We start from the raw sequence: 72,089 nt of genomic DNA on the forward strand, positions 1-72,089 counted from the left end.
CAAGATTTAATGGTTTTAATGAAACTCGATTGGAGGGAGTGCAAAGTTTTAGAAAAAGATTAATTAATTCAAAATATGTAAAGGAGTCAAGGTCACAGATGGAGGCTCAAATCAGATGAGATAGAGAGAGAGAGAGAAAAAGATGGTACTAATAGTACTTATGAGAATAACGTATAATAGTAAAAAAAATGAAGGACAAGTTGTCGAGAATGAGTTTTTATAATAATTTTTCATAAAAATTGTGAAAGATGATAGGACAAAAGTAGATTGTACTTGAGATATGATATAAAAAATGACATAAAGCATTAAATAGTAAAACTGTACGTGAAATATTAAAGAACTTAACTTTGAAAAAGTGGTGAATGGAATGATGACAAAAAATAAAAGAATAAAAAAAAGAAACATTCGATCATGACAAAAATTAAAAAATTTCACCTAAAGGGGTTTTATTATTCTTTGGTTAAGATAAATTTTGTCAAGTGTAGATTATATTTTAATATTTTGTACAGGTGAACTTGAGTAGACTAATCTTTCTAAATTTTAATTAGTCATATGAATTGATTTTATAAATCACTCAATTTGCTTATCCCTAATTCTCTCCTAATTCTTATAAAGTCTTCATTTTTTAAAGGTTTAGTGAAAATGTTTGCTAATTGTTTATTAGTGGGTATAAATTCCAGTTTGATTATATTGTTTAGGACTTGTTCTCTTAAAAAGTGGTGTCTAATCTGAATGTGTTTAGTTCGAGAGTGTAAAATAGGATTTTTAGACAAATTTATAGCACTGGTGTTATCACATAAAATAGTTGTATTTTTGAATTTTAAACCAAAATCTTTCAAAGTTTGTTTCATCTAGATGACCTGTGTACATGCTAGGATAGCAGCTATGTATTCAGCTTTAGTAGTTGATAATGATACACAGTTTTGTTTCTTACTGAACCATGAAACTAGTGAGTGCCCTAGCATATGACATGTTCCACTTGTGCTTTTTATGTCAGATTTACTTCCAGCAATGTCAGCATCACTGTATGAGATTAAATCAAATGTAGATGATTTTGAATAAAATAATCCAAAATCAACTGTGTCTTATAGATATCTCATTATTCTTTTTACAGCTTTAAGATGTGATTCTTTTGGATTTGACTGAAATCTAGTACACAAGCAAACACTGAACATGATATCTGGACGGCTAGCAGTTAAATAGAGTAGTGATCCTATCATACCTCGGTATAACTTTGTATCCACAGACTTACCATCTTCATCTTTGTCCAAAACAGTAGTTGTGCTCATAGGAGTATTCTTTGAAGCAGTTGAGTTCATGTTGAACCTCTTTAGAAGTTCATGAGCATACTTAGATTGATTGATGAAGACTTCATCTTTGGTTTGCTTAATATGCAGTCCAAGAAAGTAGGTGAGTTCTCCCATCATACTCATTTCAAATTCTTTCTGCATGGACTTAGAAAAGTCTTCACAGAGAGTGCTCTTAGTAGATCCAAAGATGATATCGTCCACATAAATTTGAACGATTCAGGTATGATTTTCACTATTTTTATAAATAGAGTAGAATCTGCTTTGCCTACAGAAAAACCAGTTTTTAGTAAAAAAGTTTTAAGTATGTCATACCAAGCACGAGGTGCTTGTTTTAATCCATATAAGGCACGTTTTAGTTTGAAAACATGATCCGGATATTGTTTATTTTCAAAGCCTGGAGGTTGTTTTACATAAACTTCTTCATTTATAATACCATTTAGAAAAGCACTTTTAACATCCATTTGATATATTTTGAAATCCATATAGCTTGCATATGCTAAAAACATTCTAATAGATTTAAGTCTAGCAACAGGAGCAAATGTCTCATCAAAGTCAATACCTTCCTCCTGGTTGTATCCTTGAGCTACTAGTCTTACCTTGTTTCTTATAACATTACCTATTTCATCTAGCTTGTTTCTGAAGATCCATCTTGTCCCAATGATCTGATGATCTTTAGGTGTTGGTACAAGATCCCAAACATCATTTCTTTGGAATTGATTTAGTTCTTCAGTCATGGCCAACATCCAGAACTCATCGATGATGGCTTCATCAATCTTATTTGGTTCAAGTTGAGAAATGAATGCCATGTTTGATATCCGTTTCAGCTGAGCTCTAGTTTGAACCCCCTTGGTCAGGTCTCCCAAAATCTGCTTTTCAGGATGATCTCTAATTTCGGAAAATGTTCTTTGAAGATCATCTTCACTGGGTTTAGCTGTGTTATCTAAGAATAAATTTGTACTTTCAATATCATCATCGTTAGTCTGCTTATGAACAGATTGATCAATAGTTTCACAAAAACTGACATGCATAGATTCTTCAATAGTATTTGAACTCTTATTAAAAACTCTGTATGCTTTAATATGACTTGAATATCCTAAGAATATGCCTTCAACAGATTTAGCATCAAATTTATCGAGGCTATCTTTTGTGTTAAGGACAAAGCATTTACACTCAAAGACTTTAAAATAGTCTATCCTTGGAGTTCTGTCATAAAATAATTCATAAGGAGTTTTATTTAATAAGGGCCTAATAAGAACTCTATTTGATATTTAGCATGCAGTATTAACAGCTTCTGCCCAAAAATATTTTGCAAGGTTATTATGTTGGAGCATAGTTCTAGCAGATTCCTGAAGGGTTCTATTCTTTCTTTCTACTACACCATTTTGAGGTGTAGCTCTAGGGAAGGCAAAGTTGTGAGAAATACCATGCAAGTTACAAAAATTTACAAAAAGCTCATTATCAAATTCTCCTCCATGGTCACTACGGATTTTTATAATAGAACAAGATTTTTCATTTTGTAACTTTTTACATAAAATTTCAAATTCATAAAACGTATCACTTTTTTTTTTCAAAAACATTACCCAAGTAAATCTTGAGTAATCATCTACAATGACAAAAGCATATTTATTATGATTAAGACTAGCTACTCTAGAAGGACCAAAAGGATCCAGGTGGAGAAGCTCTAAAGGTCTTTTACTTGAAACAATATTTTTTGATTTGAAAGATGATTTTGACAATTTTTCTAGTTGACATGCATCACAAAAATAGTCCTTTTTAAAAGGTATTTTAGGTAACCCACGTACTAAATTGTTTTTAGCTAATTTGGACATGTATTTTGAGTTGACATGACCCATTCTCATGTGCCATAAATGTTGAGTGTAATTATTAGCTATAAGGCAATGTTCAATAATATTTTCTAGGTATAATTCATATATATTATTTCTTCTTATGCCTTTTAAAATGATGTTTTCATTGGTGTCTGCTATAAGGCATGCATCATGTTTAAAGCTAATATTATAACATGAGTCACATATTTGACTTATACTTAAGAGGTTATGTTTTAAACCTTTAACAAGGAGAACATCTTTGATAAGAGGTTTATCGATATTACCAATATTACCAATACCAATTATCAAACCTTTGTTGTTATCTCCAAAGGTGACAGTTCCTCCTTCTTTATGATGAAGAACAGCAAAAAGATCTGGATATCCTGTCATATGTTTTGAACATCCACTGTCTAGTATTCATATGTTCTTCTTCTTTGGAGCCTGCAAAATATTAAGTAAAAATTCTTTGTGGTACCCAATCGGGTCCCTTTTTGTTAGACTTGGGAACCCATATCCATTTTGATTTGGGTTTGTCTATAACTTTAGAGAAGTATAAAGTATGAAAGTTGTAACGCTCTTGCTTAGGTTCAGCAGAACCTTTGATGAAAACAATCTTTTTATTTATACAAGAAGGTTTATTCATGTGAGAATAACCAATACCATTCTTGTAAAAAGAGAATTTTTGAGACGATAGAAGTTTATCCAGGTTCTCTTTCCCTTTGGTAAACTTGAAAACCCTTTTCATAAGGTTTTCAGTTTTACTTTTTAGTTCTGAAATTTCTACTTGAAGATTTATAGTTTTGGAGCTAGTAGAAGAGATTTCAGAAGTGATCATACAATTTTTCTTTTTCAACTCAGAATTTTCAATATTGAGTTTTTCATTTTTCTGCATAAGCTCTAGATTTTCAAATTTCAAATTTTTATTTTTGAGAATAGTTTTTCTTGATTCTTCAAAAAGTTCTTGAAAAGCATTTTGAAGTTCTTCAAAAGAAAAATCAAGGGATTCACTTACAGAGTTTTCTGCCATGAAGCACATGTTGGTGGTTTCAGCTTCATCATCACTTGACTCTTCACTTGAGGATGGTTCAGAATCATCCCATTGAGCATGCAGAGCCTTTTTCTTGAAGAACCTTTTCTTTGGTTCCTCGGTTATGGATTTTCTTTTTAGAAGAGAACAGTCACGTCTCATGTGACCTGGCTTGTTACACTGATAGCACATAGAATCTTCCTTAGAGTTTTTTCTTTCCTTGTGCTTATTTTGAAGCGCTAGAATTTTTTGGTGAGTAGCGCAATTTCAGATTCTTTTTCTGAGTCCTCATTCTCAGAAAGGGCTGGGAAGGCTAGAGTTTTCTTTACAGGTTGTTCTTCTTCCCTTCTTTCCTTCATATGGACTTCATAGGCCATAAGATTGCCTATCAAGTCATCTAGGGTAAGCTTGGATAAATCTTGAGCTTCCTCAATTGCAGTAGTTTTTTTCTCCCAGTCAGTTGTGAGAGATCTCAAGATTTTCTTCACCTTATCTGTCTAGGAATAGGTTTCTCTCAGAGATTTTAGGTCATTGGTGATGTTGGTAAATCTTGTAAACATCTCTGTGATGGGTTCATCTTTGTTCATTTTGAACAGCTCATATTTTTGAACCAGATATGAAATTTTGGTTTCTTTTACTTTGTTGGTTCCTTCATGAATAACCTCCAAAGAATGCCAAATATCATAAACAGATTCACAAATAGATATTTTGTTGAATTCATTCTGATCAATGGCACAATATAAGGCATTCATAGCCTTTGCATTTAGATTTGCCATTTTCTTTTCTTCTTCAGACCATAAGCTATAGTCTGCGGATGGAGATGTGTATGGATGCTCAACAATTTTCCATACAGCAAAATCTATGGACTTGAGAAATATAGTCATTCTGCATTTCAAGTATCCATAGTTGGAGCCGTTGAAGAAAGGAGGACGAGATGCGTGTTGACCTTCAATATCACGAGCATAAGAGGTAGATGCCATTTGTGCTGAAAGACTTGTTATGTCGAAACCAGCAAACCTGCTCTGATACCAAATGAAATTTCACTAAAGGGGGGGTGAATAGTGAAATATTAAATAGATCGATAAATTAAAAATAGAATGCAATAAGGCACAACACATAAAACACAAAATTTATACTTGTTCGGTCAAGACCCTGACCTACATCCAGTCCCCAAGCAAACCACTTGAGCTTTCCACTATAACATCCGAGTTACCGGATAAATAGTACAATACTCTCTTCCTCAGAGGTCTTCTTCTCTCAACAGAGAAGGGGCACACCCTCTTCCACAGAGGTCTTCTTCTCTCAACAGAGAAGGAGATCACCCTCTTTCACAGAGGTCTTCTTCTCTCAACAGAGATGGACAACACCCTTTTTCTCATAGGTCTACTTCTTTCAACAAAGGAGTACAGTGAATAACAGAAAGTTACAATACTTCCTATAGAACCTTCAGAATGATATGAATGCACGAATGAAGGATTCTCAGAATGTTCTGTTCTTTTCACTCAGATAATGCTCTTTGTCAAAGAGCTATTCTTGACTTTTTTCTCTTTCTTTTCTCTTTCTTTTTCTAGGCTCTCTTTTTCAAATATCGAATCGGATTTTTTCTCGTTGTAAGCTCACATGTCCTTGTCTTAAGAACTATTTTGTTTGTGTTTATATAGCCTTTAAAAAAATAGTTGTTGCCTTTTTGAAATGATAGTCTTTTTGGGATGTGAGATGTCAAGTCATTTCAAAAAGCACTTTATGGATATTCGAAAAAGTCTTCTTTCTATAAAAGTAGTGTTTTGGGTATACTAGTCGTTGTAGTATTTTTGGTGTGATATATTTTATGTAAAAAGTCTATTTCTCATAATAAATGACTTATAGTACATTGAACGTTGGATTATAAACCATCATGTAGTTTTGTCTTTATTCAAATTAATGATTTGTAGTAGTTTAGTATTTTATTTAGAAATCGTCACTTCTTTACTTAAATGGGTGTAAGTGCAATAAATGCTTTGAGTCCTTTATTTTGTAAATAGTCATATCTAAAAAGTACTTTATGGTGTGCTACTTATTGTCTACAGAGAGAATGAAGACTTTAAGCAAGTCGACATTCTTGAGTGGGGTTAAGATAGTCATTTCTAAAAAAGTTTTTTGATGTGGTAATTAATGTTTTACAGAAAGATTGATTACTTTAAGTCGACATTCTTGAGTTGTATAAAGTAACTAAAGTCTTTTCTAAACATATTATATTATTAGTTTTCTTTGTTTAGTTCAACTAGCCGATTTTTATGTTTGTCTTTTTCCTTACATACTTGAAATCATTACTTTTTATTTCTTTTCAAGTTGTCTTATACATGATAGAATGTACAATTAATGCTTTTGAAATTATGAGCTATTATATCTTGTCAAAATATCTTTTCTCATAAAAGTTTGTAAGAAGGTACAATGATTGGTTTTCAAAAAGGTGCTCTTTGAAAATATCGTATACTTTTATGAAACATAGTTTTTGTGAATAAGTGACTTGTATGATAAAGTATGTAATATGCAATATGCATGCTTCTGAAGGTCCTGTTACATATGACTCTAAATAAGGAAAAAGTCTTCATTTTGAAGTAGCCGATTCCTTTAGATGATCTTTAAGAATGAATGGCCCATCAAGCTTTTTCTTCAAGGAGTATGATTGCACCAAGGTTGTACTTGAACAGGAGGTCTCTATCCTTTTGGGTGAGATATCCTTGCATCAAATACTCGTTAGATACATGACAAAGCATATCCAGTCATAATATAACATTTTTCATAAAGACTTATTATCATATCATATTAAATCAAATATGACAGTGTATCATATTGTGTGTCATCAAAATATAGTTTCTCAACATTTTCTTTTAGAATCTCTCGATGCCTGAATGATTTGAATATCAATTGATTCAACCCTTTTTTTTTCTTTTGTTAGTATTCAATCCCTAATGTAATACACAGTCACTCCCCTTTCCTGTAAATTTTCCTTGATTTCCTTTTGGTCCTTTCCTATTTTGTTTTGTCATTTGTTTGATCTCTGTAGAACTAAACTTCTGTTTTGGTGTTACCTTTTTCCATTTCCTTTTCAGAAGGTAATGTGTTTTATCTATATTTTTTTTTAATCGAATCTATAACATTATATTTAGTTTAGCCCTATACCTCCATTTTTTTTTGTTCTAATACATCGATCTGGTTCTTCCTTTTTGCACTTTTTTTTTATTATTTAACTTTCATTATGCTTTTTTTTTCATGAGGTGGATCCAATGTGATAGATACCGAAATTATTTAAAAAGGATCTAAAGTTTGATGTTTCAATCTAGGAATTCCATGAGTTTGAGTTAAGGTTTGATTAACATTCAATGGCATGTTTCTGTTCTGTATCGTCTCTACAATATCCATTTTAGGCATCTTATATACATTGAGTCTGCATCAAAGCGTTATGGAGGTTTGTACCCAATTCATTATGATTTTTTTTTGTTATTTATCTGCAATTTACTGTGAAAAAACCCTTGTGCACTTACTGTATCCTTGTTTTGGATCTCTATCGAAGGCCCATATGCATTTTTCCTGCCTCTTCATACAAAACAATCTCCAGTTCATGTTTAGGTGGGGTATTTTCGTTTGATCAAATTGGATTTGCAGACAGTTTATACTTTGAGGATTCTCGCCTGTTATCGTCGCGAAATTTTTCCCTCGTCTTCCCTTCCTCGCGGAAGAGAAAAAGAGAGAAACGCTTTCGCGCTTCAAACTTGACCGGATTTTGGAAATGGTTTTGAAATACTCGCCTCCGTTTTGAAAATTGCGGGAAAATCCATGGGATGGGGCTCGACCTGTCGGTACGAGGTTCGACCGTTCCTGCCGCCTTTAACAGGGGTAATCGAACCAAGGACCAAAATTGTGCTTGACTCGGTTAAATCATCAAAATTATGTTCTATCCTAAATGCACAGAGAATTCAGGCATGTGCTATGAGATTTTGGAAAATGTAACTTGGAAAAATATGATGTATGCTCAGAAAAGGTTTTGGGAGTTGGAAATAGTTCTAAGGCAAATGATGGAAATCACTTTCTCAAGAAAACTCATGTGAAAGAGGTTTTGAAATCACGAGAAAGTTCATAAAGATGTGGGAAAATCATGAATAGTTGAAAATCCTGGGAAAATAGAAGTGATTTTTTGAGAAAAATGTGAACATTTGAAAAAGGAAATACTTCTCGGGAAAACTTGGACTTTGAGAATTTTCTTAGGAAAATGATGGAAAATTTATAGAAAAACTCATTGAAGAAAGAAATTCAAACTTGGGAAATTGAAATCCTGGGAATTTTGCCCTTGAAAATTGATTTTTGATTCTTGAGAAAGATTGGGAAACTCCTTTTTAAAATCTTGAGAAAATAAACTTTTCCATGGAAAACTGTGAGAACTTAACTTGGGAAAACCGATTTTGGAAAATACTCAGAGTTTCTTGAGAAATCGATTTCTTTGAGAATGAAGTTTTTTTAAGAAAATCATGGGAAAACCGATGATTTCATGATGCAAATGATATGAATGTATGAATGCACTTTGAAAGATTTTCTAAGAAAATTTGTTTGAAAAATGTGTATTAAGTCAAAGTAAATCCTTCACATATTCTGACTGTGGCCATGAATATGTTCAGAGTTTATTTGATTTAATGCACATGATTTTGAAAACTTTGGAAATATGATGTGCATTTTAAAATAGCCCAAGAGTGTAGGCTCAATGTGACTAGTAGAAAAATGATGGATCTGGGTCTCGTCCATATTCCGACTAGGGCCGTAAATATGGATTCCACCGAGTTCATCAACTCCCTAAGAGTTGGTGCACGTGCCATTCGTGAACATCCATAGTGCTTTTGAAATAACAATGCATGAATCATATAAGCAGGATATTGCATAAATTCAAACTATATGATATGCATCCTAGTCTAAGCAGGAAATTAACTCTCTTATTCCAAATTTTACATTATTACATCACTAAGTAAATGAAATAAATGGAATTTGCAGACTTCAGCTCCTTCTTTTGAATGTCCCTGCCAAACTTGAAATAGGGTTAGCTCAAATATGTGGGTTTTTCCAAGATTTTCCAATAATATTATGAAATTATTGGATTTAATTGGATATAAACCTTATTCTCATGCTTCCTTGATATTTGAAATGATGTAAATGCAGGGAATTCAGTGGAAAACAGTTTGAAATTCGGAATTGGGGTCAAAATGACCAAAATACCCATAAAATTAAAGTTACACCTTTAAAATCAGGATTTTTTGAAGGAAAACTTGGTAAAATTGAGATTTCGAAATTCAAATTGAATCAAATGATGATGAAATGCAGTAAGAGACATGATGACATGCTGCTAAACACACTAGGACTGTAAAATCAGAATTTGACATTTTGCAATTTGTCCAAAATAACGAATTTCGCTTGTTTTTCACTTGGATCCGGGTCCTGCGGGACCCTGTTTTGGTATTATGACTAATCCGAACCTCAAATGGATTCCAAATTGCACCAAATTCGGTATTAAGCATCTACTTACTCTTATAAACAGCCTAGAATGCTAAAAATCACGAAATGATATGATTTAAATGCTAAACTTTAAAGAAAGTCCTAAAATGATGGATTTTGCCTATGGATCCGAACCAAATGCAATGCCTAATATGATAATGCAAGATTTACACCATGAAAACTTCTGATATTTTTCAGACTGTTAAAGGACCCAAAATGGAACATTTTTGGTTTTTACAGCATCGGGATTTAAGCTATGGTGAGTTCAATAACAGAGATTTAGTTCTGACAGAGGTAAAAATCACTCTAATCTGATGTAAAATGCTAAAAAAATATAACACAGCCATTGAAATTTATGAAATTAATCAGAGCTACTTATGATACCTACATGAACAACTTTCATGTTCATGACTTCGGCATTTGATCAACAGAAACATGGATAAAAATATAACTTTGTGTTCCTAAATTGACAAAACAGACCAATATGACCCAACAGGAGACTGACAAGAAAAATCCGAAGCAGGTATCAACACTATTCTAAAAATCACAGGCTTTCAGATGCAAACATAGGACATCTCGGACATAACTTTCATTTTTTACAGGTTTGGATTTGGAGCAACACACAAATAGAAACCATAGCACTAAGTCGATCCAAGATCTCAGAGGTCCAAATTAGGCTCTGACACGTGTCCCGAACTCTCGGATTTTTGTCAGACACTAAAAAATCATAAAACTCTGATAAAAACATATTAAAAACTCGACATTCTCCCGAGTTCATAACATTTTTTTGATCGAAAATCGGATCTCCCATGAGGGATATCTCGATTTTACAAGTTGGCAAATGATTTTCAAAACGCATCCCGGGTAACAAAACCCGACTTGCCATTTTGAATGTTTACCATAGTAAACAAATTCAAATGCCTCCGAATTTTGGGCACAATTTTAGGGACATCTAAGTGCGCATTCCGTGAGTTTTTTGGGATTTTTAATAAAAAATAAATGCATAAAATGACGTGTGGACTGACTGACAAAAACAGAGACCTACTGAAAATGAGCAGAATTGAAATAAATGCTAAATTAATCCTAATTAATTCGTGAAATGCACTAAATGAATGAAATAAAATGCAAATTAAACCTAGCTAAATGCATGAATGTTAAAAATCATCAAGGAAGCATAATTAAACATTTTTATATATGTCGTTTTATGAGAATAGCTCAATCCATCTCTCGGATGAGCTCTTTCTTCAAACGACTCCCGAATCGATTTATGAAAGCAAATCAAGGGGAAAAGAAGTGCACCTTGCTTTGTTACGCAGTGTGGAAGATCTTGAAAGGGGCGGCTACCACGAGCTTCCTTCGTCCTTCGCTCCGGGCTTCGGATGGTTCACCAAAATCGACCTATGCTTGAATCGAATTGGCCACTGCACGAACTTTGCTCCACCTTCTCCAATGAGCCAAAGGGGGGCGCGATTTCCAAAGTTCAAAATCAGATTTTAGGAAGGCTAGGTCGAATTTTCAAGTTCACAAAAAATGATCTCCTCTATGCTGGGCGTGGAGCCTTGTTTTTATAGATTTTCTGAAAATTTTTGAATTTCAAACAGGCTCAATCTGAGCCCTCCATGTGGCTCCATCTCAGGGGTGCTATTTTGATTTTTGAGAAAATAAAAAATGAGATTTTTGTGAGTGAGACACCTCAGCAGGATTTGAAATTTTTCAAAATTTTGTTTTGCTTGATTTTCTCTGCAGGAAGCTCCCAGATGGCGCCACCTCAGAGGGTGCTCTCTTGGATTTTGAAATTCAAACTCACCTTTTGTAGGGAGTCCTCAGGTGGCGCCACCTCATGTTGGGCTACTTTTATTAAAAATAAAATAAAAAAATAAAAATGAAGCCAAGTGGAGTCCTGGAATTGCACCACCTCAAAAGGTGTTCTGAGGTGTAAAGTTAGAACAGTAGGGGCATGCCATGTGGCGCCACCTCTGGGGGAGTTCAAATGTTTGAAATTTTGCTTTTTCTGCAGGAAAGGAGATCTGGACATGTGGCAGTTTAGGATGGTTCCATACTTGACAAGTGTCAGCCTGCTGGAGGAGGTTCTTCAGATGGCGCCACCTCATGGGGGATTTGAATTTTAAATGGAGGTTGGCCCTGGAGGAATGGGGGGTGGACATGTGGCGCCACCTCAGGGAGGCTCCTACAATGCTGTGGCAAGAGGGAGGAAAAGGAGGGAAGGAACATGTGGCGCCCTCATAGGCCATCTGGGAAAATCAGAGCTCAGGATTTGCGCCACCTAGGCCTTGTTTGAATTTTGAATGGTTTGCTTTTTCTGAAGAAAGCCAGGAGTGACATGTGTCTCCTATTTTTCTGAGAAAAGTAGGGAGAAGACATGTGTCCTCTACTTTTTCTGAAGGAGGTAGAAGGAGACATGTGTCACCTGCTTTTTCTGAAAGAAGCAGAGAATGACACGTGGCAGAGGGGAGAGAAGGAGGGCCAAGCCATGTGGCGCCATCTCAGACAATATGGAAAAGGTAGGAGTTCAGGATCTGCGCCACCTATGAGGAGATTTGAATGTTTGAATTCTAGTTTTTCTGGAGAGAGCAGGAAGTGACACATGGCATTTGCTTTTTCTGAGGAAATGAGAGATTGACATGTGTCCTCTGTAGGAGACATACTCCAAATGGCGCCACCTCAGAGGAGACAAGCCTACTTTTTCTGGAGGAATCTAGGAGTGACACGTGTCTCCTACTTTTCTGAGAAAAGTAGGGAGAGACATGTGTCAGGCTACTTTTCTAGAAGGAGGGAGAGGTTGACACGTGTCCCCTGCAGGAGACACACTTCAAGTGGCACCACCTCAGAGGAGACAAGCTCCACTTTTTCTAGACAGGACAACTTATGACACTTGGTGTAATACCCAAAATTTTTAATGATTTATAAATTCTGAAGAAAATTCAAGTTTTAATTTTTATTTATTCTGAATATGAATTATAGTGTTAAAACCCTTATTTTTATGGTTAGTATTGTTCAAAGTAAAGATCTGAATATATATTTAAAATCCTGATAAAATTTTGTTGAGGCTTGTTCAAAAATCAGAATTCAGGGACATTCTAGTCATTAATCAAATTGTCAAAGGGTAGCTTAGTAATTTGCCAATTCAGTGGCATTTTTCGGTAAAATACCCAACTATATAAGGTCAAAATAGTAATCTTTCTTTTAGGATATTTTTAGGGAATTAATAAAATTGTCAGGGACGAAAATGGTAATTTACCATTTTCAATGGCAGGCTATGTAATTTATTGAACCACAGAAGGACACTCAAGTAATTCTAAATCTTCTATGGCATTTCTGAAAGATGGAATTGAGCCAAGGTTAACTTGGGTATTAAAAAGTAGCAAATTGAATAAAATATATTAATTTATAATATTTTAATCTCAGACCATGGTTTTAGAAAAACCACTGGCCCAAAACCATGGACAGGCCATGGTTTTCCAAAACCATGGGAGGACAAGTGTCACTCCTCAGTGAGGAGGTGACACTAAGCCTCTCTCTCTCTCTTTGACACTTGTCAGAAGAATGACAAGTGTCATTCAAAAAATTAATTTTTTAATTACTTTGGTGACAAATGTCACCAAAGTGGGCCCCACAAGGGGGGGGCGACCTCCCTTCTCTCTCCTATAAATACCCCTCACCCCCTCTCTCTCTACTCAAGTTCAAAACCCTCCCTTCTCTCTCTAAGCTCTCTCTCTCCTACTTTCTCTCTCTACCTTTGATTTTCTCTCTCTAACTTTTAAACCAAAACCTCCGTAGAATCTCAGATTTTTTCTGAGAAACCTCTTTTAGCCCTTTTCCTCTTTCTTTTAGCAAAGTCCGTTCTTCTGCAAGAAGCTCCGTCAGATCAGAAACAGCCTCAGAAGCACTACCTGCAGGAGTTCTGCTAAACTTAGCAGAAAAGTCAGATTTGGATAGCGGAAGCGCTGCTCAAATCAACTAAACAAGGTTAGTATTCAAGAACCATCTTCTGAATTCAAATTCTCCTTCTAAACCCCAATTCTACTTTGTGTGGATTTAAATTTTGACAATTTTGTCAAAATTTAATCCAACCCAGCCTCTACGCAAGGGAAGTTCTGTTCAAATTTTTCTAAATATTTTTAAGTATTTCAAACTACTTTAGCAGTAGTTCTGGCAAAATTTTATAAAAGACTTTTGAAAAATTAAGTTTTTACAGCAGGAGTTCTGTCAAAATGATTTAAAGATTTTTGAAAAAAGTAGAATTAGTATAGCAGTAATTCTGACCAAATTTTTAAATAATTTCTAAAGATTAATTATTTTAATCAGAATTTTGGCAAAAGCTTTTCAGATAGTTTAGAAATTTTTAGTAGAAGATATATCAAAATTTTTATAATTATTTCAGAAAAAAATTGATTTTTATAAAAGAAATTTTGTTAAAATTTTTCAAAAATCCTTTTAAATATTTAAATCAAAATTTTTGAAAAACCTTTATAAAAATATTTGTGACGCAAAGTCATGTTCGAATTCTTACAACTCGAATTCAAGTTCAAACCTTTTTTCGAACATTTGAGTTATTACAGAGGAAACTCTGTGAAAATTCTTATAAAAGTTTTAAAGTCAATTACAAATAAATTTTTTTTAGATTTTTAATAATTTCTTCAAAAGATACTTCTTTAAATCATAGGGCAAATACTACTCAAAATTTGATATAAAAATATTAACTAATATAATGAATTCTATCAGATTAAATCAAAGCACGAGCGCTTTATCCTATCGAAATCCAAGTAAGTTATTCTATCAAAATCTTATAATTTTATATTAGACATGCTTTTGATTCATATTTTTGATTCATGCATGATTATCTAAATTTGATTTATGATCAAATGCATATTTCAATATCTGCATATTTCAATTTCAAATCTTATGATTTTAAATCGAATACTATGGTTAAGACATTGATGATATTGATAAATAGAAGAATTTTGTATAGCATGTTGATTTTTGAAAGATTTTATTGCTGCATGAGTCATGTCTACACAAACTTAATTCTCGCCTTCACAGGCGAATGCTCGTTATGATAGAGCAAAATTCTGGATGGGCTGGATACATATGAACCGTGTTTATTTGAAAGGAATGATTTGACTATTGAGCCTAGTTTTTGAAAAGATGAAAAGTCCTATAAAAGAATCCTTCAAGCCCATCTAGGTTTAGCCTACCCTAGAAGGGGTAGTGGTACAACCAGGAGTGACATTGTGAAGATGATAATTGTTGGGAGCGATAGATTCCCTGGACCTCCTGTCACTCGGGTTGAGGAGGTCGAGACAACGGGTCTCAAGGCTGCCGCATGCCAGTGGATGCATCCAACTCTCCTTGTTTGCTCGCCATTGCTGAGAATCTTCCCGGTCGTTGACCGCTCGCATGGGAGCCCGTTTCACTCAGGTATCCGGGTAATCCACAATAGAATAATATACCCCCGGAATACTTAGTTTGAGATCGGAGTACTCTCCACCGTACCAGGAGGGCGTTAATATCGAAACAATGACCTCTTTCTTTCACAGAATTTGATCTGAGATTATGCATTATTTTAAATTGTTTTTAATTGCCTTATTTTGCATAATTGTTCTTGAATAAATGCATTTTGATTTGTAAATTATTGAAATCATGCTTAATATTTGAATTGTATGGTTTTGATTAATGACTTACTTGGCTATCATAAGTCTAACCCTGTTTTATGGGGATTTCAGGTTCAAATATGGAATAGGAAATCTTACAATGGATGTTGGACAAGTGTGGCATCGAAGAATCCAGATTCCCAAGATCCTGAGATTAATTTAGGATTTATTTTAAATTTAATCCTAAATGTTTTCATTTTTGAACCTTGTGAAAAGACTATGTATATAATGTTGATATAAATTATTGTTGTTTTTGTTGTTAATTGGAATGTGACGTGCCTGAGGTTTAGGAAACCGAAAATCAAAAATTATTTCCGCTGTTTAAAAAAAAAAAAAAAAAAAAAATCTGCATTTTTAAAGGTTTTAAAACCCCGGGGCGTTACAGTTGGTATCAGAGCAGAGTTTTGGGAAATCTGGTTCGAGATCCACCTTGTTCATACATTACACTGTAAGTATGTACTTTAGATTTTTATTTTATTATTATTGTTAAATCATTATTCTTCTTATAGATGACTCCTCAAGATCTGGTCAATATCATTAAAGAACTTGTCAAGGATGTTCAAAAGCTAGAAGAATCACAGACAGTACAAAAACGGCTGGTGGATAATTTAGAAAATCAAGTTCTAAGTCTCACAAAAGAAAAAGAAAACTTAGAAAAATGTCATAGGTGTTTACAGACCCATTTATCACAACCTTGCCCACTGGAATTGGAAGAATGTTTATTTTGTGGAGAAGTTGGGCATATAGAAAAAGAATGCCAAGTGAAGACGGGTTGCATTAAAAGACAGCAAGCCGCTGAAAACCTACCAGATCAACAATCCCGTGTGGATATTCTTGCTCCTCCTCCTCCAATGGAACCTATTGTCATTTCATTCGACTCAACCATAATACCTGCTCCTGCACCCACTTTAACTCCTTTGGACTTTGTATTTTCACTCCAACCTCCTGATCCTATATATACCCCAAGGGAACCTACGGATGACCTTAGCTTATATTTAGGAAATCCAGATAAACAAGTTTATAATATAGATCCAAATATTGCAGGGCCTTCTCATCCACCAGAGCGGATTTGAAACAAGAGGAATTATTTGGGAAAATTCCTCAAGCTTCCATAGGATATCTTTTGTTTACTTTTGTTAAATATGTAAATTCTTGTAAATATGGGTTTTGATGTATATATATGTTCATATGAATAAATGTTCTTTCTACTTTAATCTAAGTCTGATCATTATTTATCAAGGATGCCTCGTCAAACATCAAAGAAGCAACCCAAGGAGCAGAATGGTCAACAAGAATTCATTATGGAAACATTAAATAATTTGGCAGCTGTTATAAGAGATCAGAATCAGAATAGGCAAGACTCAGCTACATCTTCAAAATCCTATCAAAACCATAATGAAGTATCTTATGAGAAGTTTCTCAAATTAGATCCACCTACATTTTCAGGAAAGATGGATCCAGAAGCTGCTGAGGTTTGGATCCGAGAAATAGAAAAGATTTTTCGTGTTCTGACCGTACCTGAAGATCGTAAGGTGAACTATGCAGCATACAGATTAAAAGGAGATGCAGAAAGATGGTGGGCATCCACCTTAGAAATTAAATTTAGCAATGGATCCGTTACTTGGGAGCAATTTGTTGAAGTTTTCTATGCTGCATATTTCCCCAAGCATGAAAGAAGCCGTAAAATGAGGGAATTCCTTGAATTACTACAAGGAGGACTCTCTTTATCTGAATACATTACTAAATTCAGAAATTTAGAGAAGTATTGCCCAAATGTCTATAATACGGAAGACGAGAGGGCAATGAAATTTACTAGAGGATTGAAACCAGTTCTACGAACCAAAGTCCTCACTAGTAGGCCAGAAACTTTAGACAAGGCGGTGGAAATAGCTACATTGATACAAGAAGATTGGGAAGAAATACAGAAGAATCAATCTGGCAGAACGGTTTCTCAATTCAGAGGCCAAAGGAGTTGGCCTAAAAGAAATTTTGAAGGAAGAAGGTTCATCCCTCCAGCAAAGAGGCCACGACAGCAGTTTCAAGTCAATCAACCACAATTACCAGCTACACAACTACCAGCTAGATCGTGTCAGAATTGCTATCGATCCCATCCAGGACAACCCTGCCCCCGAACAACTGGTGGTTGTTTATATTGTGGTAAGTCTGGCCATTTCATTAAAGACTGCTATAAAAAGGAAATGGATGAACATGCTCGAGGCCTTATTAGACCTCGCCCTCAGCAACAACCCCAGTATCCATACCAGCAACAACAACAGCAGCAACAACAACAACAACAACGACCGCAGAATAAAAAAGTACCAGGTCGCGTTTATACCGCCAATGTTGATCAATTACCTAAGGGTGACCTGATTCAAGGTACTTTATCTATAGCTGGACATGCTGCTTTTACTCTATTTGATTGCGGTTCAACTCATTCTTTTATTTCCAAAAAGTTTACTACTTTACTTAATATGCCTATCAAGTCTTTGAACTGTGCTCTGGAAGTGGTCAACCCAGTAGAATGTAAATCTTTTTGTGGGTTATACTTGCCGAATCTAGAAGTATATATTGAAGGACAGAATTTACCTGCTGACCCAATTCTATTAGACATGTCAGATTTTGATATTATATTGGGTATGGATTGGCTACATCAACATCATGCAAGAATATTTTGTCAGGAAGGAAAAGTTACTTTTTCTCAACCAGGTATTCCTAAGGTAGAATTTAGATTATCCAATTCTACTCCTAAAAATCGAGTTATTTCTTCTTTAAAGGCCCAGAAATATTTGAGGAATGGATGTACAGCCTTTCTAGTCAGCATTACTCTTGCCAGACCAGCAGAAATTTCTCTTGAAAGTCCGGATATTGTTCATGAATTTTCAGATGTTTTTCCTGATGAATTACCAGGACTTCCTCCACATAGAGAGATAGAATTCGGTATTGAGTTAATGCCAGGAACTGCACCAATTTCTAAAGCTCCTTATAGGATGGCTCCAGCAGAACTCACAGAATTAAAAAAACAATTATTGGAATTAATGGAGCTGGGATTTATTAGACCAAGTATGTCTCCCTGGGGTGCACCAGTATTATTTGTAAAGAAGAAAGATGGGTCATTAAGATTATGTATAGATTACAGACTTCTTAATCAAGTTACCATAAAGAATAAATATCTGTTGCCACGAATTGAAGATTTATTTGATCAATTACAGAAGGCTAAGGTATTTTCAAAGATTGATCTTAGATCTGGATATCATCAACTTAGAATCAAGGAAGAAGACATTTCTAAGACAGCCTTTCGGACAAGGTATGGACACTATGAATTCACTGTCATGCCTTTTGGACTTACAAATGCACCAGCAGCCTTTATGGATCTTATGAACCGTGTGTTCAGACCGTTTGTAGATACATTTGTGATTATTTTTATTGATGATATTTTAATTTATTCTGAAAATAAGGAACAACACCAGGAACATTTAAGGATTATTTTGGATACTTTGAGGAAAAATCAGTTATATGCCAAATTTTCTAAGTGCGAATTTTGGCTGGAAAAAGTTATGTTTTTGGGTCATGTAATTTCAAAAGATGGAATCTCAGTAGATCCTGCTAAAGTGGAAGCAGTATTAGAATGGAAACAACCTAAGAATATTACAGATATTCGAAGTTTTCTTGGACTTGCTGGATACTACCGAAGATTTATTCAAGATTTTTCCCGTATAGCATCACCACTGACTAGACTTCTGAAGAAGGGTGTTAAATTTGATTGGGACATTAAATGTGAAGAAAGTTTCCAAATTTTGAAAGAAAAGCTCACTACATCTCCAGTGCTTACTTTACCCTCGGGACATGGTGGATTTGAGGTATATGCAGATGCTTCTGGTACTGGTCTAGGTTGTGTATTGATGCAACACGGAAAAGTTATTGCTTATGCATCAAGACAGTTGAAAAATCATGAGAAGAATTATCCAACCCATGACTTAGAACTTGAGGCAGTTGTTTTTGCACTAAAGATCTTGAGACATTATTTATATGGAGAACAATTTGAAGTATTCAGTGATCACAAGAGCCTCAAATATTTGTTCTCGCAGAAAGAATTGAATATGAGACAGCGACGTTGGCTAGAATTTATTAAAGACTATGAGTTCACACTTTCTTATCATCCTGGAAAGGCGAATATTGTAGCTGATGCTCTTAGTCGCAAAACTAGAGACACTTTGGCAAGTCTCATAGACAAAGAATGGAAACTTATTGAAGATTTCATTAATTGGAAACCCTTTGCAACTAATACAGGAAGGATTTTATTATCAAACTTAATTGTTCGACCAGAAATCCTCATCCGAATTATTTCTGAACAAAGTAAGGATTCTCAACATGAAGAATTTTTAGCTCGAGCCCAACAGGAAGATGATGTTTCTTTTCGACTTAAAGAAGATGGGAGTATTTTGATGAATGATCAAATATGGGTACCAAATAACCCTGAATTGAGAAATGAAATCCTTGAAGAAGCCCATAAAAGCAAGTATACTATCCACCCAGGAAGTACAAAGATGTTCAAAGATTTGCAAAGAAAGTACTGGTGGACTGGTATGAAGAGAGATGTGGCAAATTATGTTTCAAAGTGTTTGATTTGCCAACAAGTTAAGGCAGAACATCAGAAGCCAGGTGGAATGATGCAACAAATTGAAATTCCACAATGAAAATGGGAAGAAATTACTATGGATTTCATAGTGGGTTTACCAAAAACTCGAAAACAGCACGATGCAATTTGGGTTATTATTGACCGATTAACTAAATCAGCTCACTTTCTACCTATTCGTATAAGTCAATCTTTGGAAAGTTTGGCAGATTTATACATTCAAGAGATTGTAAGACTACATGGAATACCATTTTCAATTATCTCTGATCGTGATCCCAGGTTTACTTCTCGATTCTGGAACCAACTTCAGCAGGCTTTGGGAACAAAGTTAAAGTTCAGTTCTGCATTTCATCCCCAAACTGATGGACAATCAGAGCGTACTATTCAAACTCTGGAAGATATGTTACGCGCCTGTATGCTAGAATGGAAAGGAGATTGGGATATTCATATTATGCTAGCTGAATTCGCTTATAATAATAGTTATCATACCAGTATTGGAATGGCGCCATACGAAGCTTTATATGGAAGACCTTGTCGATCGCCACTCTATTGGAATGAAATTGGTGAACGAAAGTTAGAGTCACCAATGATACTACAACATTATACTCAGCAAGTAAATTTGATTCGAGACAGACTACGCGCTGCCCAGAGCCGACAAAAAGGATATGCTGATCAAAGACGGAAAGAACTCGCTTTTGAAGTTGATGATATGGTCTTCGTCAAAGTATCTCCAACCAAAAGTGTGTTCAGATTTGGAAAGAAGGGAAAGTTAAGTCCTAGATTTGTAGGACCTTTTAAGATTCTAGAACGAATCGGTGAAACTGCTTATAGAATCGAATTGCCTCCTCAGTATGCACAGATTCATAATGTATTTCATGTTTCAATGCTGCGAAAATATGTTTATGATCCATCTCATATTATCCAGCATCAAGATATAGCAATTCGAGAAGACATGACTGTTGAGGAAAAGCCTATAGAAATTATGGATAGAAGAGATCAAATTTTGAGAACAAAGATTATTCCTCTGGTTAAAGTCAGATGGCAGCATCACGGAATTGAAGAATGTACTTGGGAACCTGAAAACAGCATCAGAGAGAAGTATCCAAAATTGTTTGTTTAAATTATACATAAATTTCGAGGACGAAATTTTTTCTTTTAGGGGGGTAGAATGTAATACCCAAAATTTTTAATGATTTATAAATTCTGAAGAAAATTCAAGTTTTAATTTTTATTTATTCTGAATATGAATTATAGTGTTAAAACCCTTATTTTTATGGTTAGTATTGTTCAAAGTAAAGATCTGAATATATATTTAAAATCCTGATAAAATTTTGTTGAGGCTTGTTCAAAAATCAGAATTCAGGGACATTCTAGTCATTAATCAAATTGTCAAAGGGTAGCTTAGTAATTTGCCAATTCAGTGGCATTTTTCGGTAAAATACCCAACTATATAAGGTCAAAATAGTAATCTTTCTTTTAGGATATTTTCAGGGAATTAATAAAATTGTCAGGGACGAAAATGGTAATTTACCATTTTCAATGGCAGGCTATGTAATTTATTGAACCACAGAAGGACACTCAAGTAATTCTAAATCTTCTTGGCATTTCTGAAAGATGGAATTGAGCCAAGGTTAACTTGGGTATTAAAAAGTAGCAAATTGAATAAAATATATTAATTTATAATATTTTAATCTCAGACCATGGTTTTAGAAAAACCACTGGCCCAAAACCATGGACAGGCCATGGTTTTCCAAAACCATGGGAGGACAAGTGTCACTCCTCAGTGAGGAGGTGACACTAAGCCTCTCTCTCTCTCTTTGACACTTGTCAGAAGAATGACAAGTGTCATTCAAAAAATTAATTTTTTAATTACTTTGGTGACAAATGTCACCAAAGTGGGCCCCACAAGGGGGGGGCGACCTCCCTTCTCTCTCCTATAAATACCCCTCACCCCCTCTCTCTCTCTACTCAAGTTCAAAACCCTCCCTTCTCTCTCTAAGCTCTCTCTCTCCTACTTTCTCTCTCTACCTTTGATTTTCTCTCTCTAACTTTTAAACCAAAACCTCCGTAGAATCTCAGATTTTTTCTGAGAAACCTCTTTTAGCCCTTTTCCTCTTTCTTTTAGCAAAGTCCGTTCTTCTGCAAGAAGCTCCGTCAGATCAGAAACAGCCTCAGAAGCACTACCTGCAGGAGTTCTGCTAAACTTAGCAGAAAAGTCAGATTTGGATAGCGGAAGCGCTGCTCAAATCAACTAAACAAGGTTAGTATTCAAGAACCATCTTCTGAATTCAAATTCTCCTTCTAAACCCCAATTCTACTTTGTGTGGATTTAAATTTTGACAATTTTGTCAAAATTTAATCCAACCCAGCCTCTACGCAAGGGAAGTTCTGTTCAAATTTTTCTAAATATTTTTAAGTATTTCAAACTACTTTAGCAGTAGTTCTGGCAAAATTTTATAAAAGACTTTTGAAAAATTAAGTTTTTACAGCAGGAGTTCTGTCAAAATGATTTAAAGATTTTTGAAAAAAGTAGAATTAGTATAGCAGTAATTCTGACCAAATTTTTAAATAATTTCTAAAGATTAATTATTTTAATCAGAATTTTGGCAAAAGCTTTTCAGATAGTTTAGAAATTTTTAGTAGAAGATATATCAAAATTTTTATAATTATTTCAGAAAAAAATTGATTTTTATAAAAGAAATTTTGTTAAAATTTTTCAAAAATCCTTTTAAATATTTAAATCAAAATTTTTGAAAAACCTTTATAAAAATATTTGTGACGCAAAGTCATGTTCGAATTCTTACAACTCGAATTCAAGTTCAAACCTTTTTTCGAACATTTGAGTTATTACAGAGGAAACTCTGTGAAAATTCTTATAAAAGTTTTAAAGTCAATTACAAATAAATTTTTTTTAGATTTTTAATAATTTCTTCAAAAGATACTTCTTTAAATCATAGGGCAAATACTACTCAAAATTTGATATAAAAATATTAACTAATATAATGAATTCTATCAGATTAAATCAAAGCACGAGCGCTTTATCCTATCGAAATCCAAGTAAGTTATTCTATCAAAATCTTATAATTTTATATTAGACATGCTTTTGATTCATATTTTTGATTCATGCATGATTATCTAAATTTGATTTATGATCAAATGCATATTTCAATATCTGCATATTTCAATTTCAAATCTTATGATTTTAAATCGAATACTATGGTTAAGACATTGATGATATTGATAAATAGAAGAATTTTGTATAGCATGTTGATTTTTGAAAGATTTTATTGCTGCATGAGTCATGTCTACACAAACTTAATTCTCGCCTTCACAGGCGAATGCTCGTTATGATAGAGCAAAATTCTGGATGGGCTGGATACATATGAACCGTGTTTATTTGAAAGGAATGATTTGACTATTGAGCCTAGTTTTTGAAAAGATGAAAAGTCCTATAAAAGAATCCTTCAAGCCCATCTAGGTTTAGCCTACCCTGGAAGGGGTAGTGGTACAACCAGGAGTGACATTGTGAAGATGATAATTGTTGGGAGCGATAGATTCCCTGGACCTCCTGTCACTCGGGTTGAGGAGGTCGAGACAACGGGTCTCAAGGCTGCCGCATGCCAGTGGATGCATCCAACTCTCCTTGTTTGCTCGCCATTGCTGAGAATCTTCCCGGTCGTTGACCGCTCGCATGGGAGCCCGTTTCACTCAGGTATCCGGGTAATCCACAATAGAATAATATACCCCCGGAATACTTAGTTTGAGATCGGAGTACTCTCCACCGTACCAGGAGGGCGTTAATATCGAAACAATGACCTCTTTCTTTCACAGAATTTGATCTGAGATTATGCATTATTTTAAATTGTTTTTAATTGCCTTATTTTGCATAATTGTTCTTGAATAAATGCATTTTGATTTGTAAATTATTGAAATCATGCTTAATATTTGAATTGTATGGTTTTGATTAATGACTTACTTGGCTATCATAAGTCTAACCCTGTTTTATGGGGATTTCAGGTTCAAATATGGAATAGAAAATCTTACAATGGATGTTGGACAAGTGTGGCATCGAAGAATCCAGATTCCCAAGATCCTGAGATTAATTTAGGATTTATTTTAAATTTAATCCTAAATGTTTTCATTTTTGAACCTTGTGAAAAGACTATTTATATAATGTTGATATAAATTATTGTTGTTTTTGTTGTTAATTGGAATGTGACGTGCCTGAGGTTTAGGAAACCGAAAATCAAAAATTATTTCCGCTGTTTAAAAAAAAAAAAAAAATCTGCATTTTTAAAGGTTTTAAAACCCCGGGGCGTTACACTTGGCATCTCCTGGTGTTCTTTGAAATGACACATGGCACTTGATAGGATACTAACACATGGCAGATAAATGGGATGACATGTGGCGGCTTCTGAAGGTAGCCCCACACTGACACGTGTCAAAGGATGGCAGAAGAGAGAAGGTGACATGTGGCACCAACTCTAGGTGAACCCTATGCTGACACATGGCAGGTAAATGGGAGGAGAGAGAAAGGACAAGTGGCACCAATCCAGGGGACAAGGCTCCTATATTTTTGGATTTTTCAAAATTCAAATTTTCAAAAGAAAAGCTTGTGTGACACCACCTCAGTGTGGGTCCCACATTGCTTCTTTATTGAAAAAAAAAAACAACTTCTTTTTGGAATTTTCATAAAATCTAGACTAATTGGTAAAATAAAAAATTTTGGAAAGAGTTGGCCCTTGTAGGGCAATTTTGTAAAAAGAAGATATTTGAAATTGTTGACAAAATGGCAAAATCTGAGTTGAAGTGGCTGAAATCCATATTAAAAACTATCCAGATCGTTTTCCTGAGAAAATATTTTGAAATTCAGAGCCCTGGGGGTAAAATGGGAAGAATTGATAATTTTGAAGACCCAGGGTTTTGAAATCAATTTTGAAAAGGGTTAAAATTCTAATCTGGATTGAAAATTTTGAAATCAAGAGTTCTGGACCTCGAAATGACATGCTGTGCAGTGCAGTGATTTGAAATGCTCATGCAATGATATGCAATGTCATGTATTATGGAATGCAATCTTGAACCAAGACTTGGAGCTGTCTGTCTCCTGTCAGGAATAAATTTTTGAACATCTGAGTTAAAATTAGAGAAATTCTGTGAGTTTCAGATGAAATTTGGACTTTTGCAAGGTCCGGGCTCAGAAAATGACCATTTTGCCCTCCAGCGATTTCAGAGGTTGGACGATGATGCTTGGTGGACTGTCAGGGAGGTGAGTGAAAATTTGGGGTGTTTACATCGCCCTCTTCACATTGCTATGTGTTTAGCACTTTATAGTAACTCTACAGGGCAAAATAATCCTGGAAAGGGGATTTATGAAAAGATTGTCAAACAGGAATTGTATTAGGTATCCTAGCAGAAACTTGTTGAGATATGCTTGATAATTAGCACTGGGATCACTTGTCTGGGTGTTCCCACACTGCTTTTTGAGGAATTTCCTCTCATTCAGAAGGCATTGGCTCTACAGTACATGGTACTCTTTATCAGTTTTGAGTCTTCATCCAGACACATACTGGTTGGATCATTGCTGCATCCAAAGGAAGCAGTAGCAATGGTTGGTGATGACACCCATGATGTCCCTGCAAGGAAGACCACATATATGAAAATTGTGATGGGATCAGGATTTCCTATTGTAAAAAAAAAAAGAAAAAAAGAAAAAAAGAGAAAAAGAAGGGGGTGCTGGAGATATGATGCTGGCAGATGATTCCCACTCTCTATATTACAATAGCACATTTCTGCACTATTTCTACATCACGCACCACTGTTGTATATGCTCTGTTGTCTTACCTGTAGCGTTTTTTCACTTTACACACAATCACCTGTAGCCTCTACTTGCCTCATGTTTTGTTTTATAACGTTGGACCATCTTATGCTTTCATTTTGATCCTCGTGAGAACCTTGAGGCAGAAAAGGAGACTGGACAAGTTCGCTTTCAAGAAACCCCAGGCGAGTTGAAGATCAAGCCCTTTTTGCAGCCTCCAAAGATCGCTCCAATCGCAGGTAATTATAGTTAGCATTGTACCAACTTTGATTCCTACAGATGATGCTTTGCTTTCCCCTTTTAACTGTCAATTGTATCATTCCTGGAGAAGTCATGACTCTGTACATCGGCATCATGTTGGGGTTTATCAGGTACCATAGTTGGATTCCTTTGTATGCTTTTACCACTTCCTGTACATTTCTTTTCATTAGTACATCAACAACCTTCTTGTACTGGATGATGGCATATTAATATTTTTTTTTGCCTCTTTTATTTATTTGATGTTATATTTAGCAAATACTTGCACAATAACAATGTGAATTGATAATCTATTTGTATAGATTTAGGAATGCTAGGTTTCCCTGCATCTTCTGTTGTACATGCCCTTGGCTGGATATTAGTTTATTGTCTGTCATCAAGCTGATGTATCTGGTATGACCTCTCATTTTTTTATGTTCCAAAAGATGTTGAGCTCTTAAAGACTGGCCACAAAGATTCGAATATCCAATTTGCCATGGAATTTGGCAATTCAAGATCAGCTGTTAAAGAAGAAAAACCCTCTTATGAGCAAAGTTTCAATAGCAGAGTTCAGTTGGAAAATTAAAAAAAAAAAGTTACCTGCGCCACACTCCGCTGTGGATCTGAGCTGTGGCTACTTAACATTTTATGTAAAGACTCTCTTTCTTCTTCTGGTTCAGCAAGAAATTATTTGGCATATCATTCCAACATTAGGTGTTGCGAACACTCCAGCTGCGCAAGTACACCCTGCAGCTATGGGGCCACTCTGCAAAATGCTTAGATTTGCTTATCACGAATTCCCTTAGGTACAAAAGGGAAGCTCTTCTGTCTCTTGCAAATCAGAAGTTCGTTGCAAAAGCTTTTCCAGCATCATCTAGATCGGTAGTTGTTGCCGGTTGTTAATCACCGCAGGGTTTATCCGAGTTTTACTGGCTCAAGCAATCATGGCAAAATCTGTAAGGCAATTTCCAGCAGACCATTACTATCTGTTATTATTTCATTCCAAAAGTTCATTATCTGTATATTCTTTCTTTCTAAATTTCATTGCTAATATGAAGTTTAACAAGGTCTTACTAGTTGTTACAGCTGAGTCTTACTGTCATTAATTGGGTTTTGCTATAAAAGTTAAATTGAGTTAAAATTCGTTAATTGAAGTCTTGTTGAGTGGAAAATATCATTAACAGGATTTATGGTTATTGTTTCCAAAGTCTGCCATGGACTTTCATTAGCAGATCATATGTCAAGCACAAACCCCACATCCTTCTTCACCTATCCAACACACTCATCTTATAGCTACATTCATTGCCAGCCACTTCTTTGCTACTAACCTTAGTACTATCATAGCCACCTCCCACCTCTATAGCAGCTTCATCTGTCATATAACACTTCCTTCAATTTGCCATTCATCACACAAACTGCATATTCCCAGATGATCAACTCTCCATCATATCTTCCACAGCATGAGCATACCCGCATACTCTCAGCCACATGCATACTGTCGGCACAGTGTAATGAACTAGGCAGGTTACCTAATCATTACATGCTTATACATATCAAACCACCTGTATGTCCTTTTATTTTCATTTTGGCACATTCATCAATATATCTTCTATATATATTTCCCGCCAACCATGTATAATCCATCTTGTGGTTGATAACGGCTTGATTTACCTTAATTAGTTATCTTCTAATCTTCATCTCTCATGCTTTTCATATATATATTATCATCATTTTGCTTCTTGTTTCTAATCTCTGATTTATATGTTATATTTATCATAACACCATCATCAGCATTAGCATCTTGTTTAAACTTAGGCATATGCATTCCTCCGGTTAGCATAGGCATGTCCTTTAGGCCACACATATGCCACCCTCGATTAGCATACGTATATTACCTAGTATATACAGGTGCATATGCATTCTTCATTATGTTCAAGCAGTTCAATATGTACTTTCTCATTAATCTAGCCATGGCGTTTAGGTTAATGCATATGCATTCCATTCACGCATTAGGCATTACATTTTCATTAAGAGTGTTTACTTCTGTTATAGCTTAGACACAATCATATACATATGATTTCAATTTGACATTTCCTCTCTATGTTTTGTATTTCTTTTGCCTTGTGCTAACTCAATCCTGCAGGAATACATGGAAATTTTAGACTCCCTTCCTTAGATTAGAAATTTTCGATATCTTTTAAACTCCAGTGTTGTAATAAGCTAGATATTAAAAATTCTACATTTCCAGTTTTAGATTAGAATGAATGAGCATTGTAAATATCATAAATTGCTTATTTTCAAGCTTTTTGCCTTTATTTTTCAAAATCTCACAATGGTGAAATACGAATGGCACATGCATCATTTTGTAAGAGGTAATTAATCCTAAGTTGATGATTTACATCAATGGCCATAGTCAGGATGTAAACAAAACTTAGTATTTTTATCTTTTATAAAATAACACTGTATCCTTTTCAAAATTCATCATGTTTCCTTTAAAAAAAAAATTCTCTTTTATCAGAGTTTAGTTAAAAATTAATTCAATACGTATATCAATGGCCATAGTCAGGATATACTGAGAGTTAATTTCTTTCTAAACTCTATAAAAGCATCAAAATATGTTTGATTCTTCATTTGAATTTAGATATGATCATTATATGATACATTCAATGACCATAGTCAGGAGTGTATTATATCATTAATCTTATTTACATTCATTTAAAGAATGAAATATGATTTTCAAAATCCAATTTCAAAATCATTTAAATTCATTCATCATTTAGGATAGAATTGCATCATATTTTCAAAATTCCCTTTTCAAAAATTCCAAGTGATTCTTTTCCTTCATTTCTCATATCAAACCTTATTTATGGATTCAAATTCAACTCTATTTCTCAAGATTCAAAAATTCAATTTCAAAGCTCAATTTGACTTTGAAATGTCAAAATCATCTTGTACTTCAATTTCCAGTTTCAAACTTCAAAGTTCAATTTAACTTTGAAGTTTCTGATTCATCTTCTGATCCAAAATCAAGTTCTATCTTCTTACCTTCAAACTCAAAATCAAAGTTTGAGATTGATTCTGAATCTCAAAAACTCTTCATAAATTTTAAATTCAATCTGAGTTTTCAAAACCCAGATCCATCTTCAAAAGTCCCATTTGGACTTTCAGAATCCAAAATCCAAAGTTAGATCCTAATCCCAACTTGGATCCAGATTTTCAAGTATAATCTCCACTTTTGGATCTCAGACTTCAGATCCAATCCCCATTTTAGGATCCAGAATCCAATTTCATCTTGGATCTCAGATTTCAGATCCAAATCCATTCTAGGATCTAGATCCCAATTTCACCTTGGATCTCAGACCTTCAGATCCAAATTCCATTTAGGATCCAGAATTCAATTTCATCTTGGATCTTAAACTTCAGATCCAAATTCTATTTTAGGATCTAGAATCCAACTCCATCTTGGATCTCAGATTTCATATCCAAATTCCATTCCAAATTTCAGATCCAATTCCATCTTGGATCTCAGACTTCAGATCCAAATTTCTTTTAGAATCCAGAATTCACTTCCATCTTAGATCCCAGATTTCAAAATCCAAATTCCATCATTGGATCTCATATTCCAGATCCAAATCTCATTTAGGATTCCAAGTCCAAAATTCAATCTCATTTTGGATCTCAATTTTTGTTTAGGATCCAAACCTTGGATTCAAATTCCATCTTGAATTTCAGATTTCAAATCAACTTCTATTCCCAATTCCAATTCTTAAATCCAATTCCATTTCATTTCAGATTTCAAAATCCAAGTTTTTCTTGTCTCTCAAAAATTCCAAAAACCAATTCTATTTCTCAATTTTATTTTTTCCAAATCTCCTTCTGACTTCAAACTTCAAAGTTAGAAATCTATTCCATTTCATCTCTATTCTGATTCAAATTCCATTCATGACTTTGAAATTTCCTTTCTTCTCCTTTTATCTCAAACTTCAAAATCATCTCTTTCAAAACCCAGATTTATTTTTCCAAACTCTGATTATTCCATAAACTTAGAACTTTAAATCTTAAGTTCTAAAGTTAAAAACCATTTCTTCACTCTATTATCAGATTCATCTCAGAAATATTTGGAGATTACCAAATCATTTTCAAAAAGAGCATACATTTTTGCATTGCACAAACATGAATCTTTGTGCATTTAGTCTCAAGATAAATTCTTAGATAATATTAAAGCAAAGCAAAAGGCATGAATTCGACCCTTGGTTCGATTACCCCTGGTAAAGGCGCCAGGAACGGTCGAACCTTGTACCGACGAGCGGATCCCGTCTCCCAATTTTCCCGCAAATATTTCAAAACGGAGGCGAGTTATTTTCTTAAATATTTTCAAAAATTAAGGTCAAGTGAGACCCCACAAAAGAGTTCCTCTTCTCTTCTTTTCTTTTCTTTTCTCTTCTCTCTTTCTTTCCGTCTTTTATTTTCTTCCTTCAAAAAGGAGGAAATAGAAGTTGGAAAGGAAAAGAGTTGGAAGAGAGAGAATATTACGAGAGAAATAAAAATTTGCGATGATCACACCTTTTTACCCCTGGCCCCATTTTTTGAGTAAATTGAGTCATTTTTCACTCAAAAATTCAAATTATTTCTCGAATTTACTGGAATCAAAACCATTTTATGTATCTGACTCAATCTCGGATTCAGACCTAGTGTTAAAATCCAAATTTGAGCCTCGTTATCCAAGTTTTAAACCAAAATTACAAAAATACTAAAAATAGTTTCTGAATGGCTAGAGCAGTCCATCCCGCATCCAGTGGGCTTCACGGATCTGTATTTCTTGATTCGAGGTTAAAAACATGAATATTTTTTCAAAATCCAGATCTAAACCCGTTTTCTGAAGAATTCAAAGTCAAATTCTTAGAAAACACTTCTTTTGTAAATATTTTTAAAAATTTTGCAAAATTAGTTTAAAATCCTTTAGTTTTTTTAGTCTTATTTCAAAAATACAAAAAAATACAAAAAAACATGAAGAAAAGAACAAAAAAAATCAAAAATAGAAAAGAAAAATACAAAAGAATGGTGTAAAACCCCTTTTTGAAAAACCATCCTTTTGCTTATAACCACCTTTTACAGAATTTCTCAAAAGGGAGCCACCTTTTAAAAATTTCCAAAAAAACCACTTTCGGACCTCCCACGAAAAACCTCAACGGCCTCCTCCGCTGCCTAGGAGAAACCGCAAGAGAGAGCTCCATCAGCCCTTGGATCACCTTCTTCGTCTTCTCTCGTTCATCTCCAATGACCCCCCCCCCCTCCCCTCTATAAAAACAAGCACAAAGGGGGATCAAAAGGGGGGGGGGATTACATTCACGAATCATCCATCGGCTCTCATCCGCCCTTTCCTTCACAAGCGAGTCTCCTCTCCTCGGCCCTTCGTGGGAAAAAGTTTCAGAAGAAGGGAAAAGGGAAGCTCCCTCCACTCTCTTTCAGAATTCCAGCCAACCAAGGAACTCCAGGCAATTCAGTAAGAGCTCCTATGCCCATCTCCTCTCTATAACCCCCCGATTTTGTTGTTTACCTCAATCTTTCTGCTTTTCGGCCCCATTAAACGCTCCCATGAGTTACGATTGGGTTGCTTATCGCACCATCAATCCCTCTCGTGCAATAGCAAAAAGGAATATCCCATTCCAACATATTTTGTCTTTGTTGTCTTTTGTATTTTTGCTATTTCGTCCTCAATGCATTCCAATTCGTAGTTTATTTTCTGATTTCTTTCCTTTCTTTTGTTTTTATGATTTTCTGCTTGCATATAACTTCTAATTTCGTATCTATCCCTGAGTATCGATTGCTGGGGAGGATTGATCCAGCCCGACATTGGCCAATCCTATAGTTTGCCAAATTTGGTTTTGTTTGATAGATAATTCGGAGGATCAATCGGTCAAAAGCCCTCAGGCTTCTCTGATAAAATGAGTCTGGTTTGTAGCCTGGGCTTGTTATCCTTATTTGATGGCTCGAATGTTTTCCATTATTCAAAATATCAGGATAGAGATTTTATTGAAATCATCGTTGTCCAAGATGATCTATCAGTGGAAATTGTGGTTTGAGGTGTCGTTTCTAGGTTTCTAAGATTTGAGGTGCCACCAATTTCTCTCAGATTTTGGTGGTCGGCATTCTTCATTGCAACTGTGTAGAACTTTATTGTTCATTTAATTCTCTGTAAAAGGTCTGTTTTGCTTGAGTGGATTTGGCATCTGTTTTTATTGAAACATTCTCTTATTTTGCCTCTGTTCAGAATTTCTTAATTGCCTTACACTTTCTTGGTTGAAACCTTTGTTGGTACATGGGAGTAGGAAGGCATTAGACCTAGAGGATGTCCTTGAAATTGTTAATAAGTATAATGTTGTTTTCATCGCAAAATTTTACTTTTTGCAAATCAAACTGACCTTTGAAAAAGTTTTTGAAAATAACTCGCCTCCGTTTTTAAAATGCGGGAAAATTCTGAAGAATGGGACTCGCCTGTTGGTACGAGGTTCGACCGTTCCTGCCACCTTTAACAGGGGTAATCAAACCAAGGATCAATCTACTGCTCTGCTCTATTCAACTTATCCAAATCATATCCTAATTTCTAAATGCACATAGAATCAGGCATGTGCTATGAATTTTCAGAAAATGCCCATTTTGAAAACATGATGTTTGCTTTGAATGATTGAAATATTTAGAATAGGTATCACATGGAAAATCATGAATTGGGATTTGAAATATACTTCTGAGGGAAATAAAAATCGATTTTGAGGAATCCTTGACATTTGGTGAAAATCGATTCTAAGATACTTGGTTTCTCTGAATTCAAACTTTGAAATTGAAATTCTAACTTAGAAAATTTGAATTTAGAACTTGGGAAATACTTGAAATATCCTTTGAAATTCAATGTCTTTGGGAAAAACGATTTTGCTATAAGACTTAGGAGATTTTGAGAAAATGAACTTCTTTGAACTGAAATTTGAATTGGAATTGGCAAATGCATGAAATGAATGAATATGATTTTGAGGAATTGAGAAATACTTTTTGTATTTTGAGAAATGCAATGCATTTTTGAAGTTAGCCTAAGAGTGTAGGCTGAATGTGGCTAATGTGAAGATCATAAATCTAAGTATCATTCGTATTCTGACTATGGCCATAAATACAAATTCCACCAAGTTTATAAACTTCATAGAAGCTAGTGCATGTGTCATTCGTGTAGACCATGGTGAATTTGTAAAAATATGCATGAATCATCATCCATCACACATTAAAATTATAAACTATATGCAATGCAACCTAATCTAAGCAGGAAATATAAATTCTTATTTCAAAGTTTAATTACAAATTACATCACTATTGAAATTTAAATACATGAAAAATAAAGTCTTCAATGTACCTGCAAAACTAGAAAACTTGTTAATGAATATATGTTGGCTTCTCTAGATTTATCCAACAATATCTGGAAATTGTTGGATTTTGCTAGATATAAGCCTTTTTGCCATGATTCTCTTAAATCAAAATGATAAAATATGAAGAAATAATAAAGGTAAAATATGAAATTTCGAAATTAGGGTCAAAATGACCAAAATACCCCTAATAACAAGACTATGGCCTTGAAATTAAGGTTTTTAGAAAGATATTTTGATAAAATGCAAGTTTTGAAATTTGAATGGAATAAACTCAAACCAAATATGCTATGACATGATTAAAAATATGAAATTAGGGTTAGGGATTTCGAAATTTAGGTCAAATAACCAAATTGCCCCCGATAGCAAGACTATGGCCTTGAAATCAAGGTTTTTAGAAAGAGATTTTGGTAAAAATTTGGGTTTTATGACCTAAATGAAATCAAATAACTACAAAATTAAACCTAAAGTATCCTAAGATGCTTATGAACATAATAAAACCCTAAAACCATATGATTATACACAAAATCCAGCAATATCACAAATTTTGTAATTTTTGCAGTGTTTTTGGATCTTTCAGGAACCCGGTTTTGCAATTTGCTTAATTCAGCCATCAAATGGATTCCAAAATCCATAAAAATTGGTACCTGCACTTGTTATAACCCTAATGTCTAATTTGAATTATAAAAATAATTTTTTGACATTAAATTAATCCAAAAATTGCATTAAACCCTAAAAATATGCTATTTTTGACCTAATTCACCAACCAGTTTCAATCCAAGACCTGAACCAGGAGTCAAATCTCCATGGAAATTTATGAAATTTTACAGAGACTAACTAAGAAGAAAAACAAAGATTTCCCAATTTACAGATTGGAAAAATCATCTCCGGTTAGGGAGAAACCCTTCCGGCAATCTGAGCTAAAATATATCACTTTTAACAATGATTAAAACGGCTACTTCAGATTTAAAATACAAACATAAATAGAAAACCTAAACAAAAATCTATGAAATTTTAGTGGTGAACAGTAGACAGAAAAATAACAGTACTCACTTTTTACAGATCTAAAATCGGATATGTGGTTTGGGATTTATGACTAACACAAGTCTGATTAGGGTTTTGGTAAACCCTAACGAGTTTTAAATTTAAAAATAGATTCTCTGAAAGAGGAAAAATACTAAACAGTAATCAAAAAATCTGAAATTTCACATAAGACAGATCTACTCAATGTGAATCCATAGCACTTTACATATCTAAAATCGGATATAAGATGAGAGAAATATCATAACAGCAAGTTACCTTCTTGATTTTAACCATGATTTTAAAGCTTTAAAAACCCGATTTGATGTCTAATTTTTTTGACAGAGTTCCCGATATCCAAAACCTCTGATTTTTCTATAGTAACTCAATAACTCATTCATGCATCACATATAAAAAAATCAGAAATAAATAATGAGTAATTCAATCCGAAATAACATTATCTTTACTGTTCTAAACCTAAAACACACAGAAATTTAAGAAACTTGGAAAATCATGCATTAACTAATGTAAATCAATAAAATAAACCATAAAACAGAAAATAAAAATTATTTCTATGTTGTAGAACGTAAAACAAACATGAATAAACCATGAAAATAAAATAAAAACAGGGAATCAATGGCTGGAATTTGATATCACCTTTAAAACATAGATTTAACCCATTAAAAGGGTAAATCATATATTTTATTGGTTAATAATGTAAAGAATCATATTAAAATCAATTTTAATGGATTAAAATCCCTGTAAATCATTCAAAACAGGGTTAGATCACCTTCTTGGATCGTTCTTGCTGATTCTTGATGGTTCTTGAGGTTGAATCCATGGTTTAATCCATGAAGGTGATGGTGCCAATGGCTAAATCATGCTTAAAACAATGAAAAATATTAAATAAAAACTAAAAATTAAAGAAAATAATTACCTTGAGGTTGCTGCAATGGAGGAAGGGATGAAGAGGAGAGAGAAGCTCCAAGAATCCAATAGGAGAGAGATGGGAAAAATCGACCCCCCTTATGCATCTATTTATAATAAAAAAATTAGGTTTAAATTTTAACACTTTTGAAAATCTTGGACTCTCTAAGGGGGGCGATTTTGGTGTGCGTTTACCTAACTAACCCTAGCCTAGATTATCCTAATTAAGTCCTAATTAGCCCCTAGATAAACCTAGAAAATCCCCAAATGTGGTGCCACTTGGCATTTTCTCACATTGGGTTTTTAAAACACCTTTAAAAACCTTTAAAAACACTAGTTTTAAAAACTAACTTTCAAAAATGAGTTTTTCAAAATGGTTTTGGCTCTTCTAAACCTCTAACACTAACCAAGACATCAACTAACCCTAGTCTAGCCCTGACTGACTCGAATATGGCACCACCCCGAGTGGGCCCTACTTGAGTTTTTACAAAAAGATGATTTTAAAACTTGAAATTGAAGGAGTTTTTAAAAAGGATTTTCAAAAGTAATCATAAAATTAGAATTTTTGAAATGGCATAGGGTTCTAACTGAATTAGAATTCCTTTGGATATGGTGCCAACTGAGTGGGCCCACATTGAGTTTTAGAAATTTTGAAATAAACACTGAAAATGGCTTTGAAAAGGGGTTAAAATCGATATTTGAAATTCAAGATCTTTGAAAAATAGGGTCTCAAGAGAACTGGAACTCCGGGTTAGAGTCCTGAACTCTTAGGACTCTGAGATTTTAGATTTTAAAAGCCAAATGAAAGAATTTTCAAAAGATTTTATCAAGAAATGATGAAATAAGTCAGAAAACACAGTCAAGGTTAGACTCCTAACTCAACCGAACTCTAAAATAGAATCCTGAACTAACTGGACTATGTAAAATGACCTAAATTTTGAAAATAATAAAAAAAGACTGAAAATGGAAGTAAAACAGACTTAAAAACCAGACTCCTGACCGGATTAGGACTCTGAGACAGAGTCCTGATCGGACTGAAACTTTCAAAAATTTGAGAAATTTGATGAATAGAGGAATTCAGAAGCGACACCACCTCAATGGGTCTCATCTGTGAATTGAAATCGATTAAAATTTGAATTTGAAATGAATCCAGATTGTTTTCTGAGAAAATATTTTGAAATATAAAGTCCTGGGGTTGGAAAATGACAGAGTATTGAATAAAAACCCAGGTTTTGAAATTGATTTTGAAATAAAGCTTTAAAATTCAAATCTGGATTGAATGTTTTGAAATAGGAGTGCTGGATCTCGAAAATGAGATGCAATGACATGCAATGCTATGCAGAATACATGCAATGACATGCAATGATCTGTAATGACTTATGAAATGGACAAACACTGGATGAGGGTGAAAATTTGGGGTGTTTACAAATGCGGAATCCATTCATCATTTCATTTATCTCTTACAGTTGATTCCTCATTTAAAAGGCATCGGATAGTATTTTATTTGTTCTAGTTTATCATATCTTGTTCATTTTCATACTGAATTTCGTTACATGTGATTATCCATGATATTTGTAAAGTTTACTTCTTGGATATCCTTCGTTTTAGTATCCCATCTTGTTCATCTGTGATTGTCATTTCGATATTATCACTTTAATTCCCTGTTTGTATTAGATTTTCTACTCTGATAGTTTGGGTATGAAAGAATTAGTTCAAGTGATGATGATAGATATGAAATGAAGAATAAGGAGAAAATTTTACTTCGAAAAGAAGTGAGATTCAGGTTTTGCCCTTAACCTGGATGGGACAGAAAATACCTCGTGTAGAAACGAAGCTCAGGTTTGACCCTTAACCTGACCGGGCGGAAAATGAAATACCTCATCAAAGGAGGCCCAGGTTTATACCCTTAACCTGATTGGGCAGAAAATGGAATACCTCATCAAATGAGGCTCAGGTTTATACCCTTAACCTGATTGGGCAGAAAATGGAATACCTCATCAAATGAGGCTCAGGTTTATACCCTTATCCTGATCGGGCAGAAAATGGAATACCTCATCAAAGGAGGCTCAGGTTTATACCCTTAACCTGATTGGGCAGAAAATGGACAGAATCCTCGAAAGAAGAGATCGTGATGGAGCCTTCGGATTTCCGCACAATGAATCCGATAGGGGTTTTGCAAAAGGAAGAAAATTGGGGTCCCTAAAGTTTGAAAAGGGATTGATTTTGGGTGCCTCATTGCTGAGACTAATTAACTTTTGAAATTGCCTTTTGCTGAAATTGGTGGCTTAACCTCAAGCCGAAATTGGACTGTCTATGGTGGGACAGTGGGGACACAGGGAAGTGTGCGAATCTGAGAGCCCGTGCGCTCAGATTATACCAAAGAAGGGAAGGAATCTTGAAAACTCCCGTAATCAAGTCCTAAAAGGGATAACAACTGATGTCAGGATGCGCCAAAGATGAACCTCAAGCTCTCGCTTCATGCCAGGATAACTAGAAAATATTGTCAAAATGTTGAAAATTGTTGTTGATTCAAAATAATTGAAAATGAGGCACTTTGTTTTGAAAGTATTCCCTCTTTTCTACCTGAAGTATTACCTCCGACTGGGCTTAACTCCGTAGAATCAAGATTCGAATTCAAATTGCTTGTGATTGGCTTTCTTTCAAGGAAACTATCAATTTCCTTGATATGGACGGAAAAGAAAGTATTCTTGATTTTGCGAGGGCTATTGGTGAAAGAATATTGATAAAAGAATTTCACAAAATTAAAGAAGATTCTTGATAGATTTGGAAGTCTGATATCCTGGGATTCTTTTCTCATGATGATCTTTCTGCACTCTCTTTTTAGCAGATTAGAGCTCTCTTGGATTTTTCAGGAATTGCATCATCCTTCATTTTGGAGATGTCCTGACTTTTCTCTCTTTTTTTTTTTCTTGGGAAGGGTACGTCACAAACTCCTTCATCTCAGAGATGTTCGGATCCTTCTTTTCTCTCAGGGATTATCTTGATAGTTATTGACTCATTGGTTGGGAATCTCTTGATGATAGCTAAAATCAAATATCTTTTAGGGTTTGTCGGTAGGCTCATCACACTCGCCTTCATCTCGACGGTGATCTGAACTTTCACTGGAAGGATCCGTCACAAACTCCGTCACCTTGGAGATGATTCAAATCTTCTTTGGCCCCGGGGGTCGACTCGCTTAATTTGCCTTCATCTTGGCGACAATTGAGAGATCCCTTTTGCAGATATTTAATTGCAGCTTAGGTGATTGAGGAGATATGAAAATTGAGTGGATTTTTCCGTATCACCCAGGATATTTCGACTGCTTTATTTTTCAAGAATGGTCTTTAAAAATGTGCCATTGACTGCGATCAATATCAATCACTCATGGCTTTGCAACAACATTGAATTCTCTTTGCTGGCCATATCGCGGATTTATTCTTCATCCTTTTGGTTGGCCAATAAAAAGATTTTGAACTTTGAATCCTTTTTCATGAAAGCATTGCCCTTTCGGAAGTAATAGTGGAGGTATTCTGAAGTAATAATTTTGTGCAATAAAGATTTTTGAAATCAACAAATATTTAATGACAAATTGGCAAAAATTTTCTTGAAATCCTTTGTGAAAGCGAGCATTTGAAGCACAACGCAACACATCCATGACAGAAATTATCTTCTCCTTTCCCCAAAGGAGAAGATTCAGAAATTAGAATTGGGAATTACTCCTCTCTTCCCTGAAGAGAAGGTGTTTGCAAAACGAACTTTCGAAGAGAAATTAAGCTTTCTTCAAAACTTCCTAACATTAGGCTTCTCTTATGGAAAGGGGGCCGGAATTGGTGAGGTTGGTAAATTGGTCATGAAGGAACGAGTTCATCACACTCTCCCTGAAAAGAGGGTCCTTCATGATGAAATGGCCTAGTCTGAAATTATGGGGCCACAAGGAAAGCAAGTCTCCGTCGAGTCTCTCCCTATAAAAAGGGTTCCTTGTGTGAAATTTGGAATTTTGTTTTGCAAACGGTTCACAAAGACACGAGTCCCTTCAAACTCTCCCTAAAAAGGAGCTAAGTGAACGAATTGGATAGCATGCGAAAAGAGCGAGCTCCCTCGAACTCTCCCTATAAAAAGGGTCTCTCGCAACAGAAAATAATTGAAATTGGGTATTAGGTGACCAAAAGGTCGAAATTTGGAAATTGGAATTTTGAAATTTGATATTTGAAATTGGAAATTGGAAATTGATATTTGGAAATTGGAAATCAGAATTTTGGAATTTGGAAATTGATATTTGGAAATTGGAAATTGGGAATTTGATGAGTGATCAGCACGGAGACTGAACTCAAGGGGTCGACTGACATGACCTTTCAGTGGAACACTAACACGAGTGCTCGATTTTGAAAGGATACCGGTATGCATACCGATTTTAAAAATGTACCAGTTTGGATACTGGATTTTGGTTCAGTTCTGGTAATTGTCTTTCAATCGTGAATCGTTAGGAATTGTGATGGGATTGATAATTGAAATCTCAATACTGACCAGATCGTTATTAATGCGATTGCATGCAAATGAATGCAAATTGATGCACATGAATGCATAAGTGCGTGAAATGAGAGATTTGTTTATCCTGTCTGCATACAGGATATTTGTAGATAAAAACAAAATTTTAAAATGCCCCAGTGTAACTGGGAAAAAGAATTTTGATTATTATTGAAGAAAATTTGGAAGAATTACAAAGAATAGGGAATTGTTCAAGTATAGAATTTTTTCAAATGTCGAGCATTGATGGGATCTGGTAATTCTATTCCATCAGCATTGATGAGCCGATATGAATTGCGAGGTAGTGCCTCTTTGACAACATAAAAACCTTCCCAATTTGGCGACCATTTGCCACCCGGGCGGTGCCTGAGATAAGCTGTTGATCTGAGCACTAGATCATTGACCCGAAATTTTCTCTCAATGACAAATTTTGCATATTGTCGGGCTATCCTCTGGCGATAGGATTGAGCATGCTCTGCTGCTCTGAGCCTTCTTTCATCGAGCAAATCAAGTTGTACCAGTCGCTGTTGCTGATACTGATCAAGAGGTAATTCTAGAAGTGATGCAAATTTCAGAGCAGGTTTCTGAACATGTAGAGGCAGTACTACTTCAGTTCCGTAGACAAGTTCTGACGGAGTAGCATTCGTTGGAGTTCGAATGGTGGTTCTGTATGCCCATAATGCATCATGAATCTTTTCATGCCAGTCACGGCCCGTTTCTAAAGTTCGCTCTAGGATTCGAATCAGAATCTTGTTGGTGACCTCTGCCTGACCATTCCCTTGAGGATAATAAGGAGTGGAAAAATGATGATGAATTTTGAACTTTGAGCAGAATGTCCTCATTCTCTTATTCTTGAAATGACTGCCATTATCCGACACAATATCATGCGGTATACCGAAACGGCAAAGGATATTCTTATGGATGAAAGAAACCACGTGTCGACCTTCTACTGTGCGTAGAGTGACTGCTTCTACCCATTTAGTAAAATATTCTGTTGCGTCAAGAAAATATTTATGACCATTGGAGGCTGAAGGAGTGATGGGGCCTACAACATCGAAAGCCCACATGGAAAATGGCCATGGCGAGACAACAGATTGCAAGTATGTTGCAGGTGCATGAATGGAAGGAGCATGCATCTGACATTGAACGCACTTCTTCACAAAACGATAGCAATCTTGTTGCATAGTTCTCCAATAGTACCCTGCTCGGATGATTTGTTTGACGAGAGTCTGATAGCCAACATGACCACCGCAAATGCCTTCATGTGCTTCTTGCACAACTTCTTCGGCTTCTTCTTCGTCCAAACATCTGGAATACTCAGAACTGAATTCGCGACGATAAAGGACGTCGGCAAGAATAAAATATCGAGCAGACATGCGTTGAATTGCTCGTTGCTCTCTATTTGATAATTCTGGAGGAAAATCGTCAGTTTTAATGAAATTCTTGATATCATGATACCAGAGCTTCTTCTTTTGCTCAGCCTGGTTTATCTGTTCTACTGGGACGAAAGCGGGTTGATCAAGTCTGCCAATTTCAAATGAGCGACAAGATTCTCCACTCCTGAAAGACATGATGGATCCCAGATTAGCTAAACTGTCTGCAACTTGATTGAAATCTCTCTTGATATGAAAAAGTTGGAATTCTTCGAATTTGTTGGCAAGAGCTGAGACAATCTTCTGGTAAGGAAGTAATTTCTGATCTTTCACTTGCCATTCGGCCAGAACTTGATTGACGATTAACAAAGAATCGCCATAAGCATGCACTCTTTTGACATTGAAGTCATGTAGAATTTTCAGACCTTGTATCAAAGCTTCATACTCGACCATATTGTGAGTGCACTGAAAATCCAATTTAAGAGAAAAGGGAATCATCTCCTTCTCTGGTGTAATTAGAAGAATTCTGATTTCTATGCCTGCCATATTCTTGGAACCGTCGAAGAATAAATTCCAAATTGGGGATTGTTGAATATTGCAGAGCCGCTCATCGGGGAAATCATCCTCAACTTTAACATCCTCTGCTAGAGGAAAATCTGCTAATTGGTCTGCAATTGCTTGGCCTTTGATAGATTGCTGAGAGACATATTCCAAGTCGTATTGCATTAATAGGACTTGCCATTTGGCGATCCGTCCGCTGAGAAATGGTTGTTCAAGAACGTACTTGAGAGGATTTAATTTAGATAGAATCTTGACTTCAGACGCCAATAGATAATGTCTCAATTTCTGACACATCCATACCAGAGCTAGGCATGTCTTCTCTATCTGAGAGTATTTCTTCTCATAATCAATAAAGGTCTTGCTCACATAGTAAATGGCATGTTCTATCAAGCTGCCTTCTTCGTATTGCGCCAGGAATCCGCTGCAAGCAACTTGATTAACTGAAATGTATAGCAATAGGGGTTTCCCTAATTCTGGCGGCTTTAAAACACGAGGATTGAGAAGATATTTCTTGATGCGTTCGAACGACTGCTGACACTCTGGTCCCCATTCGAACCTCACTCCTTTTCTGAGCAAATGATTGAAAGGCTTACATCTCATGGCCAAATTAGAAATGAATCACCGAATTGATTGCATGCGTCCTTGAAGGCTACGCAATTCTTTAAGATTAGTCGGGGGCGACATGCCAATGATAGCTTTGGCTTTAGCGGGATCCATTTCTATCCCCTTCTTGCTGACCAAGAAGCCTAGCAACTTGCCTGATTCGACTCCAAAAACACATTTTTGTGGATTGAATCTTAGCTTGTAAAGAATGAGTCGCTTGAAAACTTGATTGAGAGCTTCGATGTGATCTTCCTCTTCTTTGGATTTCACCAGAATATCATCGACATATGCATCCATGATTTTGTGCATCTGATCATGGAATATAACGGCCATAGCACGCTGATAAGTGGCTCCAGCATTCTTGAGCCCAAAAGGCATAACCGTGTAACAAGAAGGGGCCCCATGGCGTGGTAAAGGATGTTTTGGATTGGTCACGAGCGGCCAATTTGATTTGATTATATCCGGAGTATCCGTCCATAAAGGAAAACATAGCATGCCCGGTTGTGCTATCGACTAGGAGATCAATGTTTGGGAGCGGATAGTCATCCTTCGGAGTGGCTTTATTGAGATCACAGAAGTCGATACAGATTCGCACTTTCCCATTCTTCTTAGGAACTGCTACGATATTCGCCAACCAATCCGGGTAATCAATTGCTCGAATGAATCCTGCTTTAAGCAGATCCTCAAGTCCTTCCTTGACCTGTTACTCGATTCGAGGATCCATTTTTCTCAACTTCTGCTTGACTGGTTTCGCCTCAGGCTTCAAAACGAGGCGATGTTCCACCAATTTCGGATCTAAACCTGGCATATCCTCATAAGTCCATGCGAATACTTCTTCATGCTGCTTGAGGAAATTAGTGAGTCTTTCTTTCTCTCCTGGGCTTAAACCACTGCCAATTTTGAGAATTCTAGGATCGTCTTCTTATCCGATATTGATATCCTCAGTCGGATCTTGAACTAAGGATGATGGCTCATCTTGCTTCTGAACCGATGCAAATTCTGGCAGTTCCTGAAGAGCTGAATCGAACTCTGCGGATTCTTCTGACTGTTTTGCAGTTTGACCACATTCTGCTCTTATTCTGACCTGATGAATTATCGCTGATTTCGAATAAGCTTTTGGATTAAAGACGAGCTTCTTGATAGATCGGGAAGACATTCTGAAAATTAGAGGATAAATTGATTTAGGGAAATTGCTCATCATGAAATAAATTGCTTTTATTGAAAATAATTGGAAAGATAAAAGAGCAAAATAATTTCAATTTTGTGAAGATTTAATAATGAGGAGTAAAGAGACAAACGGCACCAAGATAGACAAAGGAAACTGGCAACTTTATTGAAAGATAGAATTAATCAAAATGACAATGATGAAAATGAAATGGGATATCATTCCGACAAAAGAATAGAAAAGGAAAGACAAAGGAATTCTTCTAATGCGCTCCCTTAATGAAAACAGTCCCTTTCTGAGATCTTCGGCCATTAAAGCCTAATCCGGTTCTTTTAGGGCAGTGCTGAGGAATCACTGGTTCAAGACGACCATCTTTATTTTTGCCTAGGCCTCGAAAAGGCTGGTAGCCGTGCTTCACTAATAAATCAAACCCCTTCTTAGCTTTCATAAATTGGGAGAATAGCGGATGATCCTTAAGTGTGCTGTAATCAATTCGTCCTCCAATCTTGAAGAACTGTGGACCTCCCCATCAGGTCGCAGCCACTGTATGCTCGGGTCGTTCTGCCGTCTGCATGATTCCTGAATCCTCCTCGAAGCTGACCTCTTCAATACCCCTAATGCTAGGGATATCAGTAGTGAAAGAGGGCCTGTGAACCATGGGCTGTGCTAGCCTCTGCTCCGGATCTTCGCCTAAGACTGTCGTGATCATACCACCTTTTGACCACTTGATGCACTGATGAAGAGTAGACGGTACTGTGTTTATGTTGTGGATCCATGGTCTCCCGAGAAGTAGATTATAAGTGGGCGGCACATTGACCACATGAAAGAGAATTGAATGGACCGAGTAGTCAATGAAGATCTCTAGGAATATTTTTCCTTTCGTTGTTTGGCCATGATTGTCGAACCCATAAATGGTGATTGGATCTGGAATGTATTCTTCTTCTTTTATGCCCAAAGCTTTGGCGGTCATTTCCGGACATATATTGAGGTTGCTGCCTCCATCGATCAGCACATGAGGAACTGTCATCCCTCTGGTTCGAACCACAACATACAAGGCGTTGTTATGGAACACATGAGGCTTAGGGAGATCCTCATCGGAGAAAGTAACTGGAGCATTAGTCATGGCCTGATTGACTATGTGGGCCATGTCTTCCAGAGTTATGCTTGGTTTCACCTTGATTTTCTGCAACAGATTATTTAATACTTGCTGATGTTTAGCGGAAGCTTGGGTTAAGTCCAAAATTGAGACATTGAATAATGCTGTAATAGGCTTTAGAGTGGATGTCTCGCTTTTCTTTGTGGTGGACTTAATGAGATGCTTAGGGAGCCATGGCATACTTCTGGCTACCTCGGGAGATATCCCAGCGGGCTTGTCAGATACTTTCAATTTGCCGATAGCTGAAATAAGGTCCATCTTCTAGGCCTTGGACCGAGCCTGCTGCAATACCAGGACTTGATGCTGAGCTTGCATGTCATTTTCAGAGCACGGCCTGATATGCTCCTGTGGTTGAAACGATTGTTCGGTGATGACTACTGTAGAATGACGAGGAAATGGCTCTTTTAGAATATCTATATTTTCATCTTCCGCACCTTCTACCAGAAGATTTTTATCAATAAGGTCCTGAACAATATTCTTCAGAACGAAGCAGTTCTCAGTATTGTGCCCCACTGTTCTGTGGAACTTGCAGAATTGGTCTTTGAATTTTCCCATAGGAACGGGAGGATCGGCCAGCCTTGGCAACTTGACCATCTCCTTGGTTAACATGTACTCGAGCACAGTCTCAAGTGATTGATCTAATGGAGTGAATTTTCTGTCATAGCTCCATCCTTCATGCTTCACTTTCTCTCGGGGTTTTGGTCCCTGCTCTAGCGGCTTGCTGAATTGCGGGATCGGCTTCCCTTTCTGATCATTCCTGTTTGAACCTCCTGCCCCATAACAGAAGTCTCTATTTTGCCCCTTGCGATGATTCCATTTATTATTACTGACAGAATTAGTGAAGTGAGTCTTCTTCTTTGACTCGTTCTGGCCGTTGTTCTTGGTGAAAGTGAAACCTTCATAGAAGCCATTCTCCATACTTAATTCGAGCCACTCGGCTCGCTCTGTTAATTCAATAAAGGTTCTGGACGGTGCGGTGGAGATAAGGCTTTTCAGTGGTTGCGAGAAGTTACTCAGAATTAGAGACAAAGCGTGCCCCTCTGATATGGGATCTCTCATTTTATTATAAGTTGACCTCCAGCGGTGGATGAAGTCTCTAGCTTTTTCATTTTCTCTCTGTTTCAGGCCACAGAGGTGGCTGAGGGTCGGGAGCGCCTCAGCATTGAACAGAAAGTGCTCAATGAACATATTTACCACCTTATCAAATTATTTCAGCTCTATGGGGTTGATGTGCTTCGAGTACCATTTAGCTGTCGTTCCCTCCAGACTGCGAGGGAAGCAAAGGAAGAGTGCTCGATTGTCACGCTTGAATCGTGAACATTCAGCGAAGAACATGGCGAGATGAGCCTTAGGGTTCTCCAGAACCATCAAACTTAATAAATTTTCTGGGGAGATTATCCAGATCGTCGTCCCCATCTAAACCATCATAGAAGTCTTCGCTGGTGAAGACTTTCTTGCCCTTGTCGCGGGCCTGCAGATCTTTGACCATTTTCATCATGTCTTTTAGCTGTGACTGGGTAGGGTCGTCAACAGACTGGTTTTTGGATTTGTAAGCCGACCCTGACCCTGAGTCGACCTTTTGAATTCATATTTATTTTCACATTCCTTGTCAGCATCGTCAGCTGATTCTGATTCATCAGATATTTCCTCGTGACGACTCTGCTTTTTGTTGATCTTCACATTCTTGACGGCATGACCCTTATCTTTCTGTTTGGTCTGAATTTGCTCAGTACTGGCCTCAGCTTGCTCTGCCAGCATCTTGGTCATCATTTTTTTGAACATGACGTACATTTGGGGATCGATGCCATCATCCGCCTGCTGACCCTGACTCTGGATTGATCGAGGTGAGTCCATCTCTTCTTCTGAAGCTACTGAGTACGCGACGCCTTCAACTGATGTGGTTTTCTTTCTGGATCTTGTATGAAGCATCGGGTATCACAAATGTTCTCTTGGATATTGCTGATGCTCTCTGCAGGGCAGAACTGATGGTTAGGCTTCTGAAGGAAATTTGGTTTGGAGGAAAATATTTGTTGAGAATTTTGGTAGACAATTGAAATAATATCCCATTACTAGGGATTGAGTCGTCGCTGGGATTACGACAATTGTGTTGCTATTCTTTGCAAGATAAACAACTGAAAATATGCCTTATTACCTAGGCGAGGTCGTCAAACCAATGTAAAATAAAGGATTTTTTATTGAGGGAAAAAGCATGATTTTATCAATAATACACTTGACAGAGGGGAGGGGGACAGACAATTTTCCACCACTCCAGATAATCAGAAGATACACGAGGACCAGGAAAAATAGTAAGACTGACAAAGGAATCCCAACCATGTCTGGCAGAATGGTATGCTCCGGACCACTGATCTGATGCGAGATCGAATTCTGGCAGAACCCCGGCTAGTGGACGAATCTCTACTAGCTTCTGCCTCTGAGAGAACTGCCTGACACACCGCTCTGGATGATAGTATGCGCAGAAAAATGGGCCAAGTAGCCTGAATCGCTTGCCGTATGCATAAGTATATCTGGGAGGTGATTCCTGGCGATCAAAGTAGTCTCATACGACCTCTTCCTCCTGAAGGTTGTCGATCAAGAATCGGTATCGCGCAACTGGAAGAAGCTTTTCACCATTGTATCTGAAGGAACTGGCTCGGACTGGCACATGTCGGAGGAACCAAGACTGCAAGGCATAGGTGCACCCTTCGACTAGGATCGACTCTCCGAGTGCGAAACGAGTCAACCCTCGGTATAGAAAAGTGAGTGCGGCCATGGCTATTGAGAGGTGGCTGGTCTGTCGACTTCCCCATCTCCTCATAAGCTGAACTATTCTGATATCCATGTAATTCCGTCCATCGGAAAAGAAAGCTAATCCCACCGTGCACAGAACCATCGCGTGCTGAATTCTCTCTCGAGTTGTTCTGGACAACGAGCTGACTTCCACAAATGTCCCATACTGTCTGTAGATTTCGAGCAGATCCACATATTCGTTTTTATCCTCCTCTATCAATGGCCAAGACTTGCGTCCTGTCATGCGAGCTAAGGCATCCTTAGGGTCCAGACCCTTAACATTAATCAGAAACTGTTTCTCCAATGGATCTCCAGGCTGACCGGCTGGCTCGAGCAATCCCATAATCTCTGAAAATTCATCCATCAGTACTGTCATCTCGCCCCACGGGAACCAGAAGGTAGAAGTGCTCGGATTCCACCGCTCTGCTAGTGCATGAATCAAGTTGTCGTTGACTGTCTGCTTTCCCACTGCGGACGCCAGTTCCAATCCACACTCGTCCAGATGGTCCGAAAACATACGAGAGAAGTTCTTGAACCATGAATAATACCACTGGGGAAAGAAGGATCCGGTGCTGAGGACTCGATGTTCGGGAAGACTTTGTCGCACCTCGTAGGAGATGTGACCCTCAGGGAAGACTGAATCAAGCTGACTGGATGCCATCGGACTGAAAGACATGGAAATTGGAATAAGACTTGGAAAATACAGGAATTTTGAGGAAAATGCAGGCGGGATAAAAATAAAGCAGGAAATTCGAGATCCAAAAGACAATAAAGATGGGAAATCACCTGGAGTTTTGAAGGAAATGAAGGGAAATTTGGAAAATCGTCCAGGGTTTGATGAAATATGAAGAAATAAATGGAAAATGAAGTATTTTGGAAAATCGTCCAAGGTTTAAAACATGGACATGGATTGGGGAATTTTGAGAAAATCGTCCAGTATTTTAGAAAATTGGGAAAAATATGGAAAAGGAAATAACATATTCAATCAAATTCTGCATAAACAAGTATGCACAAGCAGCATTCCCTAAAAGCTGACTCTAGATGCACAAATTTTGAAATGGTTGTGGGACCTTAAGGCTCAGATCATCTGTATCCAATCCAGTTATGCCTATATACCCAAGCCAAGGCTCAATGTACGTGGCATAAAATCAATTCCTCCGGTTTTAGGTTCAAGTTTTCCAACATCCTTGAGCACCTGCCGATATACGTTGGACTATGGCCCTTGGTACGTGGCAGGGGGGTTTTCACCCAAATAAGTGGCCCAGTTGTGAGGCTCTGTCCCGAACTATGGTTCTGGAAGAAAGCCCAGCAACGTGAAGACCGGGACAATATAGGTGGGGTGTTTTTTGAAAAATATGAGCACATGCAATCAAATAGAAGGCTCTAAGTCCTAAAGAGATAGATTTTTGAAATATTTAAAGAAGCAAGCATTGTTTTCATACAATTCCTAAACTGAGGAGTGTTGTATTAGACCTAAGTCTATGTGAGCATGAATAATTCTCCTCAATATGGTCCTACCAAACCATACCTAGTCTATATGCATTCCATGTCAGCTGGGTTCAAGTCTAGGCTCCTAGGTTCACATGATAGCATAAATTAAAAGCTGACATTCCATGGAAATCGATTTTGACAATTTGAACTAAGTAGAGCATTAGATTGATCAGGCAAAGACAGGTCCCATCACGGTCGCCAAACCTGTTTTCATCGCAAAATTTTACTTTTGCAAATCAAACTGACCTTTGAAAAAGTTTTTGAAAATAACTCGCCTCCGTTTTTAAAATGCGGGAAAATTCTGAAGAATGGGACTCGCCTGTCGGTACGAGGTTCGACCGTTCCTGCCACCTTTAACAGGGGTAATCAAACCAAGGATCAATCTACTGCTCTGCTCTATTCAACTTATCCAAATCATATCCTAATTTCTAAATGCACATAGAATCAGGCATGTGCTATGAATTTTCAGAAAATGCCCATTTTGAAAACATGATGTTTGCTTTGAATGATTGAAATATTTAGAATAGGTATCACATGGAAAATCGTGAATTGGGATTTGAAATATACTTCTGAGGGAAATAAAAATCGATTTTGAGGAATCCTTGACATTTGGTGAAAATCGATTCTGAGATACTTGGTTTCTCTGAATTCAAACTTTGAAATTGAAATTCTAACTTAGAAAATTTGAATTTAGAACTTGGGAAATACTTGAAATATCCTTTGAAATTCAATGTCTTTGGGAAAATCGATTTTGCTATAAGACTTAGGAGATTTTGAGAAAATGAACTTCTTTGAACTGAAATTTGAATTGGAATTGGCAAATGCATGAAATGAATGAATATGATTTTGAGGAATTGAGAAATACTTTTTGTATTTTGAGAAATGCAATGCATTTTTGAAGTTAGCCTAAGAGTGTAGGTTGAATGTGGCTAATGTGAAGATCATAAATCTAAGTATCATTCGTATTCTGACTATGGCCATAAATACAAATTCCACCAAGTTTATAAACTTCATAGAAGCTAGTGCATGTGCCATTCGTGTAGACCATGGTGAATTTGTAAAAATATGCATGAATTATCATCCATCACACATTAAAATTATAAACTATATGCAATGCAACCTAATCTAAGCAGGAAATATAAATTCTTATTCCAAAGTTTAATTACAAATTACATCACTATTGAAATTTAAATACATGAAAAATAAAGTCTTCAATGTACCTGCAAAACTAGAAAACTTGTTAATGAATATATGTTGGCTTCTCTAGATTTATCCAACAATATCAGGAAATTGTTGGATTTTGCTAGATATAAGCCTTTTTGCCATGATTCCCTTAAATCAAAATGATAAAATATGAAGAAATAATAAAGGTAAAATATGAAATTTCGAAATTGGGTTCAAAATGACCAAAATACCCCTAATAACAAGACTATGGCCTTGAAATTAGGGTTTTTAGAAAGATATCTTGATAAAATGCAAGTTTTGAAATTTGAATGGAATAAACTCAAACCAAATATGCTATGACATGATTAAAAATATGAAATTAGGGTTAGGGATTTCGAAATTTAGGTCAAATGACCAAATTGCCCCCGATAGCAAGACTATGGCCTTGAAATCAGGGTTTTTAGAAAGAGATTTTGGTAAAAATTTGGGTTTTATGACCTAAATGAAATCAAATAACTACAAAATTAAACTTAAAGTATCCTAAGATGCTTATGAACATAATAAAACCCTAAAACCATATGCTTATACACAAAATCGAACAATATCACAAATTTTGTGATTTTTGCAGTGTTTTTGGATCTTTCAGGAACCCGGTTTTGCAATTTGCTTAATTCAGTCATCAAATGGATTCCAAAATCCATACAAATTGGTACCTGCACTTGCTATAACCCTAATGTCGAATTGGAATTATAAAAATAATTTTTTGACATTAAATTAATCCGAAAATTGCATTAAACCCTAAAAATATGCTATTTTTGACCTAATTCACCAACCAGTTTCAATCCAAGACCTGAACTAGGGGTCAAATCTCCATGAAAATTTATGAAATTTTACAGAGACTAACTAAGAAGAAAAACAGAGATTTCTCAATTTACAAATCGGAAAAATCATCTTCGGTTAGGGAGAAACCATTCCGGCAATCTGAGCTAAAATATATCACTTTTAACAGTGATTAAAACGGCTACTTCAGATTTAAAATACAAACATAAATAACAAACCTAAACAAAAATCTCTGAAATTTTAGTGGTGAACAGTAGACAGAAAAATAACAATACTCACTTTTTATAGATCTAAAATCGGATATGTGGTTTGGGATTTATGACTAACACAAGTCTGATTAGGGTTTTGGTAAACCCTAACGAGTTTTAAATTTAAAAACAGATTCTCTGAAATAGGAAAAATACTAAACAGTAATAAAAAAATCCGAAAATTTAACAAAAGATAGATCTACTCAATGTGAATCCATATCACTTTACAGATCTAAAATCGGATATAAGATGAGAGAAATATCATAACAGCAAGTTACCTTCTTGATTTTAACCACGATTTTAAAGCTTTAAAAACTCGATTTGATGTCTGATTTTTTTGACAGGGTTCCCGAGATCTAAAACCTTTGATTTTTCTACAGTAACTCAATAACTCATGCATGCATCACATATAAAAAAATCAGAAATAAACAATGAGTAATTCAATCCGAAATAACATTATCTTTACTGTTCTAAACCTAAAACACACAGAAATTTAAGAAACTTGGAAAATCATGCATTAACTAATGTAAATCAATAAAATAAACCATAAAACAGCAAATAAAAATTATTTCTATGCTGTAGAACGTAAAACAAACATGAATAAACCATGAAAATAAAATAAAAACAGGGAATCAATGGCTGGAATTTGATATCACCTTTAAAACATAGATTTAACCCATTAAAAGGGTAAATCATATATTTTATTGGTTAATAATGTAAAGAATCATATTAAAATCAATTCTAATGGATTAAAATCCCTGTAAATCATCCAAAACAGGGTTAGATCACCTTCTTGGATCGTTCTTGCTGATTCTTGATGGTTCTTGAGGTTGAATTCATGGTTTAATCCATGAAGGTGATGGTGCCAATGGCTAAATCATGCTTAAAACAATGAAAAATATTAAATAAAAACTAAAAATTAAAGAAAATAATTACCTTGAGGTTGCTGCAATGGATGAAGGGCTGAAGAGGAGAGAGAAGATCCAAGAATCCAATAGGAGAGAGATGGGAAAAATCGACCCCCCTTATGCATCTATTTATAATAAAAAAATTAGGTTTAAATTTTAACACTTTTGAAAATCTTGGACTCTCTAAGGGGGGCGATTTTGGTGTGAGTTTACCTAACTAACCCTAGCCTAGATTATTCTAATTAAGTCCTAATTAGCCCCTAGTTAAACCTAGAAAATCCCCAAATGTGGTGCCACTTGGCATTTTCTCACATTGGGTTTTTAAAACACCTTTAAAAACCTTTAAAAACACTAGTTTTAAAAACTAACTTTCAAAAATGAGTTTTTCAAAATGGTTTTGGCTCTTCTAAACCTCTAACACTAACCAAGACATCAACTAACCCTAGTCTAGCCCTGACTGACTCGAATATGGCACCACCCCGAGTGGGCCCTACTTGAGTTTTTACAAAAAGATGATTTTAAAACTTGAAATTGAAGGAGTTTTCAAAAAGGATTTTCAAAAGTAATCTTAAAATTAGAATTTTTGAAATGGCATAGGGTTCTAACTGAATTAGAATTCCTCTGGATATGGTGCCAACTGAGTGGGCCCACATCGAGTTTTAGAAATTTTGAAATAAACACTGAAAATGGCTTTGAAAAGGGGTTAAAATCGATATTTGAAATTCAAGATCTTTGAAAATAGGGTCTCAAGCGAACTGGAACTCCGGGTTAGAGTCCTGAACTCTTAGGACTCTGAGATTTTAGATTTTAAAAGCCAAATGAAAGAATTTTCAAAAGATTTTATCAAGAAATAATGAAATAAGTCAGAAAACACAGTCAGGGTTAGACTCCTAACTCAACCGAACTCTAAAGTAGAATCCTGAACTAACTGGACGATGTAAAATGACCTAAATTTTGAAAATAATCGAAAAAGACTGAAAATGGAAGTAAAACAGACTTAAAAACCAGACTCCTGACCGGATTAGGACTCTGAGACAGAGTCCTGATCGGACTGAAACTTTCAAAAATTTGAGAAATTTGATGAATAGAGGAATTCAGAAGCGACACCACCTCAATGGGTCTCATCTGTGAATTGAAATCGATTAAAATTTGAATTTGAAATGAATCCAGATTGTTTTCTGAGAAAATATTTCGAAATATAAAGTCCTGGGGTTGGAAAATGACAGAGTATTGAATAAAAACCCAGGTTTTGAAATTGATTTTGAAATAAAGCTTTAAAATTCAAATCTGGATTGAATGTTTTGAAATAGGAGTGCTGGATCTCGAAAATGAGATGCAATGACATGCAATGCTATGCAGAATACATGCAATGACATGCAAATGATCTGTAATGACTTATGAAATGGACAAACACTGGATGAGGGTGAAAATTTGGGGTGTTTACAAATGCGGAATCCATTCATCATTTCATTTATCTCTTACAGTTGATTCCTCATTTAAAAGGCATCAGATAGTATTTTATTTGTTCTAGTTTATCATATCTTGTTCATTTTCATACTGAATTTCGTTACATGTGATTATCCATGATATTTGTAAAGTTTACTTCTTGGATATCCTTCGTTTTAGTATCCCAGCTTGTTCATCTGTGATTGTCATTTCGATATTATCACTTTAATTCCTTGTTTGTATTAGATTTTCTACTCTGATAGTTTGGTTTTTCCCCTTTTCGTATATCAATTTCTTGTCCTCTGTTTAGATTGTCCGTTACAAGCGACTTCTTATGTGCATTCCTGGTTCCCTGTATTATTTTCCCAATTCATATTTGATTCCCTGTACATTGCACCATATATGTTTAAAATTTGTTGAACGATGGTATTTGGATGATCTTTTATCTGATTTTCATCTTATGCATCGTATCAATTTGAATACCTAGTGGTATTCACTCAACTGCACTGATTCGGTCCAGCAATTCTGGTTTGATACGGTGATAGGCATAAATTTTAACAGTAATCTCAATGAATGTCATATATGCCCTACCCCACCACAGCATACCGTTATCAGGATTTCCCCAGTACATAATGTACGTCCAGCATCAACCCATGCATCATTGCTCCATTTTTTATTTTACTGCTTACAAGGAAGTATCTCCATGATCTTCACCTAGCAACCTATACCCCTTCCTTGACAGCAATAAACCATAGGGAAGATGGGTCATTACAACACAAGTGATCATCACCTGAAAATTTCTAGTAGCCAGTTAAAATTCAGGGATATGCCAAAGTCTTAATGGTAATCAATGGTGGGAGAAAGCAAACTTTTGGAGTGAATAAAACGTGACACTGGAAGGTTTCTTTATAGCAATGAAGTTGGAAGGAGGGCTTACGAGCCCTCCTAAGGTTGAACAGTTGGTTTCTTTGATAAATCAGGATATAGTTCAAGGTAATGAGGCAAAATTGACATCGACATTAGTCCATTATGACAAACACCTTATCTGTTACACAGAATTGTAATTGCCTAAGATAGTTCATTTGATTAGGTGATGTGAAATCATTGGACAATTGGTTCCAAGAGGTTCAGAGTGGTGAAGTCAGTGGCATCGATATGCCAATGGAAAGCTAACGACTGTAGTTCCAGAAGCTCCCATGGGATCAAAGAGGGTTGGAATCATGTGGAATTGGGAATACTGTTTCATATCCCTTTTTTACATGAAAAATTTAAGATCCAGGGCCAAGCAAACTTGACTTCTGGTTGAGAAAATTGTGTTTGTGGAATCATCACAAGAGAAGCAAATTGAGCCCTCATCACTTGTGTCGTCGAATCCTGACTCATCAGTATCTCCTGATGTTATCCTCACCGTGTCAGCTCAACACCATGCTTGCACCCACAACACCCTTTGCTGGCATTCCTAACACAACACCCAATATTCTTTGCACTTGTACATTCACCCACCTAAGCACTCACAACAATATTCTGTATTGTTGTAAGCAGTTACAGCAATACGTTGCAATGTTGTAAACACTTATAGCAATGCTTGGCATTGCTGTGATATCCCAACACCCACAGCAATGCCTAGCATTGCTATAACTCCCCATCATTCACAAACATTAAACATCATTTCACATGTACCTTCACTCAGCCCTTGCAATGCTCTCATCTGCATTTGTACCCCATAGTTGTTGTGTTCACCATCTACTGTATTTCACCCACATACATATACTCTCATACCCATTTCTCCTATATGTATTTCCAGGTATATACCTTTCCTTCAATGGCACATGCGTGCATATATATATATATATGTGCATTTCTTTTATTAGCATTAGTATGTGTGTTTGTATATAACATCACATTTAGCCATATGTGTTTGTGACGTAATGCTTTCTATTGTCTTTGGCATTCTTGTTGTATGCTAACCTCCTTTGTTTCGTAGGAAATGTAAAAAAAAAAGAAAAAAAGGAAAAAAGGGAAAATTGTTTATTTCCTTTCGTAGCTTAGAAATTATAATTTCAATTTCAATTTCAATATTGTAATGGCTAGATCGTAATGAGAATTTGCATTCCTTGCACTAGATCATAATGTATGAGCAAGCACATCTTCTAGAATTTCACTTCATTTTCTCTTTTATTTCAAAAATTCACGAATGCGAACACGAATGACACGTGAACCATTCTAATAAAAGGTGATTAAATCCTAAGTTGACGATTTGCATCAATGGCCATAGTCAAGGTGTGAACAAAACTTAGGATTTTTATCATTTATGGAATAACATTGGATCCACACTGGATCTTTTTTCAAAAATCATTATATTTTTTTAAATATTTTCTTTCCTCATTAGAGTTTAACTTAAAATTAACTCAAAATATATATCAATGGCCATAGTCAGGATATATTGAGAGTTAATTTCATTTTAAACTCTATAAAGGCACCAAAATGTGTTTTATTCTTCACTTAAATTCAAATATGATTATTATATAATACATTTTATGACCATAGTCAGAAATGTATTATATCTTCAATCTTATTTCACTTAAAGAATGAAATATGTTTTTCAAACCCAATTTCAAATTATTTAATTCATTTCATCATTTAGGATAAAATTACATCATATTCTCAAAAAAAAAATTTCAAAATCCAAGTGATTTTGAGATATATTTTCAAGTATCTTCTTCATTTCTCAAATCAATCTTCAATTTCTATTTTCAATTCATCTTTCTATCTCACTTCAAAATTCAAAATTCAATTTCAAAGTCCAATTTGACTCTGAAATTTCAAATTCATTTCTATATTTCCAAATTCAAATCAAATTTCAAAATTCAATTCAACTTTGGAAATCCAAATTCATTTCCAAGATTCAATTTTAAATTCAAATTCCATACTCCAGATCATATTTCAAGGTTCAATTTAACTTTGAAATTCCCAGATTCTTCTTCTTCTTTTTAAATTTAAGTTTAACATCAAATTTTTTCTCTCAAGTACATTAGTATAATTAAAGATATGTATGAAGGAGTAGTAACCAATGTCCGCACTTGTGGAGGGGTGACAACCAATTTCCCGATAACGGTTGGGTTACATCAAGGATCTGCTTTAAGCCCTTTCCTATTTGCGATAGTGATGGATGAGCTTACGAGATCAATTCAAGAAAATGTACCGTGGTGTATGTTGTTTGCTGATGATATTGTTTTGATTGATGAGTCTAGAGCTGGGGTTAATGCTAAGTTAGAATTATGGAGACAGACATTGGAAGCTAGAGGTTTTAAGTTGAGTAAGAGTAAGACTGAATATATGGAATGTCGGTTTAGTAAGCAACGAAGTAGTGATGGGAGTGTAGTGAAGCTTGGTGAGCAAGATATACCGGTGAATGATTATTTCAAATATTTGGGATCCATCATTCAAAAGTATGGAGAAATTGATGGAGATGTAAATCATAGGATAAAGGTTGGGTGGATGAAATGGAAAAGTGCTACTGGAGTGCTGTGCGATCGTAGAATGCCATTGCGGTTGAAGGGAAAGTTTTATAGGACGACTATTAGACCCGCTTTACTATATGGTACGGAATGTTGGGCTGCCAAGAGACATCATATTCAAAAAATGAGTGTAGCTGAGATGCGGATGCTTAGATGGATGTGTGGAAATACAATAAAAGATAAGATTCGGAACGAAGAGATACGTAAGAAGGTAGGTGTTGCACCCATTGAAAATAAGATGCGAGAGAATCGTTTACGGTGGTTTGGACATATTCGGCGAAGACCTAATGATGCTCCAGTTAGAAGGTTGGAGAAATGGGAAAATATATTAGTTAAAAGAGGTCGGGGTAGGCCTAGGAAGACTTGGATGGAGATGATAGGAAAGGATATGAATGCTTTGAACCTCACCGAGGACATGGCGTTGGATAGAAATGATTGGAGGAAAAGGATTCATGTGGAAGACCCAAAATGAATTTCTTTTTTGGTTCATATCGCTGACCCCAATTGTTTTGGGATGAAGGCATAGTTGTTGTTGTTGTTGTATCAAATTTTTTCTTTATTTTCCAAAATCTCCAAAATTCTATCCAATTTCAAACTTTGAGTCTTGATTCTCAATTCAAAATCAAAGTTTTGAGATTGATTCTGAATCTCAAAATTTGATTTTTCCTAAGCTTAAAGCCCACTTTTAAACTCAAACCTGGATTTCCAAAATCCAGATTCATCTTCAAATTCCCATTTGGATTTTCAAAATCCAAATTTCATCTTGGATTCTAGATTTAGAACCCAATTCCACCTTTGATTCAAATTTTTAAATCCAATCCCATTTAGGATTCCAGATTTAGGATTCAACTCCATCTTGGATTCTAGACTTTGGATCCAGATCCATTTAGGATTCCAGATTTCGTATTCAATTCCGTCTTAGATTCCAGACTTGGGATCCAATTCTGTTTAGGATCCCAGATTTCGGATTCAACTCCATCTTGGATTCCAGACTTCAGATCTAATACCATTTACGATCCTGGATTTTGGATTCAAATCCATCCTGAAATCCAGATCTAGAATCCAATTCTATTTTCAAATTCTACCTAGGTCCAAGATCCATTCTAGCTTCAGATTTTAAATCTGGAATTCAATCCCATTTCAAAATTTCCATCTCAAATTCGAATTCTAGATTCAAAATCAAATTCAAAGTCCATTCTGACTTTGAAAGTTCATCTTTACTTCAAAGATTCTATCTCAAGTTTCAAAATCTCTTTTTCTCGTATTTTCTCAAAGTTCAAAGTCCAATTTCTAAACTCAGATTATTCCAAGACTTAGAACTTCAAATCTTCTTCCAAATCTATTTCAAAATCCAAGTTAGATTCAAAATCTAACTTTTTCAAACCAATTTCAAACCTTTGAATCATTTCTTCACTCCATTATCAAATTTATTTCAGAATCACTTGGAAAATTCTGAATTTCTAAAACTATTTTCTCAAAAGCATACATTTCTGCATTCATATTGCGCAAGCATGATTCTTTGTGCATTTTTAGAATAAATTCTTAGATGATATTTTAGGCAAAGCAAAAGGCATAAATTCGATCTTTGGTTTGATTACATCTAGTAAAGGCACCAGGAATGGTCGAACCTCGTACCGACGAGTGAATCCCATCTCTCCATTTTTCCCACAAATTTTTAAAACGGAGGCGAGTAATTTTTAAAGCATTTTCAAAATTAAGGTCAAGTGAGAACTTTGCAAAAGAGTTCCTCTCTCTTCTTTCTTTTCTCTTTTCTCTTCTCTCTTCTTTTCTGTCTTTTGTTTCCCCTTTAAAAAGGGAAATAGAGGTTAAAAAGGAAAAGAGAAGGAAGAAAAGGAATGCGAGAGGAAAATTTTTGCAATGATCACAATGGGTGGGCAGGATAATGGAATATGGATGGCTGCATATGGAGCATGGCAGTGAACAAGAGAAATGCAGCAGGATACATGGTATGGATGGGCTGGATGTTGTGAAGTGAAGGTGGTTGTGACATGCGAATATGGGTGAAAAAAGGTGCTTTGGTGGGTGCAACAGTGTTTAACAGGGCTGCTGTGAAGGGTTGGTAAGTAGCAGGCTATGCTAGTAAAAGGGTGACTAATAGTCGGTGAAAGAGTGGATTTGCAAGGGGTGTAAGTGCTTAACAGGTGTTAGGTAATGGAGGACTTGTTCCTACAAAGTGAGTGGCAGAAAGGAAGCAATGTGGTAGCTGGATAGTTGCAGGGGGGTAGTGCAGATGCAAATGGGTGTTGTGATATAGGCATGACGGATATGTATAATGCATAGATGATATGCAACAGGGTGTGGTATGGATGCAGCAGATGAACACTATGTGCAAGTGCAAGTGATGGAAATGTGGGATGCAGCAAAAAAAATGAATGTAACGAAGTGGGTATTAAGTGCAGGGATTAGTGGTGAAGACATAAGAAATGGCATGCTAAGCAACACATGAAATGAAAGTGATTGCTCTTGTTAATGGATGCTGAAGCAACTGATTTCAGGTCCACATCTTCAAACACCTTGACTGTTGTAACCGCAGGCTTGCCCTGCGTAAGTGTTCCAGTCTTGTCAAATCCCATCTAATGAACTTTTTGAGCCCTTTCTAGAGCATCTTCGCCTTTTATAAGAATTCCATGATTAGTCCAAACACCAGTTGCCATTATGACTGTAGTTGATGTAGTCAATCCAAATGCACAGGGGGACAGAGCATAAAAAGAAAAGAAAAAGAAAAAGTGGTTAATGGAGATGATAATGTGTTGCGGGTGCTAAGAGAGTGCAGTTGTTGTGTTGAAGTGCATTGGCGCGACAGGGAGGTATTGCACACGCTATACACGTGGGGTGTTGATGATGTCGCAACCAAAGTTGGCGAAGTCTTGCCACTTGAGCAAGTGCAGCAGTATTTGAATGACACAATGCTTTAGGTAGGAGGGCTTATAGCAGTGGTGATCTTTCTAATCCAACGGGAAGTCTCTTATGATGGGGGCTTGCTAGACTTGCTTGAAGGGAAGCTTGTTGTAGTTGTTGTGGTAGAGGTAACAGAAAGCATCCGAAGTTGCGACTGAATATTACACGAGTATAGGTTGAGTTAGGGGGGGGGGGTGTAAATGAAGATGGAGTTATGGGAAACACCATGTAGGTAGCACATGAGATTAGTACAATAAGCAGTGTTGAGCAGAACATCTATTGATGATCTCTGCTGACAAAACGCTTATGTAAAGAGACCACTTCAGGTCTGGAGGAGAGGTAACTAAAGATTCTCAAATAGAAAACCATTATTCATATCAATAGCAGTTGATATAAGAACACCATGCGTCACTGACACGGGTATCCTGCCAATCCAACGTGTTATATATCGGATCAACTCGAATGTGTAATGCCCTTGCAGACATGACTTCTTAATGAATATTCATTGTGATTCACACAGAATTTATGATGAATATGCCCAAGAGATGCCAATGCATGAAAATTCATCAATCTTTCTGATAAAGGCCATACCATGTCCAAGATTGTTCTTCCTCCCTGTATCCAGCACCATGATTCAACCAATCAATTCTCTATCAATATAACAATATTTCTAAGACCTGACTCAAACATTCCTAGGTTAGTCAACTTCATGATCCTTTTTACGCTCCCTTGTCAAAAGTACCAAAAAAATGGGAGTGAAATCTGATGTTCTATTATCATATGGGGATCTATAACAAATCCCGTGACATATGCTAGAGGAGGCAGTATCCTTTCTCTATTGATCGATAGGCAAAGATCACCTGTACATGTTGTAAGGTTGGGTTCACTACTCCCTTTTCCCCTTTCCCTTTTTTTTTTGGAGTGACACTCACCCGGATATCTAAACCCAAAGAGAATATGCACAATGCTGAAGCAATGAGAATATAGGGAGTAATGATTGCAGAAATCAAACACACCACCTCAATGATTCTAAAAACAAGAGTTAACTGGGCCATCGTGTGATATTTTATCAACACCACCAACGTACCTGGATTTTAACCAATATGATCCTAACTACTCTAGTGGGCACCCTTCTGCAAAACTCTAGGACCCTTCCTGCAAAGATCTGATTCAAGCACAGATGCATACTAAAACAGAAAAGAGATGTTTTATGAACAGTAAGAAGCAGAGAGGAATATTCACAGCAGAATGTGTTGAGATACGAATAGAGAAGAACGTATCATAGCAAAAGAAAAACCATGAGAAACAAACGATTTGGTGTCATGAACTAAGCTATTGTGTACATATGAACGATGTGATATAGAATGAACTAAGACAGAGTTCAAGGGTTTGATATTAATAAAATGAGGTGCTAAAAGGTGATGTTAACAAATCAATCATACAGAAGATGGTGGAGCCTCAACCATTATAAAGACAATTGTGTGGCTCATGCTGGGAAGATGCAATATGCGTAAATGCATATGGAGAATTTTAATAAGCTATCATAAAGAAGAACGCTGATGATGCAAAGTCCATCTGGATTGTGTAAGTGAAACACGATGGATCATGTCCTAAAATATTTGTAGATGCAGTGAGCCTCAATTGCGATGAGTAACCAGTGAAATAAAACGGATGGGATAAAATGAAACTAACACTCGTAATGTTAAAACAAGTAAAATTGACTACTGAAGCATATGTAATGGATCGAAATAACTCATAAAAAATGAAATTCAATGATGAAGAAAATGCACGACAAACGAATTATGAGTGATACAAAAATGCTTTTCATCGATGATTATAACCATGGGTAATCCACGAGATTAATGGAAGACCACTGCTAGGGTAAACCCGATCTGATACTAGATCAGATCGAATGTTACCATGAAGATTACTTCCATATATAGGATTAACTTAGCTAATGAAATGATACTACCAAATGCTACAACAGAGATAAACGTATATCTAAATCCATAAATGTGAATTCAAAGAAACAGATGGATCGGGTGATGCCATGCTAAATCAGAACATAGGGTCGGAAACCATAGCTATGTGATAAAAAAAAAGATAAATGTGAACACACAGGCATCGATAACAGATTACGGGGATTCAAACAAATCCGATATAATTTGGAATATAAAACCAAGAAACCAAAAATGCAGATAATAACACACCCAAACGGGTCATGAAGAAGGAAATGGGGATCAAAATAAGAAATCAAAATGGAAGTAATAATTGAGAATCAACAAGAAAATTGAACTGAGATTATCGGATTATTGAATCTGATAGCATGAGCAGAACAAAAGTAAATCGCAGAACAAGCAAAGAAAATAAAACAAAAGTATGAAAAGAAATGTCGAAATTAGGAAATTATGTTTGTTGTTGCACAAGAGAGGGATTGATGTTGCTATAAAATACCCAACACAACTCAGTGGTGCGTTAATGGGGGCCAAACGAAAAAATGAGAAATGAGCAGAAAGTTCAGAGAAAATAAAAGAGGAAGAAAAGGTACTCACTGAAGCGTTGTAGGGGCTTTGAAATAATCCCTTCGAAAGGGGGAAGAAGCGCTACTGTAGGATTCTTCTTCAGAGAACCAGAGAAGGGAAAGTGCTAAGAGGGAGAAGAAGGGATTGCTCGATGTGGCTCATGCGGGATCGGATGCGAATGAATAATGGTGATCAATGGGAGATGTAATGGATGGATTGTTTCTGCCTCTTGATGTTTGTTTATATAGGGAGGGGCAATAGGATCGAGAAGAAGAGAAGTGGGGTGATCGAAGGGTGGTTTGTGAAGGAAGAGGCAGGAGAAGCAATGATCGCCCTTCGATCCTCTGCGACGGTTTTTCAAGAAAAAACCGTTGCAAATTTTGCAACAGGGGTCCTTCTGTTTTTTTAGAAATTTTCAAAACGACGGTCATTTTCAAAAGGTTTTTCTAAAAGGGGTTTTAACAAAGACAATTTTCAAAAGAAGGGTTTCTAAAACCATTCTTTCGTATTTTCTTTTTCTGTTTTGATTTTTTTGTTCTTGTTCTTTATATTTTATATTTTTTTGTGTTTTTGAAGTAAAAACTCTGAAAACTAAAGGATTTTAAACTAATTTTGCAAAATTCAAAAATATTTACAAAAGAAGGGTTTTTCTGAGAATCCGGGTTAAACTTTAGGAATTTCTTCAGAAAACGGGTTTGGATCCAAGGTTTCTTAGAAAGTATTCGAGTTTTGAACGTCAAATTGAGGAATATAGAACAGTGGATCAAAAACTATTTTTGTATTTTTGTAATTTCAATTTGAAAATTGGATTAACAGGGCTCAAAATTGGATTCTAATACTGAATCCGGATCTGAAATTGAGTCAGATATAGAAAATGGATTTGATTGCAGTAAAACCTGAGAAATAAACTAGAATTTAGATTGAAACTGACTCAATTATTCAGAAAATGGAGGCCAGGGGCAAAAAGGGATTTTTTATAAAATTTTGAAAATTTTGGGGTGTTCATAGATGCCCCTCTTTGCTACTAAGCCGGTTGAAAACCGAGCTTAGTGGCAAAGAAAACACTCCAAATTTTGAAAAATGCCCCAATCAGAAGATCTGAACTAGGTGTGGAAGAATTTATTTTGAAATCATTATTCTCAGGCTTAAAACCTTATCCTGAATGGCTTTGGAGAGATGAAATCCTCAGAAATGATATGACTGGATAACATAAATGAGGAAATTGTGATGGGACTTTGGGTGAAGATCCTGAAATGGTAAAAGTGTGAATTTTGATCATGTCTCATGAGTGAGACAAGATAAGCTTTTTGGAATGAATCAGGTTTAGCCCTTAACCTGGATGAGACGAAGATATACCAAGATGAATTTCAAGTTCTACCCTCATCTGAATGGGAAAAGAATACATGAAGACCTTGATGGGACATTTTTTAGAAAAATGCCTCGTGAGATGAAGCTCAGGTACAATCCTTTCCAGGATGGATATGAAGAGCATGGATTCCACAATAGGGAAAACCATGATGGAACTGGGAGAACTACCTCATCAAAATAAGGAGCCTCGTCGGAACGAGGCTCAGGTTTAACCCAAACCTGAACGAAAGATGCCTCGTGGAGCGAGATTCAGGCTTAACCCTTAACTTGAAAGGGACGATATTTTGAGAAGCGAGGTTCAGGCTTAACCCTTATCCTGAAAGGGATGATACCTCGAGGAGGGAGGTTCAGGCTTAACCCTTATCCTGAAAGGGACGATACCTCGAGGAGGGAGGTTCAGGCTTAACCCTTATCCTGAAAGGGACGATACCTCAAGGAGCGAGGTTCAGGCTTAACCCTTATCCTGAAAGGGATGATACCTCGAGGAGCGAGATTCAGGCTTAACCCTTATCCTGAAAGGGACGATACCTCAAGGAGCGAGGTCCAGGCTTAACCCTTATCCTGAAAGGGACGATACCTCAAGGAGCGAGGTCCAGGCTTAACCCTTATCTTGAAAGGGATGATACCTCGAGGAGCAAGGTTTAGGCTTAACCCTTATCCTGAAGGGGACAATCATACGGAATCCTCGAATGAAGAAACCATGATGGGACCTTCAGAGTTTGGATAAACAAATCTGAGAGGGGATTGCAAAAGGACGAAAATGGGGGTCCCTAATGCTGGAAAAGGGATTGATCTTGGCGTCTCATTGCTAAGACTGAAATAACTTTTAAAATAGGTGACCTTTTGTGATTCAGGTTTTAGCCTTTATCCTGAGTGAGACAATACCTTGAGGGGCGAGGTTCAGGCTTAACCCTTAACCTGAAGTGGATACAGAATCCTCGAAGAGTGAGAAAACTGTGATGGGGCCTCTGGATTTTGCACAATAAATCCAAGAGGGGTTTGCAAAAGGAGAAAAATGGGGGTCCCTAAAGATGGAAAAAGGATTGATCTTGGGCGTCTCATTGATGAGACTGAAATAGCTTTTAAAACAGATGACTTTTTGCAGAAAGTTTAGGTTTAACCTTTATCCTGAGTGGAAACTTTCTATGGCGGGACAGTGGGGAACACAGGGAAGTATGCAGATCCGAGAACCTAGGCACTCAGATCAAATAGAAGGGAAGGACTTTCCAGTCCTAATGAGGAACAACGTCATGATATGTCAAAATGAATATCAAGTTCTTGCTTCATGTTGGGATAACCAGAAAATATTGCCAATAAGATGCCAAAAATTATAGTTGATTCAGAATGATTGAATTGTGCTCATATGTGTGAAAACATTACCTCTTTCTACCTAGAGTATTAATTCCAATTGGGCTAATTCTATATAATCAAGAATCAAATTCAAATTTGTTGTTGTTAAGTTTCTTCAAGGAAGATATCAATTTCCTTGATATGAAAAGAGAGGAAATATTCTTAGCTTCATAAAAGCAATTGAATGGAATGATATTGATAGAAGAATTTTACATAGATAAAGATGATTCCTGGCAGTTTGATATCCTGGGGCTTTTCCCATAATGATCTTTTTGGCACTCTTTTTGAGACATTGAGCTTTCTTGGGTTTCGGAGAGAAGTTTATTACATCATCCTCCATTTTGGAGATGTCCTGACTTTTCTTTTTTCTGAGAAGGGTACGTCACAAACTTCTTCATCTTAGAGATGCTCCGATCCTTCTTTTTCTCAGGAATTATATTAATGATATTGTTTTTTGGGTTGAGAATCTTTTGATGATAGCAGAAATCAAATATCCTTTAGGGTTTGTCTAGAGGTTCATCGCATTCGCCTTCATCTTAACGGTGATCTGAACTTTCCCTAGAAGGATCCGTTACAAACTTCTTCATCTCAGAGATGATCCAAATCTTCTTTGGCCCCGGGGGTCTAAACTCATCCACTAGCCTTCAACTCGACGATGATTGAGAGATCTCTTTTGCAGATATTTGATTGCAGCTTAAATGGCTGAGGAGATATGAATTGAGTGAATTCTTTTTATCGCTCTTGATATTTTCACTGCCTTACTGCCAGAAGAATGGTCTTTAAGAATGTGTCATAGCTATCATCAATATCAATTCACTTATGGCTTTTCAACATCATTGAATTTTCCTTTGTTGGTCATATCGAAGATTTTTCTTCATCCTCTTGGTTGACCAACAGAAAAAGCTTGAATTCTCTTCTTTTTTAGCAAAAGTTGTCCTTTTGGAAACAAAACTGAAGGTAGTTGGAGGTAATTTTTTTTGTGCAATAAAAGCTTTGAGATCAACAACTGTTTTTGGTAGCAAATTGGCAAAATGTTCTAGAGATCTTTAATGAAAGGAATTGCTTGATATCGAATCGACACATCTGTGACAAAATTCTCCTCTCTTTTTCCCCAAAAAGAGAGACTCAACTTGGCCCTTACCTGAATGGGAAATAGAAAATACTCCTCTCTTCCCTAAAAAGGAGGTGTTTGCAAAATGGAACTTTCGAAGAGAAATTAAGTTTTCGTCAAAACTCCCTATCTCTAGGCTTCTCTTATGGAAAGGCGGCCGAAAAACAAAGTTGAAAAAGTATCACAGATGAACGAGTCCATAACACTCTCCCTAAAAGAGGGTCCTCTGTGAAGGGGGTGGCCAAAATGAGAAAATTGGGGGCCACAGAAGAAAACGGGGTTCTGTCGAAGCTCTCCCTAGAAAAGGGTTCCTTTGTGTAAAAATGGGTTGTTGTTTTGCAAACATTTCACAAAGAAACGAGTCCCTTCAAACTCTTCATGTAGAAAGGGTTCTTGCGAACGATAAAAATGGTTGCATGCGAAAGGAACGAGCTCCCTCGAACTCTCCCTAGAAGAGGGTCCTTCGTAAGAGAAAATGATTGATTTTTTATAGAATGGTAACCCCAAGGTTGGAATTGAGATTTAGAACTGGAATTATGATGAACGGTTAGCGCAAAGACTGAACCTATGAGGCTAACTGATCATTCAGCCAGACACTAGCACGAGCGATAGATGTACTAGTACGAGCACTGGATTTTAAAAATATACCAGTACGAGCACCGGATTTTGAAAATGCACCAGTACGCGCACTGGATTTTTGAAGATGCACCAGTACGAGCACTGAATTTTGAAAATGCACCAGAACGAGCACTAGATTTTTGAAAATGTACCAGTACGAGCACTGGTTTTTTTAAAGTATACCAGTACGAGCACTAGGTTTTTAAAAATGCACCAGTACGAGCACAGGGTTTTGAAATGTACCAGTATGAGCACTGGATTTTGAAAGTATACCAGTACGAGCACTGGATTTTTGAAAATATACCAGTATGAGCACTGGATTTTTAGAAAAGCGACTGACAATCTCAAGATATTTGGAAATCGAAGCGAGAATGATTACCGGGGTTTCAGGATTATCCCTTATCCTGAAGGGAAAAGAAAATACCTTGACAACCGAGGTTCAGGTTTGTCCATTAACCTGAGAGGGAGTGAAAACCCGAGTCGGAACCCGGACTTTCAACCGAAAAATAGTCCAACTTGAGCATTGGATCAAAAAGGGGAAGTCCGAGTCGGAACCCAGAACTCCAACAAAAGAGATAAAGAAAAGGGAAAGTCCAAGTTTGGAACTTGAATTTTCAATGAAACGATTGATTCCAATGCGAGCGTTGGATCCAAAAGGAAGTTCGAGTCGGAACTCGGAACTTCAAAAATAGAAGATAAAGGGAAAACCCAAGTCCAGAACTCGAATTTTTAAAGGAAAATTTTGGTCCAATACGAGCATTGGATCCAAAAGGAAGTCCGAGTCCAAACCCAAAACTTCAAATGAAATATAAAAGGGAAAAACCCGAGTCGGAACCCAAATCTTAAAATAAAAGATAAAAAAAGGAAAACCCATGTTTGAAAACTTGAATCTTCAAAGCAACGATTGGCTCTAACACGAGCGTTGGATCCAAAAGAAAGTTTGAGTCGAAACCCGGAACTTCAAATGAAAGACAAAAGGGAAAAACCCGAGTCGAAACCTGGATCTTAAAATAAAAGATAAAATAGAAAACCCGAGTTTGAAAACTCGAATCTTCAAAGCAACGATTGGTTTCAACGTGAGCGTTGGATCCAAAAGAAAGTCTGAGTCAGAACCTGAAACTTCAAACGAAATACAAAAGGGAAAAACCTAAGTCGGAACCCAGATCTCAAAATAAAAGATAAAATGGAAAACCCGAGTTTAAAAACTTGAATCTTCAAAGCAACGATTGGTTCCAGCACGAGCGTTGGATCCAAAAGGAAGTCTGAGTCAGAACTCGAAACTTCAAACAAAATATAAAAGGGAAAAACCCGAGTCGAAACCCGGATCTTAAAAATAAAAGAATAAAAAAAAAAACCCGAGTTTGAAAACTCGAATCTTCAAAGCAACAATTGGTTCCAACACGAGCGTTGGATCCAAAAGGAAGTCTGAGTCGAAACCCAGAACTTCAAATGAAATATATAAGGGAAAAACCCGAGTCAAAACCCGGATCTTAAAAATAAAAGAATAAAATAGAAAACCCGAGTTTGAAAACTCGAATCTTCAAAGCAACGATTGGTTCCAACACGAGCGTTGGAACCAAAAGGAAGTCTGAGTCGAAACCTGGAACTTCAAAGGAAAGATAAAAGGGAAAAACCCAATTCGGAACCCGGATCTTAAAAATAAAAGAAAAAATGGAAAACCCGAGTTTGAAAACTCAAATCTTCAAAGCAACGATTGGTTCCAACACGAGCGTTGGATCCAAAAGGAAGTCTGAGTCAAAACCTGAAACTTCAAATGAAATATAAAAGGAAAAAACCCGAGTCGGAACCCAGATCTTAAAAATAAAAGAATAAAATGGAAAACCCGAGTTTGAAAACTCGAATCTTTAAAGCAACGATTGGTTCCAACATGAGCGTTGGATCCAAAAGGAAGTCTGAGTCAGAACCCGAAACTTCAAACGAAAGATAAAAGGGAAAAACCCGAGTCGGAACCCGGATCTTAAAAATAAAAGAATAAAATGGAAAACTCGAGTTTGAAAACTCGAATCTTCAAAGCAACGATTGGTTCCAATACGAGTGTTGGATCCAAAAGGAAGTCTGAGCCGGAACCCGAAACTTCAAACGAAAGATAAAAGGGAAAAACCCGAGTCGGAACCTAGATCTTTTGAAAAGAAAAAGGGAAAAATAAAAGTCTAAGTCGGAACTTAGATGGGAAAGAAATAATTCTAACCCGGAAGTCGGATCTTGGAGGGATGGACAAAAGTTATGAATTGACTCTGACGATCACGACAAAGATGGGGGATTTATTCAAGATTCTTGACCCAAGATGGTCTAAGATTTGAATTATTTGTGATGTCTTCAAGATTATCCCTTATCCTGAAGGAGAATAGAATAAAGATTGATAAGAATTGGGGAATTTATGGGAAATAATTCAGGTTTATCCCTTAACCTGAAAGGGACATACCTCGAGGAACGAGGTTCAGGTTTAACCCTTAACCTGAAGGGGGAAGGAAAATTGACAAAAAATGATGAAAAATTAATAAAATTTGATAAAAAATTTATAAAAATTGATGAAAAATTGATAAAGATGAATAAAAATTGATAAAACTAATAAAGATTGACAAAAAGATTAATGAAAATCGATAAAATTGAAGAAAAAGAGTTTGTCTGATCCTGCCTGCATGTGTTGAAGAGAAGACGAATGTATGTACAAAATAAAATGCCCCAGTATTATGGAGAAGAATATTAGAATGATAGAAGATCATTGTTTATTGAAGATGGCTCTTTGAAGAATACAAAGGCTAGAATGGACATTTCAAGTATAAAACTTCTTCAGATGCAGAGCATTGATAGGATCTAGCAATTCTACCCCATCTGTGTTGATCAGACGATATGAATTGCGAGGCAGCGCTTCCTTAACCACATAAGGGCCTTCTCAATTGGGTGACTACTTGCCCCGTGGGCGATGTTTGAGATGAGTTGTTGATCTGAGTACTAGATCATTAACTCGAAATTTCCTCTCAATGACAGACTTGGCATAGTGTCGAGATATCCTCTAACGATAAGCTTGAGCATGTTCTGCCGCCTTGAGTCTTTTCTCGTCCAACAAGTCAAGTTGTACCAACCTCTGTTGCTGATAGTGATCGAGCGGGAGTTCTATGAGCGATGTAAATTTGAATGTCGGCTTCTGAACGTGGAGAGGTAATACTACCTCGGTCCCGTAAATAAGTTTTGAAGGGGTAGCATTGGTTGGAGTCCGAATGGTGGTTCGGTATGGCCAAAGTGCATCGTGCATCTTCTCGTGCCAATCACGACCTGTTTCCACAGTTCTTTCCAAAATGCGGATCATGATCTTGTTGGTGGCCTCTACCTGACCATTCTCTTGAGGATAATAAGAAGTCGAGAAGTGATGATGAATTCTGAACTTCGAACAGAAGGTCTTCATCTGCTCATTCTTGAAATGGCTGTCATTGTCAGACACAATATCATGTGGTACACCGAAACGACAAAGAAGGTTCTTATGAATAAAAGAAACTACATGTCAGCCTTCTACCATTCGCAGAGTTACAACCTCGATCCATTTGGTGAAGTATTATGTAGCTGCAAGAAAATATTTGTGGCCATTAGAGATAGAAGGAGTAATCAGACCCACCACGTCAAAGACCCACATTGAAAAAGGCCAAGGAGAAACCACAGACTGCAAATATGTGGTTGGCACATGAATAGAAGGTGCGTGTATTTGACATTTGACGCACTTCCTCACAAAACGATGGCAGTCCTGCTGCATGGTTTTCCAGTAATATCCTGCCCGGATGATCTGCTTGACGAGTGTCTGGTAGCCGACATGGCCACCACAAATTCCCTTGTGTGCCTCTTGGACAACTTTCATGGCCTCATCCTTGTCTAGGCATCTGGAATACTCAGAACTGAACCCACGACGGTAGAGGGTATTGGCAAGGATAAAATAGTGGGCTGACATGCGATGGATCGCACATTGCTCCTTTCTTGGCATCTCTGGTAGAAATTCACTGGTTTCAATAAAATCTTTGATGTCTTGGAACCAAGGCATCTCTTTCTGAGTGGCTTGGTTTACTTGCTCAGCTGAAATGAAGGCAGGTTGATCAAGTCTGTCAATCTCGAAGGCACGGCAAGATTCACTATCTTTAAACGACAAAATGGAGCACAGACAGGCTAAGCCATCGGCTATATGATTGTATTCTCTTCTGATATGGTTAAGTTGAAATTCTTCAAAATTGCCTACGAGAGCTAAGGCAATCTTCTGATAAGGGATCAATTTTGAATCTTTGACTTGCCACTCAGCGTTAACTTGACTAACAACAAGCAACGAATCGCCGAAGGCATGTACTCTTTTGACATTGAAGTTTTGCAGAATCTTGAGGCCTTGTATCAGAGCTTCGTACTTGGCCATATTATGGGTACATTGAAAGTTGAGCTTGAGAGAATAAGGGATCATCTCTTTTTCGTGAGTAATCAATAAGATTTTGATCCCTATGCCAGACATATTACTATCTCCATCAAAGAAAAGGATCCAAACTGGGGACTCTTGAACGCTGCAGATACGATCATCGAGAAAATCGTCTTTTGCCTTGATCTCTTCTGTCAACGAAAAATCTGCCAACTGATCTGCGATAGACTGGCCCTTGACCGACTTCTGAGACACATACTCTAAATCATACTGCATCAGGAAAACTTGCCATTTCCCAATCCGTTCAGTAAGGAAAAGTTGCTCAAGAATGTATGTTATCATCGCAAAATTTATCTCCTCTCTTGCGAGAGAAACGAATTTCGCGAGTCAAACTCGACCAAAGTTTTAAAAATTTAATTTTGAAAATTACTCGCATCCGTTTTGAAAATTTGCGGAAAAATTCCATGGAATGGGATCCGCCTGTCGGTACGAGGTTCGACCGTTCCTGGCGCCTTTACCAGGGGTAATCAAACCAAGGATCAAATGTGTGCTTTGACTAAGTTAAATTATCTAAATTATGCTCTATTTTCCTAGAATGCACAAAGAATCAGGCTTGTGCTAT

This window comes from Nuphar pumila, chromosome 11 (genome assembly GCF_984573655.1).
Source record: "Nuphar pumila chromosome 11, dmNupPumi1.hap1.1, whole genome shotgun sequence".
NCBI lineage: Eukaryota > Viridiplantae > Streptophyta > Magnoliopsida > Nymphaeales > Nymphaeaceae > Nuphar > Nuphar pumila.